General features: G+C 34.8%; 1 protein-coding gene across 1 annotated transcript; it reads left to right on the plus strand.

Moving 5' to 3' along the window:
* The first annotated feature begins 41680 nt into the window (after positions 1 to 41680).
* On the plus strand, positions 41681 to 45418 carry LOC133198227 (uncharacterized). Its single transcript, XM_061334353.1, has one exon. The coding sequence runs from the start codon at positions 41681 to 41683 to the stop codon at positions 45416 to 45418; it is 3738 nt and encodes a 1245-aa protein (XP_061190337.1).
* The last annotated feature ends 15530 nt before the right edge of the window (positions 45419 to 60948 follow it).

A 60948-nucleotide genomic window follows, 5' to 3' on the forward strand; every position in this document is an offset into this window, starting at 1 on the left:
ACCTGATTACATAAAATAAGTAGTTTTAGACTTTTTAGAGTGTGACACAAAGAAAACTTATTGTATACAATAAGATTGAACTTAGGGAAGAGTGTTGGTATAGTTTTCAGGCTTCGGGGCCACCAACGCTGAGATTTTCTCAAATCAGATTTCTTACAAAATTTGAGTTTTTCTCACCGAACTGTGCCACCAAATAAATATTTTCTCAAACTCAGACTTATCTTTTGAGTTTTTTCTCAAATCTGAGATTTTTCTCAAGCGTGCGTGCCACCAAAGTTTTTTCCGACTCAGCTGAGAAAAAAATCTGAGATTTCTCAGAAAATCTTGAGATTGGTACATAGTAGTCTCAAACAAAATCTCACAGAATTGTTTTATGGAAAAATAGTCGCAAGTGTTATGACAGTGCACACTTTAATCCATGAATACCTGAAATTAACGTGCAAGCACGAAAGGCATGTCAATTTCTTCCAAAACTAGATCATCCTGTGATATGCCATGTTTACGAAAGGGGGGGGGGGAGGGGTCTTACACACATGTAAAAAATCTTATGATATTGTTCATGCATTGAAACAATGAACTGGAAACCTTACAAGAAAAAAGAAAGAAAATAAGAAAACAAAAAACAAAAAAGAAAGATTAATGGAAATATTCTAGTTGCACAATATACGTCAAAACATGTATAATATCTTCATTCATACAGGAATTAATTTATTTAATTAATTAAATTCGTCTTTTTGCTATTTGCGGCATGGTAAATACTAAATCACAATTTTCTTGTATATCAGAAAAGGACATATGAATGGATAAAATATTAAACCTCCCCGACCCCTTCTTTGTTCTTTCTCCGGTAGATTTAATTTTTTTTTTATTTGTACAAATTGTCTATTTGTAAATTATACGAAAATATTAATTCATGTACAAATATTTCTATGCTTTCGAAATAATTTATAAATCACCATTTCTAAATCACTGATGATGACAGTCTTTCTAATTTGGTTTTTATTTAAATCTATAAAATTCTTTATTGAGAATTAATTATGATCTACTTAATAATACTCACAATACATCGCACACAAAAATCCTTGATCGTTCATATTATTTATAAGAATAAGCCTGACTTATGACCATTCGAAAGTACATGTATTAATCACTACAAGTATAATCTTTTTTTTTTCTTTTTAAAAAAATTATCAAAAAAAAAAAAAAAAACAAACAAACAAACAAAACCGACCAGTTACATTTTGAAATTTAAAAAAAAAGCATGGTCCTTTGTTTCAAATATTACATGAACATACCATGAAACTTTTATTTACAATATGACAATAGGAATTAATCAGTTAATCGTCACTTGATAAGCGTATGTGAGATTGATTTTGGCTTCCAGTGTAATATATCTAAAAAGAAGAATATTTTTCTCTGACATTTTCTTACAGGGATCGTGGAAAATGCATGTGATATTTTATTTAACCTCGTCCATAAACATGTCCGTAAAGTTAAGGTTTTTCTTTCTTCGGGGGAAGGGGATGGAACTGAAATTATCTGATAATTAAACACTCGTATCGAGATTTTCTTGATAAATTGCGATCATGTAAAACCAAGCATACTGTATGCTACCCGCCTCACGACATGTTTTCTGTCGCAACTCATGCACAAATTTTACGAAACTCCCAAAAAATATGATGCAAGAAAATTAGTTATATATCGAGCATTTGATCGGCTAGAAAAAAATCAGTGTTTAGGCATATTTCTTTGATGAAAAAAATGATTAAAAAAAAAATTCTAAATAGGGACAACAAGTCCCTTTACCTAAAATATTTTTGCTATGGAGAATAAAATGTAAAAGATACGTATCTGACATTTTAAAAAATAAAATTAAAGAAAGAAAAATGTGTGATCCGCCTACCTACTTTTCGTAATCTTTCTACACGTAACGTCACAATGGCGGAAGTGACGCCTCGGTGTATATTTTTGTGTTTTTATGTCGACAGACGAACCAAGACTATAAAGTTCGGATATTTTTGTGTTATTCTTCTGTAGGGATATTTTTATGGGGACTCGGTGAATATTCATTGTCGCAAAGATCGTAATGGAATCATTTGCGTGAATGGCTCGAAGCAGCAAATAAAAGACAAAGGAGGTAGTATTAAGGAGGTAGAGAATGTGTTTTTTCGTGATTACATACGCCAAAATATTGCAAAAACAACTAACTGAAAGGTAAATTAAATCATTCATTCAACAAATTCGTGCATTAATAGAAATAAGGTCGCATATAACAACAAGAATAAGTCTAAGATTTTTCTCAAATCTCAGCTTACGTGAGACGAATTTCAGAAATGTTGGTGGCACGGTGTTTTAAGAAAATCTCAGCTGAGGCAGAAATCTAAGATTTGAGGTTGAGATTTGAGCTGAGATTTTTATACGTTGGTGGCCCCGAAGCCAGATCAAAAGAATCGTTACAAGTGTAAAAATAAACCTAGCGTTGGTTTAGGGATAAACACAAGGGAGGTCAAAGGTCAGCCATTTTCAGAAAATCAATGTATAAACTTGTATAGGGAATATAAGATTCTTTTCAATCCTGACCTTTTAAGATAAAAATTCTGAGATTAATAGAATCAGATTGGTTTAAAAACAAATTGTATACACTTTATTTGCAGTGGGAAAGTTTAGATTTTTAATTAAGAACAAAACATCTCAGCGTCTAACGGTTAAATATATAGACTTGTATAGGGAATATAAGATTCTTTTCAATCCTGACCTTTTAAGATAAAAATTTTGAGATCAATAGAATCAGATTGGTTTAAAAACAATTTGTATACACTTTTTTTGCAGTGGGAAAGTTTAGATTTTTTAATTAAGAACAAAACATCTCAGCGTCTACAACTCATACATATGATGACGTCACATTTGTATAGAAATAATAACAAAAAAAAAGCTTAGTGTTTTTTCATCCTTTTATTTTTTTTTTTTTGGTTTAACAATTGTTCCAATTGTTGAATTCTGCTTTGAAATCTTATTCGATCGGCTACTAGAGCCATCCATTCACTTTTCCGATCTTCGGGTGGTAAATAATGAATTTCATTCAAGTCTGTATTAAAAGTCACACATTTCTTAGTATTTCTGAAATTTCCACATATTTCATCCCGTACTGAATGCATATTTTCTCCATCGTTTCTATTTCCTGCCAGAGTAAAATCACTTTCCTTGCTTGGGGATGGCATAAAAAAGTGTAAGGCTTTCCGAGATAGTGGGTCAGGCTTAACCCATACCATTTCTGGGGCAGAGTTTCTTTTATTCGTTGACATAGAAAATGCAGTGTAGCTAGTCTCCCCACGTTGGGATGAGGTAACAGGGCCAGGCATTGTAACCATAAGTCCTGAATGGTTTCTATGATGGTAGTGGCTCTCTGAAACATTTGTTCTGCCTCGGGAGGGAGAGGTTGTTCGTGTTGTTCTATCCATTGCATTAACAAATCGTAGCCTTCTAAAATCAAAGAGTGGTATTACTTTGACATGACAATTGATTATGAACAGAAGACAAGATATTTGTCTTATTTATACCCCTGGGTTTTTTTTAAATTTATTTTTAGACTTTGGAAAAACCAATAGACTTAAATAGAGTAAGAACGTGCTAAGCACGTGTGGGTTTTTCCAGGTGAGTGCTGAGAATGTGCAGGTAAGAAGGCGCTGAGCGCGTGTGGGTTTTTCCAGATCTCACATCTCATATCTCAGGAATTTCCAGATCTCAGAACGTGCTGAGCGCGTGCGGGTTTTTCCAGGACCCTTTTATTTAGACTCAGTAAAAAAGGTATAAAAACCAGCGCAGAGAGTGTATGGGTCATCATTTTCAGTCAGAACTTTTTCAGAAGTCAGACGTGTACCATGGCACAAGCAATGATGAATATGACACAGACAACCCTAATTATGTGACACCTGAAGGCTATGTCATAGCCCCCATGCCAGAGACTCAGGATCCTATAGGGCTGGACTTGGGATTGTATAATCTTCCAGAGTCCATGACCAAAGAGGACTTTGGTATTTTAACCAACATGTTAGAGGAGATAGTCAACATGCTAAACCAGATGCAAGTGAAAGCAGATAAGTTTGAAGAGAGAGTCATGAGTTAATTCGTTTACATGAGAGGCAAAATGGCCCAACTGGAGGCCAAAGTGGACAGAATAGAAGAAAAAAGCAAAGTGATAAGCATCCAGGACAAAGGTAAAGGACCCACAGACACAGAAGCTCCAAAGAAAACCAGAGAGACCAACCCCTGTTTTATCTGCAAACAGTTAGGACACTGGGCTCCTGATTGTCCCAAGGAAGACCTCTGCTACAAATGTGGCAAATTTGGACATTGGGCCAATAAGTGTGACCAAGACAAACTGTCTGAAAAGACACTACCCAAGCCCCAGGAAAAAAAGACGCAGGAGAACAAAGAAAATCTGATTCCATTGGACCAGCCTAAGAAAAGAAAAGACAAGGGAGAGGTCAAGAAGTCCCTGAAACTTCAAAAGAAGAATTGACTTTGTATCGTACTTGAAATAAAAGAGTTTAAACTTTAACATTGACTTGTTTTTCTTTTAGCTGGAGATCAGCTGATTTTAAAGTGTCAAAATTAAGCAGCCAGAGAGGCGATGAAGGACTAGGATGACGTCGTAATCAAGATTTGAATCGCTGCCAAGTTTAGGGCTAGTTAGGATCTCACATGGATTTTTTTTTTTTTCAGGCACTTTGACCCCCGGGGTGGAAAAGGTTGAACACCCTGGCTGGTTAGGGGGCCAAAAGTGCACTCCGTTGACCCGGCCATCCCCCCAGGGCCAAAAAGTGCACTCAGTTGACCCAGCCATCCCCCCCCCCCCCAGGGCCCAAAATTGCACTCAGTTGACCCGCCTCTCTAGGCTTCTTATACTACTCAAATAATTCAATGTTATTGACAAATAAATAAATTTGATTGCTAAGTTTGTTTTTAGCTCTACTGGTCAGAGACCATAAGAGCTTATGCGATAGTAAGGTTTCCGTCCGTCTGTAAACAATTTTCCAAAATGCTACTCCTCCTACAGTTTTGGTCTGATTTCAATATAACTTGGCACGAAAGTAGACTACACTAAGATACATAATTCTGTATATCGGTTTTTAATTTTGGTGAACGTCGTTGCCATGGTTACTAAAAATAGAGGTTTCTGGGAAATACTTGAAAACGCTACTTCTCCTACAGTTTTGCTCTGATTTCAATCAAACTTAGCACATAAGTAGACCACACAAAGATACATAATTCTGTGTAACGGTTTTTGATTTCGATGAACGTTGTTGCCATGGTTACTTAAAATAGAAATTACGTTGAAAAACTTTCAAAACGCTACTCCTCCTACAGATTTGATGTGATTTCAATAAAACTTGGCATATAAGTAGACTACACTACGATACATAATTCTGTATATCGGTTTTTAATTTCGATGATTGGTCTCGCCATGGTTACTAAAAGTAGAGATTTCTGGGAAATACTTTCAGAACGCTAATCATCCTACAGTTTTGGTCTGATTTCAATAAAACTTGGCACACAAGTAGACTACACCAACATACACAGTTCTGTGTATCGGTTTTTGATTTCGATGAACGGTGTTACCATTGCAATAAATCTTGCCACAAAAAGAGACTAAACCAAGGATCATTATTCTTTTTATTGCTGTTACAAAGTTTCAAGTCCAAGTGCTACTTTATCTTCCTTCGTTATAAGTACAAACCAGTAAAGCTACTGTCTCGTCAGAGACTTCTGGTTTGTTTGTACGTTGTTTAACGTCCCTCTCGAGAATTTTCACTCGTATGGAGACACCACCTATTGCCGGTGGAGAGCTGCAAATTTTGTCCTATACTCGGCACTTACGGCCATGGAGCAGTGAGGGATCTTTTTTCGTGCCAGCACCTACTGCGGCACGGGACATCGGTTTATACGGTCTCATCCGAAGGACCGGTCTCCACGTCCCACAGTGGGATTTTAGCAAGACTGAATGAATGCATGTGATATATTTGCATTCATTTGTAATACAGTAACATCAGAAATATGTACTAATAAACATGTACATACATTTCGTGTCGTGCAAAATATTATTATAAACATTCTCTATACATGTATATATGACACACTGTTAAAACAATATTCATTGTACAGTGGAATATATCAGCATGAAAATAATTATTTACAATTTTCTTTTTTTACAAACAACATCAGCACAGTTCCTTACAGGTTTCCCATCATTGCGGTGTCATTTTTTCAAAACAATTTCTGTCCCTTGTCAAGCAGTAAATATAAGTTTTATAATTGGTAGATTTCTTTTTCAAATAAGTGGCTTCTGCATTACAATAAACACAATACCTACTTTCTTTTATCTAATACCTGTGGAATACATTTGTTGGTGGTATTTAACACAGAAACATTAGGTTTGTCTTTTAACCCTATAACAAACAATGTTAGTGCTTCACGGAACTCAAGCTGCCCAAAATTTGATGTACAATTAAAAAACTGAGTTTCATGTGTTTTTCTAAATTCTTGAAATAGGAGTTAACAATCACAATATCAAATAAATGAAAAAAAAAAACAGTACTTTCCACCAGTGCAATTGCGTTCTAATATAAGAAGGATAATTACTAGTAAATTGATTAGACAAATCTACAGCTCTTGTACATTTGTTATAATCTCTAGCTACAACAGGTTGTACAAGTTCTTTCTTAGCCCATGCTAATCTTGATTTCAATGTTCTATCAGTTGTGGCTGAACCTTGATGTAAAGATGACATAAATGTAACTACTTTACAATCATTCCATTGAACAAAAACAAATTCATTTTCTCGATGGCATCTAAAATCACCTCGTCTTGCAACTTTTTCCCGACTTCTAACATCTTTCAATTCATTAGAAATAGATAAACTATTCGATTTTAACACACCAACAAGATAATCTTTCTTCTGTAACAGTTCTTTGCCAAGTGCTAATGAGGTGTAAAAACAATCTGTAAAAACTTTGTAACCTTGATCAAAAAAAGATTTACATAATGTTATAGTAACATTGAATGCAAGACCTTTTGTTTTATTTATTAATACTGTATTCTTGCCCAAATATACACAAAAAATCAAAAAGTATAACCGGTCATATAACAAGCAACAACCCAAAGCTTAATCCAAGATCGGACTGGCTTGTCTTTCACAAACTGTCTCATTCCGGAGTACTTGTGTTTTAGGCCACCATTCTTTCGTCAACTGCTACTTCTAGAAAAGTCTGGAACAATTCTTTCGAAGTGTCTCGAGCATGGTCAATTATTGCCTGTATTCTAGTTAAGATGTCCCCTGTTGTAAGGAAAAATATTTCTGAATGCTGCATATATATCCTTTTAGATGGATTTAAGATGGCGGATGGTCTAATTATAGATGTATGACGTAAGATGATTTAATATGAATCATATTTATTTATAGAATTAAGATCGCGGGTGGTCTAATTATAGATGTATGATGCAATATCAGGTCATGGAGATTTAATTACGTAAAGGTGGGGTATTCTTAAGATGATGATTGAGCATGCGTACACAAGTTCTATTATAGATTTTGTTGGTTATTGACGTATAGTGTAATACCTTCTTTCTTTTTTATGGTGCAATGGTCGAAAGGTGCCCAGCGCAAGGTAGTAGAATCCCGTCTGCTATATCATTTTCTAATTATAGAACATTTATGTCCGCATAAATTTTAATATTTATTATATAAATATCTTCTATGGGATGATATTGTTTTCGAAAATACAAGACGAATGGCAATCAGACAAAGTTTGATTATTAGAGACCAAGAAATCCCTCGATTAGAAGATTGGGATCAAGAATTAAAAGAACAACGACCGTCAGGGAGAATGCGGTGGGTTAAAGGTGAAGCTGTTTTTGTATTTGACCAAGAATACAGACCTGTCTACCCTTCCGCTTTTGGCGTAATTCTTCGCTTTTTACCACGTAATTACGCTGTTACGCCATGAAATTTAAGTTTACGCTTTTAAATATTTTTCCTAGACAACTTAATGAAAGGCTAACTTTAAAATTAAAGTAAAGGTTTTCCTAAATAAAACGAGAAGGTAATTAATACTAATTAATAGGGGGTTTCGGTTCTTCACGATTTGATTATTGACGATACAAACAACATACGTAATATACTTTGTAGTTATGCCTTTTAAACGGGTGGCATGCCAAAATTAAGAAAAAAACTTTTGAATGAAATGTGCAATAAGTAAAGTCGGTTTAATTTTCAAATCCGTCTATTCTTACATTGCTTAGAACAACATTGAGACAAGTAAATGTAAGGAAAACAAAAACGAAATAGCGCAGTAATGTAGAATTTGTATTAACATGCAAATGAAACTTTGAATTATGTGATTTTCTATAAATTTTCCAAAAGTTCATTAGGCATGTAAATCAAATAAATTTGATATGACTGCATTTAGGATACCAGTTTTACAACACATGGCCTTTTTTCAATAAATGATTTGAAAACGGAACATTCTTGCTTGCTTTGTTCAATGATGTACAGTTACAGGTTTATTTAGACAATATAGTATCATTGCAAAACATCAAACTAAGGAAACATAAAGGATTACGACTTAATCTCTGAAATTCCGCCAAAATGAGTATTGAACTTACACCCTCGCAATGAAAAGGGTAGGCAGGTCTGAGAATACAAAGAAGAACGAAGAACAGAAAAATAGTCATGATTTATAACTAAACCCAACGGCCGTTTTAACGGCCACTTTATTTTTTCGAAAAGATATCACATTTGCAGACGTATGGTGTATGTTCCATAATTAACTAAAAAAAAAAAAAAATAACAAACCTTTAATGTGGTATTGATTTGACGTATTATATAGTTAAAAAAAATTATCGTTAAGGAAAAAAGTATTTAAAAAATGACAGACTAATTCGATTTAAAAGGTACTAAAAACGATGCATGGAAAATACCTCTGCCATGTTTACCGGGTATTTCGTGCGCCTACCATATATGCATCATGAAAAAACCTTCATTTTTTAAAAACACATTTAGTTTTATTTTTAGAAATATTTTATTCATGAAGAATAAAATATAAATAAAAAATATGAAATCCAACTAACAGATCATATATAAGACGTGAAGAAAAAAAAAAGTAGACAGATGCCATAAATACAATACAAAGAAATATAGAAAAGTAAATTATTTTGATATATTTCTCATAAGTTAAAAGTTTTTTTTACTTTTTGGTAAGTTTTTAAAATATCCAGGGGTTTAACTTTTCACAACTTTTTAGATAAGAGTAAGCGAATTAAATTCTTAGCCAGCAAGTGAAGATGTAATCAAACATATATTTTTTTCTTTGATAAATATTGTACACTCTTAATTACTACCTTTTTTTTTTTTACTTATGTCTATTTTACAAGTTGTAAGAAAGATAACTCTAGTAATTTTGCACGAATGTCAATTTTCGCGGTTACTTTTGGAAATTTATCTTTTATTTTCACACTTTTAACTTTGACATTTATTTTGGTTGAAAAATTCCTTATCTGCTTTTTTTTTTTTTTAAAAAAAACTAACGTTGTGTGTTATGTTATTCCTATTTTTATGAAATATCCAAAAACTATATATCACATTCTTATAAGTTTTTCTTTGTTTTTGAACATTTTTAGATTGTTTCCATTTTTACATCTTCTTGTTCTTCTCCCCCTTATGGTCTTCCTCTTCGTCTTCTCCTTTTTTTTGATTTTGTGAATTTTATTTTAGGTGTTTTTTTTTTCCTTCTGCACTGTCTCTAATTCTGCTAAGCTGAATTTTTTGCTATAATTAAAAAATGGTTCTCATTTAAATATACAACACAAAGTGAAATCTTAAGGAAAAAACTATGTATCTGATGAACAATGTATTTATACAGGTTAAGGAGATTTTTATCTTTTTTTTCTGGAGAAGATCCATGTCGTTTCTAAACAAGAACAAGAGGCCCAAGGGCCTTAACGGTCACCTGAGTATAATACAACAATTTCGAAGTTAAATACGCTGATAGATGAAGCAATGTGCCCTAAAGCAAGATAAGTAGGAAGATCAGGATCAACAAAATAATAAGTCTAGTATTCAGTATCAACTTATAAATTAAGTTCTAATCTGTCCCCCACTTAACACTATCACCATGCAGACTATTGACAAACTATTAGTGCTTCTGTAATATTTTTAAACCCATATTAAGACCTCTAGCATTGACCTCTCTTATGGTCTTTGAGGAACTTTTAATCAGATAAGTTATTTTTGTCTCATTTTTATTTATCTATTACTTACAGGTCTACCTGATTATTAAAACTAAGAAAGAACTTTTTAAATTATACGATAAACATTCTTGCATAATTATCTTATTCTATTAACCTTTCAAATACATTATTTACAGTGATTAATTATCAAAGGCGAATGGAAAAGGGAAATAACTTCTCTCAGTAGAATACAAATTAATAGAGCCCTGCCCAGGACCAGAATGCTTAGACGAATGGTCCAGATGTTTAAAAATCTGGTAGAAATACACTTATTCATATCATTTAAACTTTTACTCAGTTTGCTTCCGATATGCCAAGAAGCAGAGAAGAATTTCACAGGTACAATGCATTTTCACTACAGATTCAACAGAGCCTTACCCTAACACCAGAACCCAAGACCAAGGGTCAAGAAATTTACAAATTTGGAAGAGTTACCCTCATCATCATAACTATGGACTTCAAACAATTAACACTTTTCCACTATATTATCAAAAGCCCCCCCCCCCTCGTTATGCCAGAACCCCTGACCCTAGGACCACAAGATTTAAAAATTCTGTTCAAAGCTCCCATTTTCATCATAACTAAGCAATTTATTTATCAGCTCAACACTAAGGAGCAGACAGGATTAATTAATGATTAATTAATAGAATTAATGCTTTTTCACCATATAATCAATAGAGCTCCCCCCTCCTCAAGAACCCCCAAAAACTGAGACCATATATTTAAAAATTTTGGAAGAGGCATCCTTGGCTATCATAATCATGCACTTAGTTTGTTTAAATAATCTCCAGTAGCAGAGAAGAAGATTTTCAAAGAATCAATGCATTTTCACTATATAATCAATAGAGCCCCACCATAACACCAGAACCCCTGACCCTGGGGCCATGAATTTCACAGTTTTTGAAAAGGCATCCTTATGCATCATAACCATGCACTTATTTTGTTTAAACAGTCTCCAGTAGCAGAGAAGAAGATTTTCAAAGAATCAATCCATTTTCACTATATAATCAATAGAGGCCCGCCCTAACACAAGAAACCCTGACCCTGGGGCCATGAATTTCACAATTTTGGAAGAGGCACTCTTGCTCATCATAACTATGTACTTAGTAACTTTATTTAATACCCAGGAGCAGAGAAGAAGATTTTCAAAGAATTAATGCATTTTCACTATATAATCTATAGAGCCCCGCCCTAACACCAGAACCCCTGACCCTGGGGCCATGAATTTCACAATTTTGGAAGAGGCACTCTTGCTCATCATAACTATGTACTTAGTTCTTTTATTTAATACCCAGGAGCAGAGAAGAAGATTTTCAAAGAATTAATGCATTTTCACTATATAATCTATAGAGCCCCACCCTAACACCAGAACCCCTGACCCTGGGGCCATGAATTTCACAATTTTGGAAGAGGCACTCTTGCTCATCATAACTATGTACTTAGTAACTTTATTTAATACCCAGGAGCAGAGAAGAAGATTTTCAAAGAAATAATGCACTTTCTCTATATGATCTATATAGCCCCACCCTGGGGCCAGAACCCCTGACCCTGGGGCCATGAATTTCACAATTTTGGTAGAGGGCTCAATGCTTATTACAATGATGCCAACAGTTTGACTGCTTGATGTCCAGGAGTAAAGAAGAAGATTTTTAAAGATTGCATTATTTTTGGTGGTTTTAGCCCCACCCCTCAGGGACCATGAAATTCACAATTTTTGTTCCCCTTCACCTATAGATGCTATATACCAAATTTGGTTGAAATTGGTTGAGCGGTTCTAGAGAAGAAGTTAAAAATGTTCAAAAGTTAACGCACGACGGACGACGACGGACGAAAACAGATAGCAATAGGCCACCTGAGTGACCCAGGTGACCTAAAAATTGAATTACTTCATAATATGTATACAGAATGTAAATTATTCTTGATAAATTAGGGTAGAAAAGTAGATAATACAGTTACGCAATTTCATCATTAAATTTCATACCTGACTGAAAATTCCATTTTGAAATGTTTTCTAAGAAATTCTTGTTTTTATTCGAACTTTAGCGACTAAATGAAAATTGGTGACGAGAATGGAAAAACAGTTAATGAAATTTAAAATTCTACGGAACTTTTTATGAACCTATTTTAATCAAAATCTACATTACTGACATATTTTTAAACAAATGCAGTGATCTCAAACGAAATATTAATGATTAAATTATGGAAATGAAATTTATTACGTATTACGCAGCATTTTTTAACAAAAAAATTGTACACTTGTACATACAATTATTATAAAGTTTAAAAAAAACAATGCTGAAAATTGTGAAAAAAAATCTCAGGATTGATTGTACAATTGTATGTTGTTATATTTCAGCCTATTCACAGACAACGGATAGGTAAGTTTATTTTACTCTGTAAGGCCCGGTCCTTCGGATGAAACCGTAAGTGCCGAGTATAGGACAAAATTTGCAGCTCTCCACCGGTAAGTGGTGGCGTCTCCATATGAGTGAAAAATTCTCGAGAGGGACGTTAACAATGAACAAACAAAAACTCTGTAAGGCAGATTGTTTACTCAGGTTTTGTGCATGTTGTTTTTACATGTAGATGTATTTTCTGTATTTTGTGAAGAATATCAAACACATAATCAAAAGAGCAATTTCTAGTATGTAGCATCTTTATATGGATTTAGGATACTTCATTTGAAAAATAAACGATATGTAACTTTTTAGGTCACCTGAGTCACTCAGGTGACCTATTGCTATCCGTTCTTGTCCGTCGTCGTGCGGTGTGCGTCGTGTGTTAACATTTGACTATTTTTAGCTTCTTCTCTGAAACCGCTTAACCAATTTCAACCAAATTTGGCATATAGTATCTATGGGTGACGGGGAATGAAAATTGTGACTTTCATGGTTCCTGCCCCCCTGGGGCCTGAGGGGTGGGGCTAAAACCACCAAACTCAATGCAATCTTTAAAAATCTTCTTCTTTACTCCTGGACATCAAGCAGTCAAACTGTTGGCATCATTGTAATAGGCATTGAGCCCCCTACCAAAATTGTGAAATTCATGGCCCCAGGGTCAGGGGTTCTGGTGCTAGGGTGGGGCTATATAGATCATATAGTGAAAGTGCATTATTTCTTTGAAAATCTTCTTCTCTGCTCCTGGGTATTAAATTAACTAAGTACATAGTTATGAAGAGCAAGAGTGCCTCTTCAAAAATTGTGAAATTCATGGCCCCAGGGTCAGGGGTTCTGGTGTTAGGGCGGGGCTCTATAGATTGTATAGTGAAAATGCATTAATTCTTTGAAAATCTTCTTCTGTGCTCCTGGGTATTAAATAAAGTAACTAATTACATAGTTATGATAAGCAAGAGTGCCTCTTCCAAAATTGTGAAATTCATGGCCCTTGGGTCAGGCGTTCTGGTGTTAGGGTGGGGCTCTATTAATTATATAGTGAAAATACATTAATTCTTTGAAAATCTTCTTCTCTGCTCCTGGGTATTTTTCAAACAAAGGAAGTGCATGGTTATGATAAGGAAGAATGCCTCTTCCAAAATTGTGAAATTCATGGCCCCAGGGTCAGGGGTTCTGGTGAAGGGGGGGGGGGGAGAGCTCTAATAATTATATAGCGAAAAATGCATATTTCTTTCAAAATATTTTTTCTACTAATGGTTATAAAGTAAAGAAACAAGTGTATAGTTATAATGAGAAAGGGTGCTTCTTCCAGAATTGTGAGTTCGTGGCCAATGGGTCAGATGTTCTGGTGTAAGGATGGGGCTTTATTTATTTAATAATATGGTGAAAATGCATTTCTTTGAAAATCTTCTGTGCTTCTGGGGATGTTCAAGGCAAACAGAGTAAAAATTTTAATATGCAAGGGTATTTTTACTAGAATTTTGAACACCTGGACCATTTAGTCAAGTGTTCTGGTCCTGGCCAGGGATCTATTAACTTGTATTCTGCTGAGCAAAGTTATTCCCCTTTGCCATTCACCTTTGATAATTAATCAATGTAAATAATGTATTTGAAAGCTTAATAGAATAAGAGATTTATGCAAGAAAATTTATTGTATAATAAAAAAAGTACTTTCATAGTATTAATGACTTGGAAATAATAGAGGAATAAAAATGAGACAAAAATAACTTATCTTTTTAAATGTTCTTCGAAGGCCAAGAGAGGCCATTGTGAGAAGTAATAAAATGGGGTTAAATAATAGACATTTTGTTAATAGTCTGCAAGGGAATAGTGATAAATAGGGGGGGGGGAGGGCAGAAAGATATTAGACCAATTATTTTGTTGATGCTTATCATACTATTTTTCTTGCTTTTCGGAAACAAAGCTTCATTCATCAGTTTCTGGATCCTCTAAATTGTTGTATTGTACTCAGGTGACCGTTAAGGCCCTTGGGCCTCTTGTTATAATCATACATGATATTGTATTCAACAAACGAGCATATTTGTGTCGAGGTGCTTGGTCTTTATTAAGGTAAATCAGATTTACAGAGTTTGCAAATACTTGCGATATGATTGTAGTAAGTTATAATTTACATAGAAAATGAATTAAGGGTGTTTAGATCCGCTCAATATATCTGGAATACATATGTATATATATACAGTGATGTTTTCAATAAATGTATTCAGCGTAAACTGTGAGAAGTATGAATGTAAGACTGAATTAGACAAATGATACGAGTAAAAAAAAATACTCGTGTAGATTGATAATCAGGGCAATATAGTACCAGGTCAGCGTGAACATTAATGCGGGCTAGTGTGACCTCAGATCACCTGTCTGTTGAAAATTTTTCATCTACTATGTAAATGTAGGAATGATAAAAACGTTAAAATCAATTAATTACAAAAAATGTTTCCATTCATTGTCTTGGCATTTCTAGTTAAATATGTGCGGTCTTGTAGTAGAATGAATGATATAACCCTATTTCTTTTAATTTGTTAAAAAAAAAGATTCATAAGATAATATGTGATAAAATTGCGACCCATGCAAAATTATCAGATGCACTTTGCCACAATGGTTTAAATGAGGAACGTGATTTTTTTTATGTAGACAATCGTATTGTCTTTTAGTTTGCGAGAAGAACCCGATGCTGCAGGGGTTATTACTGCCAAAAATTCTGTTTCTGAGTATCATTTTGTACAGTCGACTAGAAAGCGCATATAAGTCTTCAAATTGCGACTGGCGTCCGATATTTGAAAGTACCTGCAAGAATATCGTTAGAACTACCGTCAACAGACGCACAAAGAGTTGAAACAATATCATGCAAGGGTAATTTTAAAAAAAAAAAAAATAATAATGATGTAAGGTTAGATGGCTGCGCGGGTTGTAATGATAAACACGATATCCGCCTTTGTATAATTTACAGTTTGTGTCACCATCAAAATATAAGAAATAAATACAAGTCAACGAATTTAGAGCATCGTGACTCTAAGAATAACTGTATTGATATATTTTGAATCGTTCAAGGTTTACCTACCTGCGCAGACTGAACCTAGAAAAGCATTCATGTTATAATATAGTTACATAATATGTATACATTTTTTTATCTGTATGCTGACACACATTTTATCTTTATGTTATAGATATATAACTGTGTTATTTTTTCTCCAAATACAGAAGATGTCAACTCCACAAGATTCTCAAGCTCCTTGGGTGCGAGTACCGCAGGTACAACAGCAATCAGTATAAAGAGGGGTAGTCTGGGGTCTATTTAGGTCAATGACGTCATGGGTCCGTCTGGGATCACCCTAATAGCATGGGTCTGTCTGGGGTCACCTGACGTCATGGGTCCGTCTCGGGTCACCTGACGGTCTGAGGTCACCGCACCATTGGGTCCGTCTGGGGTCACTCTTCTATGGGCCCAGCAGGGTATATATAAATTTTCATTTTTTTTATCGCACACACACACACTACGCTTTAACCATGGAAGATCATATTACACAGTACAAGTGGAAAGTTCTAGCATGGAACTCTATGGGAAGAGATAAGAAGAAATGGACACTTTTAGAGAGTCAATGGTTAGACTAAAAGAAAAAGTGCATTGCTGGTTTTAAAGAAAAAAATGAGAGAAGGATACGATGTCGCAGACTGTTGGGGATCCGAGGAGTACCTACTAAAACGACGAGTTATGCCAAAAAAGTACTGCTAGTAGTCAATTAAATGAACAAAATATTGTGTGTTAAATATGGATAAAATACAGAAGAAAATTCGTTTTGACAATCATGTACAAAAAATATTGATACCATACGAAGAACGGAAAGGACATGTTAAAAGAGCACAACAGGAGTAGGTTGATGATGAACTGACCTATTGTTTTTGGTTCCTTAATGCTTTCCTGATCCTGGGCATCATATACAAATAATTATATACATAAATATTAAATCGATAAATTATTCATAGCATTTCAACAGCAATATTGATATAAACATTTTTCTAGTTTTTAAAGAATACAAATGAATTTGATAGGGTGCATTTTAGAAGGAAAAGGTTGTGTCCTAACCTTGTGCATTAATATGTATAAACGTTTTATTTAATTTATTTTTCATAAAAAAAATAATGCAAAATGCTCACACAAATTTCTCTGTGACCATGGCGACTTCCTTGAGAGGACGTAATACACACCAGCAGCTATGGTAAAAAAATATCTGTATCTAAAATTTAAATGAAAAATAATTCACTTCCCCCCACATATACAGTTTACAATGGAATTTCCTGGTAACATACACATGTACACATTGTGTCCTATATACCTACAGAGTTTCGATCGATTGTATTTTGTTTCACGTCCCTCTCGAGAATTTTTCACTCATATGGAGACGCCACCACTTGCCGGTGGAAAGCTGCAAATTTTTGTCCTATACTCGGCACTTACGGCCATTGAGCAGTGAGGGATCTTTTTCGTGCCAGCACCCACTGCGACATGGTACCTCGGTTTATACGGTCTCATCCAAAGGACCGGTCTCCACGTCCCACAGTGGGATTCGAACCCGCGACGTAAGGATCAACCCCTTACTTTGCGACTTTAGAGCAGACGCTCTAACCACTGCGCCACGCAGGCGACTACAAAGTTTCGAGAAATTCTGTACAGCGGTTTATGAGAAGTTGTGCTTACAAAAATACAGAACTGACGGGCTGTTCAAACAAACATACTCCTTGCAACTTCGTTGCAAGGGGTATGATAATTACCGACTCATACATTGTACATCATGGAAAAAACAGTGTTCGCATAAAAAATAAAATATGTAGTATTGAAACCAACTACATTATAACAAAGAAACATGCAAGTAGAAAATCTAATAATATCTTTATTCAAATGTAATTTTCCTAATATTGCATCTGGTGTCATAAGAATTACTATCTTTCCTCTGAATAATTATAGGTTCGTTTTGTAATTGGCTTACCAGACTTGATTGGTAAAATCTCATTGAAATGATCTATTTGTCATTTAAACATAAACATCCAAACACTTATGATTAAACATCAACCTTTTCCACTCTCGTCTCACACCAAACTTGTTGGAATGTGCCACTAAAAAGATTTTTAAAATGATTATCAAAAATGTATTTTATCATGGAATATAGTTTCAAGTTGACATATATTTTTTATCAAAAAAGATTGATAACATTTATTCTTTCAATTTTCCAAATAGCTTAAATACTGAGTATTTCTTGTTGATCCGGGGGAAAAAAACTTTTCCCTTCCATTTTGTAGTCCCCTACCGGTGAAACCGGAGGGGACTATAGGTTTCCTCTGAGTCTGTCCGTCCGTCCGTCTGTCAGTCAGTCTGTCCCACTTGGTTTTCCGCTCTTTTTTTCCTAAACGCTTGCAGATATTGACCTGATTTTTGGTATGTGATTTCATCTTGATGCGTTACAGATCAAGTTCCAATTTTGCTGTATAATCTTTACAAAAAATGTAAATGGAATAAAAAGGCTTACATTTTGCTCCATCCATGCAGTGAACTGTAAGAAAATAATTCAGAAGGCGTTCCACCTATTTTGCTATATAATGTTACAATGAATCTAAATGAAGTAGTTAATGAACTAAAAGGTCTCCACCCATTCAGAAGGCTTACTCCATATATTTGTATAAAAGGCTCATAACGACCTAACCAATCGGAAGGCTTACACTATATACTTATACCAATGAGCTTACAGCGGACGTAAATGTCTTTTCAATTCATAAAAATGTACAATCTATCTTTTATCATTTTCATGGAAATGCACAGCGGAGACATGTGCAAATTAGCTCCTGGGGTCATTCAATATCAATGGTAAGTGACACAATGTAAATAAACAAAAAGGCTTACATTCTCCCTCATCCATTTTGCTATATAGTCTCCACATTCACCAAGGAATTACAAAAAAATAAATAAAATAAACAAATAAATACTTAATTCATTTATGCACCAAACAATCTTTTACAAATTTTGAAGATTAGATAACGTTATTGTGAATTCTTTTACCGACCTTGTGTCTTTCAAAACAGACAAGTGAACGACACACACGACCGCAAGTTGTACATTCTACTTGATTTTCTGTTTTTGGACAGGCATCGTGTAAACACACATCACAGGAGGTTGAACACGTATGTTTATATTTGTCTTTATAAGCTTTCAAACAAGTATGGCAAAAATAAGACCCATTGAAAAAGCCCTGTATACTGCCAATACCGTGCTAATGTTTCTCATTTTCTGTTTCCACATGGTACAAATATAATCGACTTCGATCTGTATCCTCAGTGACTAAATTTGTTGCCTACTCGAGACGACACCACATTGATACTTACATTCAACAAATTCAAAAAGGTTCAATGTCATTTAATCCCAGGTATCTATCGACCGGTACACCTGCTCTGCTGCAGAGCTCTTGTGCCATGGTTATTTGACATTTCTTGCGCGACTTTTTAAGTAGATTACTAAGGACTCCCACATATCCTTTAGCCTGTACAGAGGTTCGGGAAAACTATCATGACGTCACGTTAAAACAATACAAATGAATCTCGATGAAAAATTTTTTGAAAACACACTATATACTTCCATTTCTCATAAATAATAAAAAGATAAATGGATGTGCATTTTATCTTGCCATAAAAACACTTAGCGTATGTAGAATCACAGGAGTTCGCATACCTCTCAATTTTACCGAAATTTTCAGTAAATATAAAAAATACGTAATACCTATAATAAAAATACTGCAAATTTAGGTAAAATTGATAGGTATGCGAACTCCTGTGGTAGAATGAAAGCCGATTTGGTCTTGCTGTACTTACTAAGATGACGTCATTTCTTAGTTTGACGCGTAGTTTCTCTGCACTTGAGGCGTGGATCAAGCTTTAATCGTAGCTTGAAAAATAATAAAATGAATACGAAACACGCGTAGTCGGACCAAAATAGAGACATATCTATACTTATAAATTAATAAATTTTGCAAATAAACTCCGAAACGGGTGCACCAGAGTTCTTTCTAACTCCTCTATGAATACTCTAGATACAAGATGATGTCCGTAAACTATATTCAGATTTCACTCGCATAGTAAGTATCGTACATTAAATTAAAAGTCTACTTTCATTTTCTATAAACAGCCATGAAATAGCAAAAACGTAAGTACGGTGGCGGTTCCGGTTGGCGGATCTAAGTTACTGGCAATTTTTAATGAAACTGACAACAAGCAATCGTTTATTTATTTCATAAAACGTCATCACTGAATAATTCAATGAAACTTGATTTAAATGATATAAAAGAAATAAGTTATGATAACCGATTAAAAAGGGAAATGTGCAAATTATTTTCGTCCTTCACCGATCTCAATATTGACGGAAACTTCTAGAACATCATATAGCATCGAGCCCGATGTTAAAAAGAAAAATAGGTGATTATAGCTGTATGAACATTAAAAAAAAAACTTTTGTGTAAATGGACATTGAAATTATGGTAAATCTGATAACACTATAAGTTGTGAATATATTTATACATCGAAGGACTATTATTAGGTTTTCCTAATTGTTCAAATACAATTAAAGCTGTTAAAATTTTGTGCTTTAATAAATACATTTCAGGTTATTTGGGGGAGGGGGGGGGGTGTTTGTTTTGTTTTGTTTTGTTTTTTTCTTTTTTGAATAGTCTTTTGTATCAATTACTCGGCCTATTCATAGGGCGATTAAAGCTAATGTTTACAAAAAATGAAAAGAAAAAAAAATCAATTTATCATTAAAATGTGCATATTCGCTGCTTTTATCCCTGATGGAAATGAAATAAGAGCACCTGAAGAACAATATCCATAACATAGTATAACAGGTTTCACAATAAACGTAAAATTAATGAAATTATTATTTTGCAAGTTTTTACAAAAGTAAGGGGGGGAGGTGACGTACATGCATCTACTTCTGCTCCAAAGCTAAATGTGGGATTTTGATCAAAGTATTTCTTCCTGCTATAAGCCTGTAGGTTGTCAGTAGAAACTACAATATATATATTATTGGAATTTTTCTGTCGGTAGTGGTATAAATTCAATTCCCCGCGCTTGCGCGGGATTTCATCTAGTTCTAAAATATGTTAATCCACATTTTATTGTTAAACTAAATTGATAATGTGTAGACTTTATATAAAGCCGTAGGGAGCACATTTGTACAGTAACGTGCTAGAATGACAGGTCCAGCCCCTCGAAAATATCAAAAGTTCAACTATATCCGCTTCACTATAAATTCTGAATTTTTAAACACGTGTAGCTATTATTCCTACTATTCTGAAAAGTGCTGGTAGTTGGTTGTGCATTGTGAATTTATTCCGTAATGTAACATTATTCAAATGCATATTACATCTATGTCAGGAGTCAATAGAAAGATGGCTAAATTTTACAAATTTCCCGAGCATGAGGAAGTTGCTTCCAGCACTATGCATGATAAGGGACATGTCTCAATGAAAACAGAATAAATTTTATAGCTGAAAGATGCCCGTATATCGTAGAACTTTTACGATCCTTGCAGCACTATATATATGTTCTATTTTTAAATCTGTCACGTGACAAACAGCTGATGTAAGCGATACCGCTTTGGCCGAACTCAGCAGAAACCCGATATATACAAGTGCAAACACCACAATTCAAATTCATCAAAACCAATTCTTTTTTTAAAAAAATATTAAAATTGTATTCATTTTCCGTGTATATAGTATAGGCGTATATTTCATGGCCGTCCTTAACCTAGCTGCGTTGTGCTTAATCACTTGATCCAATATCGTCCCAGGGTCATTTCTGATCAACTGTGACCATGTTGCGGCATCAACTTTCTTACACGTTTTCATAAAGCAAATGCCTATAGAAATGGGTAGACAAAGATTGTTGTCATTTTCAACATACAAGACCGATTTCTTTTGAACCAAAGAACTGCTGGGTCAAAAAAGGGACGTTACAGGTATTTTATTCCCACTTCAACCCCCACCCTTTGGTAAATCGATTGATCCTACGGTGATGAGTAAATGTTCGTCGACTGGAATTGTTTCGTTGGAGTTTAATACTTTTGTATTGGACATCACTGTGTCGGCATTGAGATTTTGCCACGGCTGCAGTGGGACGACGATAGGGTTGTTCAACTTCGGATGACTGAGTACCACTCGTCCCAAATCGGCATCATGTCCTTGGGCCTGCGACAACACATCATCAAACATGTCGTGCAATTTTTCGTAAATGTCGACAAATTTTTCCCCTCGCCATTGGTCGTTAAATTTGACCTTAAAACTCGTGTCACGAGCCAAATTTTTTTTGAAGGTTCGGGTCTCCTTCTTCTAAATGAAGTAAGGTTTTTATCTACTTCATCCCCCCCCCCCCCCCGACTGAACGCTAGTAGATGGCTGATCATCTTCATCCGATTGTCTCGGTCTCTTAGAAGCAGGTTCCAGATCAAGGAGAAGCTTTTCCCATAAATTGTTGATGTGGATTTCCTTTAATCGGTTCTCAACCTCAATGTCTCCCGTTAGAACGTTGGCTGTCGCAAACAAATTGATGCTGTCTACATCTGTTAAGGAATCCAGAATTTCTTTTAGGAGACTTTTGTTGTCATCAATTCTCTACAGAAAACACAATTTTTACTTCATAATTAAATATAAGCATTGTGGTTCTTTTTTTTCATTTCTTATAACACCTGACCTTACACAGTCTTCCTCTTTAGATTTACTAGCATATTATTATACGAGTCAAAAAAAAAATATCAAGAAGTCTGTGAGCCAATGCTCACTATTTATACCGCCGCTCTGGTGTGAACTGCGATAAGTAGTTGCTGCGAAAATGACGAAAATTTGCTACAGACAGACGCACGGATAAACAGAAGGTTGACATCCGATTCCTACACATATGGCATGCCTAAACAAAAAGTGTGCTAAAATTTCAAGCATCTGCGATGAGTAGTTGCTGAGAAAACTGAGAAAAAATTTGTGACAGACACACAGACAGAAACACACACGGGTAAAACAGTTTTAACCCCCCCCCCCCCTCCTTCGCAGCCGGGGTACAATTACTTCCATTATATATCATATCATCATACCCCATTCAAGTTTCAACCCTATCATTGATTGATTGTATATTGATTAACTAAAGTAACAAACAATGTTTGAAAATTAATAAATTCTTTAATGACAACTAGAGTAAAAATCAATTGTACATCATATTCACTGGTAAAATCACATTAGGTATTACCATATACCATTGTAAATATTTCAGTAATTTGTCAACATCATGTAAAATGCACATAAAAGAATCCGATCCAATTGCAAAACTAGAGTTTCTCAAGCACCGTTGATTCATTTTCATTGACCTTAGAAAAAGGGCAGCAACTATTATGATATATATATATATATATATATATATATATATATATATATATATATATATATATATATATGTAGACTTCTCAGTTGTTGGTTTTTTGGGGGGTGGGGGGGGTTCATTTTGATTTTTTTTTGTTGATAAATATAAATTGATAAAAAAAATTAGAAATTTCACTCACTCATCTTAATTACAAATTCGTCCACCAAAAAAAAAAAAGGCAAGATATGCTAGAATAGAAAACTTCTACCTGTCTCATAAGAGTTTGAAACTGAATGCCTGAGAAACCAACAAATAATTTTTCGAATATCTAAAATTATCAGTAAAATCCTGAGATAGTAATATAAACCCTTTTACATGGAACAAGTATGCATCAACACTAATTAGATACATGAAAAAACAAGACTTCAATGACAATCATAGAAATATGATTTTGTAAAATCAAGTTTAGGTGTTACCTTACATCAGGTAAATGTAAACACTTAAGTAAATTGTTAATATACTTTTGCATAGTATGAACAGAATTATTTGGAACATCCAGAGGTAATACCAAAACTTAGGGTAATAACAATATATACCCATTTACACAGCATAACTATACATCAAAAATAATTCAAAACAAAAAAAAAAACAACAAAAAGTTCAATGACAACCAGAGAAATATCATTTTGTAAAATCAAGTTAGGTGTTACCTTTCACTGGGGTAAAACCGTTCACGGTACCTCAGTCGGTAGAGCGCTCGCTCCGTGATCGGGAGGTCGTGAGTTCGAATCTCGGCCGCGACAGACCTAAGTCGATAAAAAATAGGTAGCAACTGTTCCTTCGCCATGCGCTCGGCACTTTGAAGTGAAAGTTGCGGGTCCTTCGGATGAGACCTTAAAAACCGAGGCCCCGTGTCACGGCAGGCGTTGGCACGATAAAGATCCCTCACTGCTCAATGGCCCTGAGTGCCGAGTAAAGGTCAAAATTTGAAGCCCTTCACCGGTATATGGTGACGTCTCTATATGAGTGAAAAATTCTCGAATGGGACGTAAAACAATATACAATCAATCAATCAATCACTGGGGTAAATGTGAACACTCAAGTAAATTGTTAATATACTTTTGCATAGTATGAACAAAATTATTTGGAACATCCAGAGGTAATAGCAAAACTTAGGGTAATAACAATATATACCCATTTACACAGCATAACTCTGCATGAAAAATAATTCAATACAAACCAAAGAAAATTCAATGACAACCAGAATATTATCTTATAATAAAAATTCATATATTAGGTATGACAACCAGAATATTATCTTATAATAAAAATTCATATATTAGGTATTATCCTAGTGTTGCATAGTATGACCAAAATCATTTGAAACATTCAGAGGTAATAGCAAAACTTTGGGTTATGATAAATATACCCATTTACACAGCATAAGTATGCATCAATGACAAGCACTCTACAAGGTTGTAACCAAATTCAGTTTTTAGCACATTTACGTCTTGTTCGTGAAGAAACTGGTTCCTCAGTCTCAGTCTTCACATCAGTTGAAATGACAGGTTTGCAAGATGAAACAGTGGATATAGGGGTGGAGTGGCCTGTGATGGTGGGGTGTGCATCACATTCATGAGAAAATCTAAAGAAGGGCTGCAACTGGGTGTGTAAATGGGATTCTTATGATCATGGGGAGTGTAGATGGAAGCATCTGCGTTTACATTTCAACAGTCTTTTGATGACCATTAAAATAACGGCAAATGTTGTTAATGCTGCCCAAGCAAGGAAGCCTATCAACATACAAACTGATAAACAATCATGAAATTTACATTCAAGTAGATATATCAAAAACTATAGGTGAAATCCCGCGCAAGCGCGGGGAATTGAATTTATACCACTAACGACAAAACATTCCAGTAATATATATATATTTCAGTTTCTACTGACAGCCTACAGGGTTATAGCAGGAAGAAATGCTTTGTTCAAAATCTCGGATGAAGTAGATGTATACAACTCCACCCACCCCCTTTGTAAAAATTTGTTCTAGAAGCTTCCGTCAATATTAAGATCGGTGAAAGACGAAAATAATTTGCACATTTCCCTTTTTATTCGGTTAACATAACATTTCTTTTATGTCATTTAAATCAAGTTTTTGATTGAATAATTCAGTGTTGACATTTTATGAAACAAAGAAACGATTACTTGTTGTCAGTTTCATTAAAAATTGCCAGTAACTTAGATCCGCCAACCGGAACCGCCACCGTTCTCACGTTTTTGCTATTTCATTGCTGTTTATAGAAAATGAAAATGACTTAAATTTAAAGTAAGATACTTACTATGCGAGTGAAAACTAAATATAGTTTACGGACATCATCTTGTATCTAGTGTATTCTTAGAGGAGTAATTAAGAACTCTGGTGCACCCGTTTCGGAGTTTATTTGCAAACTTTATTAATTTATAAGAATAGATAAAATCATAACCGCCATCAGAATGTGAAGAATATGCTTGAAGTCCGTTAATCTCCATTTCAGACTTTGTAGGTAATCTACTTTAATTCTATGTGCTCTGAAAAGTAATTTAGCTTTTCTTACTCTTCCTTGATTTATCTGTAACTTCAATACTGTTTTTCTTGTTTTGTAGCTAATTCTTAATCTATCTTTAATAGAAATTATCTCACAAACAAAAATACAAATCACATGATGGGAATATGACCGTTTTATACACTGACCTTCTGCTTCCGAATCATCGTCTTATCTTCGGTTTTTGATTCTGGCCCTGCGATAATAGTTCTGGCGAGAGTAGGTGTAGTAGTAAAAGTTTCTCTTGCAGCAGTAGTTCTGGCGAGGGTAGACGTAGTAGTTTCTCTTGTGACAGTTCTGGCGAGGGTAGGTGTAGTAGTTTCCCTTGCCACAGTAGTTCTGGCGAGGGTAGTTATTCTTGCGGCAGCAGTGATGGAGAAGGTAGGCCTAGTTTCAGCATCGGTTTCTCTAGGGCCAGGGGTAGTGATAGAACTATGTGGTACACCTGGGGAAAAATGCATTTAGTGATTCCCTATTGACATGTTATATTTACAAAATGTTGTTTTGACAATCAACTTAAACAACCATCCTCACTCAATATATAGCATAATGTGCTTTTCTGGATCCTCTGACTATTCATCTTGGTCTACTAAAATGTTATGAATGCCTGATTTGGTGACAAATTACGGAATAAACTGTACATTTCAATTTATTTTATTCTTGATCAAAGGGCAGATGACTCTATTTGCATAAAAATAACACAAAATTAGAAAGCTGGAACTAGGGGTTATTAAATATTTAACACTGGAATTAAAATTATCAGTCAATTACCATTGAACTGTTCTTTGCATTCAACAAAGATTTTACGGCCAAATTGCCATTAGTATTGGATTAAATGGGTGTAAAATGGGGGACTCGAGAGTTAGCGTGCGTAGTTCTTTTGACCTGTACTCGGCACTTAGGGCCATTGAGCAGCGAGGGATCTTTTTCGTGCCAGCACCTACTGCGACACGGGACCTCGGTTTATACGGTCTCATCCGAAGGACCGGTCTCCTCGTCCCACAGTTGGATTCGAACCCGCGACGTAAGGATCAACTCCTTACTCCGCGACTCTATAGCAGAATAGCAGACGCTCTAACCACTGCGCCACGCGGGCGACTTCGAGCAGTATATATATATATATATATATATATATATATATATATATATATATATATATATATATATAAGGCAAAAAAAAGGACAATGAGTAAATAGTATACTTTGACAAACTGTAAAACAAGAACTTTCCAACTAGAAAAATTAGAAATATTTAAATATATTTACCACAAAAAAAGTAATATGAAATTAAATACTTACTATTGCACGCCTCTCCGAAACGATTCTTCGCAAACTTGTTTGCACTCTCGGGTACCAAGTCTACAGAACGAAACGTCATAATCTCTCGAAGATTGTCAGAGGGCCACAGAATTACTCTCACACAACCAACAGTTATCCGTCTACAGCCAGCTATTCCAGTTCGATTGATGGTGCAAATTTTGCAAGGCGATCCCTCAGAAACACATGTAGCTATGAGCATAAACCACACAATTACATGAATCTCACGTTCTTTTAATTAATTATAGAATTTATTATATACATGTAATTTTAATAATTATAGAACACAAGGATAGATACATACACGATTTCGTACTACCCCACGTGTAGAATAATTATAGAATATTAGCATAGAAACACATACGGTGTATTGAATAATTATAGAAAACGCGCGCACGGTCATAACACGATATTTTCTAAAAGGTAAAAAAAAAATGAGACTACTTTTAATTTAAAAACAATTGAGATGGTTGCCCGGTTTTGTTCACGAAACCCCTTTTCTAACCCACAAAATATATTGAAAATCCCAAAGCCCCAACCCTTCTCATCCCCCCGGAATATAAATTGGATGGATATATGTAAAACAAACCACTGACTTCAGAAGAAAAAAAACCTTCAAAAGATGGCGGAAGCATTCGTTAAGGATATATGTACCTCATCGCCTTCAAAGACATTTCGAGAAAGAGTGGATAGATTTGGGGAAAGATTTTGAGGTGGTGTTTGATTCGGGGTAAGTTCGTCTAAAATTCATCACTCATTAAAAAAATCAGATTTAAAACACCCATTTATAAGCATTTTTTCTAAATTCAATGAACTGCGAACGATAGTATTGTTCTCCCTCCTACTTCCAAGCCAATTTTCAGAAGTTAATACATTTGAATGAGTTTTCATATTTCTATAGATATTAATATCAATTTTCATAAAATATTACTTATTTGGGAAAACAAAGAGAAATAACTCTAAAAAATTTTCGAAGGAGTTTACAACTAAAATAGTTATATTTTATTAATTACATTTGTTCAATTTTATATGCGTAAGCCCGATTTCAATGGAAATCATCGTCTTCCCCCTTATAAAAACAGCTGGAAATACGAGTAATTAACTATTTAACACTGGTATCAAAATTATTAATCAATAACCATTGAACTCTTTAACTAAAGATTTTATGGCCAAATTGCCATTAGTATTGAATTAAATGGGTGTAAAATGTAGGCGGTAATCGAGTTAGCATACGTAGTTCTTTATTCTTTTATTTCAAATTATAAATTTACTTTATTTTCTTTTACCAAAATATCTTTAAAATTCTGTTTTGACTAGGAATTCCTCCCAAAACATGCAACTGACTGACCCGAAATATGAAGAGCCAGTAAAAAGGGGGGAAAAGAGAAAACTGAGTGAGACAGAGGACCCGATAATTCTCACACAAAGGTAAAACTTACCTTTAAAGAATATTCTTTCTCTCTCTCTCTCTCTCTCTCGTTATCTCCCTCACCTTCTTTAAATTTTCAAGTTGGTTTGGTTTTAACATATTTCATTGTAAAGGAATCAGGCACAAGTTCTGAGAACTTAGATTTCCCTTTAAATATAAGCGTTTCATTACATGCATGATTGTAAATTGACATGAAACTTCATATTTCTAAATCTGAATTTCTTAAAGGAAAATGACGAGACAAGGGTTTACTCAGCAGAAGAGTCAGGAGGACCAGCTGCTGAATACATTTAGGTGTACTTGTCTTTATCAGTGAAGTAAACAAAATGGTTAAATTATTACTCTCTTTAACTGAAAGTCTTAAAATACTTAAAGATAAATCTCTGTTAAACATAAAAGTATAGAAATTAATATTTGTTGAAAGATTAATTTGTTTAGAAACTTTATGTATCATTCTTTTGTTGTAGAAAGGAAAACAGTGGTAAATACCAGGCGCTTGAAAAGCGCACAAAAACAAGATCAACATTCACTCTGGTGTCACCCCAATATAGCCCGGTGTCGATGTATGAAATATAAAGAATCTCGCCTCCATGGAGTGGAATGAATTAACAACCAAATAATGTATTACTTGCACATTTTGTCCCCAGATCCCCAAGGTAGAACGTGATGGGGTGATCAAAATTGTATCAAGATCTTCACAGTGAAGGGGTGTGTTCTCAAACTCCACCACACGCACATTTGATGCAAGTGAGGACAAGAACCCCACTTTGGTCGAAATAGTTTTGATATATATTCTGTATCTACATAGCCCCTGTATACCCCCCCCCCTCCCCGGTCACATTATCCGTGCACACGTTTCTTCCAACTGATGGCATTCGCCAGATACAACCCAATGAACCCATAAAGCAGAACACACATCCTAAAAGAATTCGCACTCATCATGATTTTAGCCAAATGATACCGTTCATTCAAAATATCGAACCCGATGAAAATGTATATGAAAAGGGAATGATGTGTTCATTATTTAAACAAAACATCTATCATGGCCGTAGGAACCGGGGGGAAGGCACGGGGGGGGCGTGCCCCCCCCCCCCAATAATTTTGCCGATATATAGATTACTATTGAAAACACAGCTACTATATGTTTGTGCCCACTCGATAAAAACGTCTGATGACCTTTTTTTTTCTTTTTTTTTTTGCTTGTCAAGGAAATTTTGGTTGATAGTGCCCCCTCAACTGAAATTGTATGGCTGCCCCCCCCCCCCCCCAACTGAAATTGCTTCCTACGGGCCTGTCTATATCCTAAACGATTCGTAATATTGAATTTATTATAAGATTAAACCAACACACAACATATTAAGAGTAAGAACGTAAAACCACATCATTCATCGATGATAAAGAGTTTGATGACTCTACCTTGTTTTAAATTAAAAAAAAAAGGAAGATGTCTTTTTCTATTATTTCTACACGTACCAAATTCATTCCCCTTTTTTGACAAAGATGTCCATTCATTCAACTTGTTTTCTTTGAATTAATGTCATCAGTTTTAAGCTAGCATATGAAAAATGTATATATTTTTCTAAAAATATTTCAAATAGATACCCTCTAACAAATCGTTACATCATATATCATCAAATTAACATATTAGGGCACTTTAATGGATAAAAAGGGTGGTGGTGCGTAAAAGTGAGACATTGAGGAAATATAAATGATTGGTTTCATTTAATTTAATATGTGTAAAAAATGTATATATTTTTCTAAAAATATTTCAAATAGATACTCCCTAACAAATCGTGACATCATACATCTTCAAAATAACATATTAAGACAATTAAATGCTCTAAGAGGATGGTGGTGCGCGACCACGAGACACTGAGGAAATACATGATTGGTTTTATTTCATTTAATTTTTATGAAAATTGTATATTTTTCTAAAAATATTTCAAATAGATACTCCCTAATAAATCGTGACATCATTTTTCATCAAATTAACATATTAAGACAATTTAATGCTCCAGATGGTGGTGTGCGATCCTGAGACATTGAGGAAATATATATGATTGGTTATTTCATTTCATTTCATTTAAATTAATTTGATCATCCGAAGATCAAAAACAATTTATTTTAAATATAGATTTAATCACTTAATAAAATGCGCAATAAAAAAATTTCTCCCTATATAAAGGATAAAAGATTTTTATGCCTCCGTATCGAAGGATTCGGGGGTATATAGTTTTTGCCCTGTCCGTCCTTCCGTCTGTCTGTCTGCCTGTCTGTTTGTCCGCAAAAACTTTAATCTTGTCCATAACTTTTGATTGGTTGGAGCTATGGCTTTCATATTTAACATGTATATTCCTTGTGACAAGACCTTTTTTGGGGCACCACCATATTTGACCTTGATTTTGGAATTTGACCAAGTTTTGCAAAATTTTATCAAACTTTAACCTTGGCCATAACTTTTGAACAGTTGGTGCTAAGGCTTTCATATTTTACATGTGTAATCCCTGTGACAAGTCCTTCCTTTTGATATCAACAACTTTGACCTTGACCTTGGAGTTTGACCTACTTTTGAAAAACTTAACATTGGCCGTAACTTTTGAACGATTTGTACTTCAGCTTTCATATTAAACATTTGTAATCCTTGTGACAAGACCTTCCTTTGAATACGAACAACTTTGACCCTTTGACCTTGACCTTTGAGTTTGACCTTCATTTGAAAAACTTCAACCTTGGCCATAACTTTTGAACCGTTGGTGCTAGGCCTTTCATACCTCACAAATGTAATCCTGTGACAGGACCTTCCTTTGGATATCAACAACTTTGACCCTTTGACCTTGGAGTTTGACCTACTTTTGAAAAACCTTAAATTTGGCCATAACTTTTGAACCGTTGGAGCTAGGGCTTTCATACTTCACATATGTAATCCTTGTGACAAGACCTTCCTTTGGATACCAACAATTGTAATCCATTGACCTTGACGTTTGACCTACTTTTAAAAAAATTAAACCTTTGTCATAACTTTAGAACGATTGGTGCTTCAGTTTTCATATTTCACCTGTATATTTCTTGTGAGAAGGCCTTTCCTAAGGCACCATTAATTTTGACCATTTGACCTTGACCTTGATGTTTGACTTACTTTTGAAAAACTTTAACCTTTTCTAAATCTATTCAATGGTTGCTGCTAGGGCTTTCATATTTCACAGGTATATACCTCGAGACAAGACCTTACTTTGGGTACCAACATATTTTATTTGCATTTGAGAAAGTTTAACCTTTGCTATAAGTTGCCATAAGGGGGCATCGGTGTTTCACAAACACATCTTGTTTTTATTGGAAATGGCCGCCACAAGCACACAGAGGTTTGAAACAGAATTGTCTCTAGATGGGGAAACTCCCCAGTTCGTTCTGAAAGAGAGTGATCAATACAAGAGAGGGCACTATGCCTTTCAGATGACTTTCTTTAGAGGAAAGGTCTATATTCACGTACAGGGTAAGATTTAAAATCTCTTTCTTTCTATTCTCTCTCATAGTTTAAAATAATTATGTTGAATCTCCATAGTTTAAAAGATTAAAGATTTGAAAATTAAGCTGTTATTATTGAAATGGTCGGGAGGAGTTAGCTCCCGTTACTTGTTTATATGATAATAAATAATCAATGTATATATTGTAATTAACTGGTCAATTGACAAAAAAATTATACAAGTAAAATTGATTAATGATGTCAAGTCAGACAATAAGTATTGTATTATCAAAAGGAAGGCAGTTTGCTGTATTTTGTTTATACAATATTGGAAAACTTAATGATATTCTTTAAGCCGTAGTACAAAGGGTAGTATAAGCCAGCTGGCCTGTGTGCGATAATTGGCGTATGTAAGTTGCTCACTCCCATTGTGCAACTGGATTTAGTCTCTGGCTAGTTATTTGCAGCGTATTGTTGAGTGTAAGATAGAGTGTCCTGTTACCTACTGACCGCTCAGGTCCGACACGTTACAAAAGTTGGAGGCAGCACCGGGATTTTACTGGAGGTATGGGTGAACGTAATAAGAAAATTGAGGATAGCCTTAGAGAAACCTTAGATAAGATGGAAGAGAAGCTAAAGAGGTATTGCCTTGACCAGTCTAAACCTATAAGTAGGAGACATGACCAAGTGTCAAGTCGTGACAGTGGGTTTGCAACTCGTCAGGCGGATGACTCATTTGACTATGACAGAACATTGAGAAATGTCTCAGAACACAGACTGCAAGGAAGGAAAAGTACAATGAGCCATTGGGAAGAAAGAACAGAAACGCCATCCAGACGCCAACTTGACGGAGCAAGACCAAAAGTCCGATCTGCCGATGACCAGCATGTTGCAGAGAAACAGTATTACAACTGGTTAACATACAGCTTGTCTAAACCATTAAGGCTCTTGGGCCTCCTGTAATTTTCAAAACCTAACCTAGAATGAGTTTAATTTTGTTAATTTATGTTTGCTTTTAAACTATCGCAACGACGAATATTACAATCGTATTTAGAAGAATACTGTACAATTTATAAGTGTTCAATGGCATTGTTTCTTTTTAAATTAAAGAAAAATAAAGTGTGTTTAATTTCGAATTAACCCCCCCCCCCCTTATTTTCCTAAATTTGTTTCAATTTTACATAATCATTTGCATTTGCATTTTTTCATCTAACTTTCATTGTTTTCTAATAAATTATTTTTTTTTTAAATAACTCTAAGCTATCTGCTCATACTGTAAGTTTCACATGATACCGACATCCTTTATGCGCAGATGTGTAATAAGGTCGCGGCAGTTTTAAAGGTAAAAAAAAATAAAACTGATAAAAATTGAGACCCCTCTTGACAACGAGAACACACCTCCCTTATCCCACCCTCCCCCAACCCAACGGGCCCAACCCTCTGATTTTAATAGACTTTAATATGAATAAAAATAGAACCCCTCTCCCCCCATGACAACTAGAACTCACCTCACTTGTCCAACCAGAATAATATAAAAATAGAAATCCCTCATGACAACAAGAACACACATAAGTGCCATCCCCGGGTTATAAAAAGAGAGGAATAAATATAAATGACATCATTGTAAACGTCAACTTGGAAACGTAAAAGCAGCAGAGATAATTATGGCGGAGTCATTCTTTGAATTTCAGTAAGCTATTACATTATGGTTATTATGATTCAATTAAGACATCTCGATATTTTTTGTCAAAATGAAGTTCAAAAGTATTTTCTTTTAAGGCTAATGTTTTCAAATAAAAGTTGAGATAATAGACTGAATATTATTCATATACGTGATCCAAAATTTGTTTAGAAATTTATTGTTAATTAGGTTGACTGAAATTTTAATCGATTTTTTTACATTTTTTTTTTTGGTCGTTATATCACATAAATAAATAAATAAATAAAGCAGAACGAACGCAAAAAATTATTTGCGAATTTAAAAAAAATGTGCACAAATATATAACTCAAGTTATCTTTCTTGGACTATTATACGATAATACATTTTGTCTTCCCAGGGATACCGCGAAATGTACTTCTTTACCAGCGAGAGAGTTCAAAGATCAAAGATTTTGAAGAAGAGTGGGTTCAGTTGGGTCATGACTTCGCAATTATATTCGACTCCAAGTAAGTTAAACTCTTCAAAAATTTTAGTTGACTTTAAAAAAAATAAGAAGATTTACCACCACTAGTCTTTTTTCTACTTAAAAATGGGCATTAAAAAAAAGGGTTACTCAAGTTCAAATTTGCCGTCTTTTAATCTTTTTGACAAAAGGAAATTAGATTATAATTTTTTCTAAATCTTTTTGACCAAAGGAAATTAAATTATAATTTTTTTTCTTTCTTTTTAATTCGAAACTCTCCTAAGCATGAAGAACCCGTGTCGAAAAAGAGGAAAATTGAAGAGGCAGATGATTCGATTATTATTAATAGGAGGTAATGGATTTCTTCTAAAGTTTTATCTTGACTTATTCAGATTTGTAGTGTGTAACACCATATTTATAAATATTTCATATGTAATAAATAGTGAAAAATTGATTATTTTAAAATGTTTAGAAATGAAATTAATCTTTCAAAGGAATTTAGGGAAAAAAAACCTTGTTTGTCTCGTTGATCATCTTTAAATTGTAAAATTAATTTCTTTCAATATTAATTTTCCATAGAGAATTTGGAAAGAAACAGAGTCTTGATTTGTTCACCCAAGAGAGGAAAGAAGAGGTCCCTACATTAGAGCAGTTTAGGTATGAATTTATATGCAAATGTACAAGTGTAGACTTTTTATGCAAGAAAAATTCAGTATCTTGAGCAAATCAAACTTGGTTCAAATTGACTTTTTACGAGATTGACGATTGTTCGTTATACTACCCATTTCATGTAAGAAAAATCAGTATCTTGAGCAGATCAACCTTCGTTTAAGTTTTAAACCATGAAATATATGCTCCAATTTTTTTAATTATTTTTTTCTTTTATAACTATTTTTAAAAGTTAATTCTATGGTATGATCGTTTAAACAGGCAATGCTTCTCTTTGTTACAGAGAAGAATCCCCGGAAAAGTATGAGAAACTAGAAAAACGTGTATCAACCATGGATACTTTCGATATGCCAACCCATGTTCCGCCACCCCCAGTATACAGTCCTGTATCACCGGCATCTCCAGAATCTCCCAATACTACGAACACACCACTGATACCTCTGACGGCCCAGAGTCAGACATTTGTGTCATCGCTATACAGCCCAATGCCTACACAATCGGTACCTTCAATCGGAGGTACCCCTGACGACCTAGACATCAACTCCGTCAACCCAGTATACAGTCCTGAGTCACCGGCATCTCCAGAATCTCCCAATACCTCGATCACACCACTGATTCCTCTGACGGCCCAGAGTCAGACATTTGTGTCATCTCTATACAGCCCAATGCCTACACAATCTGCATCTATAATCGGAGCTACCCCACTGACGAACCAGACATCAACGAACTCTCCAGTTTTGGCGCCTGGCTTCTGGAATCAGCGGGATCGATATCCTATGAAGGAGGAACCCAGTGCATTGAATGAAGTGGTGGACAGTGTCCGTGTGAACCTCTCACAAACTTCAATGTTAGTCAATTACATACAGGATTTTATGAAGAAGTTTCAGTATTAGACAGAGGGTATAGTGTAAATAGGGGAAAGACTTATTGAGATTGAGGGAGGAGTAAAGTTGTTAGGTATGTTATTAAACTTTATTCGTGTATGTTAATTTAAACTTCGATGATTATATTGAAGATGTAATAGATGTACGTTTTTGCCAGTTAACCGGGATGTGTTCATTTAATTGATTTTATATGATTTTGTTACTGAAATAAAAAAAAAATGGAGGTGTTTTTTTGTTTGTTTGAATTTCTTGTTAAATATTATTGTTTTTGTTGATAGAATTATTGAGGGTAACACAAGACATCGTTATAATATTTTACTTACTGTTGCGAGAGAGGACTCTACCCATTGAATCCAAAACGTGATCGTAAAATATATTGCAGCCATGGATCTTTTTATACAAAGCCAGGACCCATGATATCAGGGTGACCCCAGACGGACCCATCATATCAGGATGACCCCATATGGACCCCTGACGTCATTGACCTCAGACGGGCCCGTATATAGAGGTGACCCCAGACGGACCCATGACGTCATTAACCCCAAATAAACCCCAGACTACCCCCGTTACTACTGCCATCGATCCAGCCACAAAGGTATCGAAATGTAAGTCGTACATACTTTTTATTTCGGATCTGTATGCAAACACGATATCCATTATGTAATTGATATAAATTTGAACTTGATATATATCTTTTTTTTCATTCTTTTTTTTTTTTTTTTTGCAAACAATACACAAGATGTCGAATCCTTCTCAGGATCTTGCGCCCCGGTGAGTACCACGAGTACAGCAGCTGATCGAACCACAAAGAGTACCGCGACAGCATAGGAGAGGTAAAAACTTCTAAAGTAAGTCTGCGTACCTCGGGTACTTCATCGGATGCAGAAGTCACAGGCGTTGACAGTTACAAAACCTCTTCACCTTTGATTGATCAAGACGTCACAGATAGTGGCAGTCATAAAACCATTTACCAATCCAACCCTCCTGCTGTAAACATCACAGACAGTGATAGTCAAACCATAAGAACAGGGATATATGTCGGTAATCAATATCGAAGTAATAAAACATATAGTGAACTGCACGCAAATTATGTTTCTAAATATAAGAAAAAACTTGATTTTAAGAAATATATTGAAGTAACATTGATAATTTTTACATATTGTAAAAGCAGAGAAAATGCTTTTTCAAAATATATAAATATTTCTGTATTTGATAGAAAGGGGAATATATCCTTATCGTAGGGAAAATTTCACTTTCTCTGGAGCAAATTTTTACATTTTCAAATACTAGAGAAAATTTCCTTAAAAATGGTATATAATTTATGTACTTTTATGTCATGGCGAAGAAGAAACATCAATTTTTTAACGCTATCGGTCATAATGACCGATGCGGTAGAGAAGGGGTTAAATTAAAAGCTTACTTGTATATTTGCACAGGGGAGCTGAGATTTTTTAGTGTGTGGTTTGGGGGAGGGGAGGGGGAAGTAGTGGGTCCTCTCTGGTACAATGTGACTGTTTATATTTCATTCATTGCATTGTAAGAAATAAAAGCATTAAAACTGTAGATATTAAAGCATCGAGTTTTGTGTTTGATTAAACAAGTAGACTGCCCTTTTCTGTCAAAATATATTTCTGTATATCGGAGATATAAACAGTAGAACCGACATTTTACAATTCCCTTTTCAGAATACTTCGTGAACTTTTTTTCCTTGTCTATTCTGCAACAAATAAACAAAACCACATGAGAGAATAATGTTACAAATGAGGAAATTTGTTTCCTTCGAAAAAAAAAAACTTTAAATCGCTGTTTGTGGTAACACGACAACAATGCAACAGATGCAGAATAAACATTATACTTCAGAAGGACAAAGACTTTAAAATGTCCTTAAATCTAATGAAAAAGATGACGATTACTTCCCAACACCCGATCCAGATCCGATGCTGTCTCAAGTTCATCCTCTGTGTCCTTGTCGATTCCATCCACCTCTTAAATATCACGCACAATGTTTTTGTGTAAACGTTCAGAACCAAAGCTCAAGGTTGTACCATCAAAGGTATTTTTTATGTTCCTGAGCTGTTAATTTAACTGCTGGAAGTCAACTTTGTCCCAGTCACTTGGAAGATGGCGATTTTAACTTATCATGCATAAAAGCAGCTAGTGAATTTCTCAGCAAGGCTGCTATGTACAACAATGCAGCATACCAAATATTACAGAATTGGTTTTGATACATCCTCCAACATTACAGAAAATGATTGTTTGACACTGACTGGAATAAGCAAAGATACATATGATGAAATGTACGAAGCTTTGAAAGACGTTGGGAACACACCTCTTTGGTCAGTTCGCACATTACTTGGAATTTTCTTATTCAAAATATGATACGGACTTTCCAATAAAGAACTTTCAACCATTTAAATATCTCTGAATCTAGTTTGACCCTATTCGCAACATTTAAAATATTTAAGCAAAAATTCTCACTCGCATGTTAAAGTCAAAACACTGAAGATATCAAGCAAGAATGACATAGCTGTTGTCGATCGAGTTTCAGGAATGCTGTATTTTTCCTAGAGGATATAAAATCTATGCTTCATGAGACAAGGGAGTAAAAAATGTCTACAGAGGATGCTTCTGTCAGTCTTTTAAATACAAAAGTTTAAGTCTGGGAAATTGAAGAAACTGAAATACCGCAAACTGTTGATAAAATGATCATTTCAAGTACACTAGTTCAGAGATACATGTTAACATTGTGGTACCACAGCCCGATTCATCCGACCACTGCAACAACATCATAATCTAAATATTTAAAAATATATATATTCAAAATCTATAATTGAAATCTTACAAAACGATATCAATCGTTAAAAATGTATTAAATCATACTGTCCGTTTCAAATTATACAACAAAAAAAAAATGAAAATTCAAAAATAAAAAATTAATTCAGTAACATGTATCGTATCTACTTGCAGATACATTAATTATCTTAGCGAACAGAGTATGTCTGAAAACTAATCGAAATGTTTACGACAATAATTGCACTGCATGTCGAAAAGGAAACCCAGAGGTCATCTAGGCGACGCACAAAGAGGTGCCAGGTACAGTCCAAGGTTTGCAAGGACCGCAGCCAGACTTCAAGGTAACAGTCTTCGACCACCAGCGAAGAGCCATTTGCATTTTTCAGCGATGCTCATATAATAGTTTTAAGGAAGCCATCTAAGCGAGTTTAGCGGACAGGAGACTCCAATTTACTCCTTTCCCCGTCAGAGTTAGGCCTATGAGGGATGACACCTCCCAGACAATGACGTTTCTAATTCCCTTTGCTCAGTTTTTACAGGGTGTGATATAAATGCCATGCAGAGCTAGTTCCGAGTTAGGATGTAATGCAAAAATAATAACAAGCTACGCAATTCTAATGCGTCAAATATATACGAGTTTACTATTTGGCTGCGCTAGAAAATGTGTAGTTTAAAAAAAAAACATTTTATAGAATGGGCCGTTAGGAAAAAGTGAGGAAGCAGCAACGTCGCACACTATTTGGATGAATTTTTGTAAGCATGACGAGCAGGCACTCGGGACTCTGCAAACCTTTTGTCCCTATGTCATGTTTTTGTTCAATTTGTTAAAATTTGGGTTCCATTGGCTAAGGAAACGACAATACCCGTACGAAATTCAGAGGTGTATTACGTCTGGATTTTTTGAAAATCCTGGCGCAAAAGAGGCGTATTCTTAAAAATAGTATTAAAATATGATTCATTTTCAGGCGTACACATATTTTTGCCAGAAATACGTCTCCTTTTCTCCTGGCGTAAATTCTCAATGCGGGCGTATTTTTTACTTAGTCTCTTTTGCACAAGGAAATTAAACCTTAGAAAATTTCAAAAGGCGTATTTTTGGAAATCCTGGTGGATTTTCTGACTTCGCCCTTATTATTAAGAGAGTTAGATAATTGTTTTTTTAAGTCCTTTAAGTTTTGACAAAGCATTTAGCTGGTGCTAAAATAATTTTCAATCAGTTAATTAAATGTAGTATTTGATTTGAACATATTTTATTGTAATTTATAATTACAAAGGGATTGGGCACAAGTTCTGAAAACTTATTACGCCCTCTCCCTACATGTAAATTACACATTAAAAATTGTCACAGTTAAAAATGTTAAACATAATGTTTTTAAAGTATACAATATTTGCAAAAGTTTACAAATTGATGCATTTTACAGATATATATATACATACAAATAATTTTGTACATATTCATATTCTGATTTTGTGGTGACGCTCAATCCGGAATTTTGCTTTCCGTCTTTGTATACTTTAATTTCTTCTAGACAGGAAGTTATTAGATCGTAAATGAAACGTTGAGCAAGCATGCTGTTGTATACTATCATTTTATGTAGAAATTAGAGTTTGGCCCTGCACAGAGTAAGTGTTTTATCTCAAATTATATGAATTATTACTGTTATTATGAATATTGTAATTTTTTATTGTTTAAAAACCTTATATCAGAGATTTGATTGCTCGAGCATAATGTAAACAAACCTGGAATTACTTCATTGAATTTAGGTCATGTTTTGCTTTAGATATTTGGTGTATTCTTAAAAGTAGCATTTATTAGACACTGTGTTGATCATAATTCAATGTGACATGAAAATCAGTAAGGCTTATCTTGTACAATCTGTTTTGTTGTATTGTTTACAGTTTTGTACCCTCTCTGGGGGTTTGGAAAGCAATAAAAATTGCACAGTACAAAATCTAGGCGCCAAGCTTCATCAGAATGGCAGATGGGAAACCTTCCACGGAAATGGACAAGCAACGGCAGCAAGCACTCGCAGAAAAGGCTGAACAGATTTATGAAAGGAAAGTAGAAAAATACAAAGACAAGCAAAGTGTAAAATCTAAGCGATCAAAGTTATCCAGACTATCGAATCTGTCCAGTGTAAGTTCATTATACATTAAGGTATGTCACTCGTGAAATTTGTTATATCAAATATTTTAGAGAAGTATATTTTGGATAAGTACTCATATAGTATGACTCAAAATCGCAGAGAAAATGGGGGGTAGTGTGCATCTAACTGAGCTACGGTACAATTAAGTTGACCTTTTTGCACTTAAATTGTAACTCTTTGGTTAATCACTTTAACCGTTATTATATTTTATCAGATGTAACCATGACAATAAACATAATCTTATTTTACGTAAAATAGTTTGAATAATATTTATCATTGAACAAATCATGCAACTTAATGCGCGTAAATTATTGTGTAACCTTTTTGCACTAAAAAAGTCTCATATTTGGGGTATTAAAAATCTAAATAGGCAATAGAATATTTTCTTGTATCAAACTTTTTACGACTTAAGTGCTGATTGGTCAAAAGTATCGAGTAGTTAAAAATAATGAAAGAAAAAGTTGGGGTCAGTGATGTAAATTTTGAAATATTGGTCAAAATATGCGATTTTCTGGCAAAAAAACTGTCTAAATTTTATCTCGATTTCCTTAATATATCTTCATTTCTTGGTAAAGTTTGTTGAGCGAAGGTGTAAATTTTGTTATAAAAATATAAATTGAGACCTATATTTAATACTTCAGCCATATCATAACGGAAAATATTCTCTGAGTAAAAGTATGTGAGGCTAGAGTTCCAAGATATTCAATTTAATAAGTGTGTAGATTTGCAGAATTTTCTACTAAATATCCTTCCACCACAAGAAATAGTCCCTTATAAATCTTGCTTCTTTATGAATTTTTGAGCAGTTTTTGAATTGAATGTTGAACATTTTACTTTGTTTAATTTAAATATGTTATAAAGATTGAATTGTAATAAATAGTTTTTAAGTAAGAGGTTGTGACTGAGATTTTCTAAAAGGCTGACGAGTGACATACCTTAAGCAGAAAACCAAGGTCGAAGAAGCTCGTGTCAAATTGAAATACATAAAGCAAGATTCAGAATTATTGAAGGAAAAGGCTGCACTGGAAGCTAAGATGTCTATTCTGGACAAAGAAAGACAGTATGAGGAGTGCACTCAAGGATTAAATGCTCTGAATGAATTATTGACTTGGCATCGAGCGAAGAAGAGGAGGAGCCTTATGAAAATGAATTAACAGACACTCGAGAGTCCCGTGTTAAGCAGTAAGTTGAAGAACAAAATCAGATGTCACGTTCATGTAGCTCTCCACCTGAAACTCAAGACCGTGCCTATGACAGTGATCAGTGTACAACTCAAGTTACACCATTAAACATGTTAAATGCAGAAACTCCTCCATTCATTTCAAGACAAGGAAATATGTGTGAAGAATTCTCTAAATTCATGGTAAAGAAGGACATGCTTTTGAAAAGGATTCATGAATTTGATGACAGACCAGAGTTCTTTGGCTCATGGAAAAGCACCTTTGTGAATGTAGTACAAGAACTGAATCTTAGTCCCGCAGAAGAGGTTGACTTACTTATACAGTATTTAGGACCCAAGTCAAAGAAATCAGCTATGAGTATCCGGTCAGCCAACTACAGTGATTCTTCTCGAGCAAGAGACAGGATCTGGCAGAGATTGATTGAACGTTACGCAAAACCAGAATTGGTCGAATCCTCTATCAAACAGAAACTTATGTCTTTACCAAAAATCGCAAGCAAGGAAGTGAAAAAACTATATGAACTTGTGGACATTGTGGTGGAAATTGAATCTTTAAAGAAAGATGAACAGTATTGTAGTCTCTTTGCTTCATATGACTCTTCAGCTGGAGTTAATTTAATTGTCAATAAACTTCCTTATCAGTTACAGGAAAAGTGGACCAATGAGGCAAGCAGATACAAAGAGCAACACGACCTGGCCTTTCCACCATTCCACATATTTGCACACTTTCTGGAAAAGATGGCAAGAGTGAAAAATGACCCATCCTTTGTTTACGAAGATACAAGACCATGTAAACTGAAACCTCAAACTTCATCTCATTCTGTTTTTGTCAAAAAGGTGGATGTGCCAGTCACGAACTCTGTGTCAGAAACCAAGACATCGGCTTTGACTATATGTCCCTTGCATAAAACGAACCACAGTTTAAATAAGTGTCACCAGTTTCGTGAGAAATCGTTACAGGATCGACTAGAGTTCTTAAGAAGTAAAGGACTTTGTTTTAAGTGCTGTGGTCAGAGGAGTCACCTAGCTAAGGACTGTCGCTCAAATATGATGTGTAGTGTGTGTAAAGCAACCAATCACCCAACGGCTTTGCATATACACATACCTACTCACAGTGATCAAGACTGTAACAAGAACTATCTTGCTAAGACTACCACAGAAGAAGTGACATCAGCTTGCTCCATGGTTTGTGGAAGAGCAGGTGCAAGGAAGTCTTGTGCTAAGACAGTATTAGTGAAAGTATATCCCAGAGGATGTCCAGAGAAAGCTGTTCTTATATATGCAATTGTGGATGAACAGAGCAACCGCTCTCTAGCAAGGTCAGCATTCTTTGACCTCTTTGCTATCTCAGGACCCGAGATACCATACTCAGTATCATCTTGCAATGGGAACACGACGGAGTTTGGTAGACGATGTTCAGACTTTACCATAGAATCTTTTGATTCAAGCTTTAAGATGGATCTGCCCATGCTCATAGAGTGTGACCAAATACCGAACATTCGGGATGAGATACCATCTCCTTTAGTGGCAGAACAATTTAGTCATTTGAAGGACATTGCTAAGTTCATCCCTCCTATCCAGGAAAATGCTGAGATATTACTACTCATTGGAAGGGATTTACTACCGGCTCATCATGTCTTAGAACAATGTTTAGGACCTATACATGCGCCATTCGCACAAAGGTTACGGTTGGGCTGGGTCATCGTTGGAAATGTGTGTCTCGGCACAGCTCATCAGCAAGATTCTATCTCAGTTATGAAGACCTTCACCTTGAAGGATGGTAGAACTACTGTTCTTGAGCCATGCTATAACAACATTCATGTTGAGGATAGTTGTGTTTTCTCAAGGACAAAAGAGGATAATATTCCTGGACTTTCAATAGAAGATAAAGACTTTTTGAATCTCATGGAAACAGAAATGTACAAAAGTCCTCATGGATCTTGGACAGCTCCCCTTCCTTTCCGAAGGAATCGTCAGCATCTACCAAATAATAAGCCTCAGGCCCATAGAAGAGCCCATTCACTGGACATGAATTTAAGAAAAAATCCAGAAAAGATGGAACATGTTATTGGTTTTATGAAGAAAATATTAAGAAACGGACATGCCGAACCAGCTCAAGAACTGGACTTAAATACTGAATGCTGGTACCTGCCATTATTCGCTATGTATCACCCTAAGAAGCCAGGAAGTGTGCGTTGTGTCTTTCACTCTTCAGCTAAATATGAAGGGATCAGTCTAAACGATGTGTTACTTACAGGACCAGATCTTGTGAACTCACTCTTAGGCATATTACTAAGATTCCGGCAACATCCTGTTGCAATAACTGCAGATATAGAACAAATGTTCTATCGCTTCTCTGTTCCGGAAAAACACAGGGATTATTTAAGATTTATGCGGTATAAAGACAATGACCCAAGCCAAGACATGATTGAATACAGAATGACCAGACATGTGTTCGGAAACAGCCCGTCGCCTGCTGTGGCAACCTGTGGACTGAGAAAATGTGTAATTGATGCAGAAGAAGATGTGAAGGGCTTTGTTTGCCGAAATTTTTATGTGGACGACGGTTTAATGTCGTTTGACGGCAGTGTCGAAGCTGTGAACTTATTGTCCCGCACTCAGACAATGCTCAAGAAAGAGGGAAATATTCGTTTACACAAAATTACTTCAAACAGTCTAGATGTGATCAAAGCCTTCCCTCAAGAAGATCTTGCCAAAGAAGTCACAGGCATTAAACTAGATTTAAGTGAAGCACCACTTCAGAGAAAATTGGGGGTCAGCTGGGATATTTCCACAGACTCATTTACATTTCAAGTGACTTCTACCCATAGGCCATTCACCAAAAGAGGCGTTCTCGCAACTATTAACGGTTTATATGATCCGATTGGAATTGTGGCGCCAGTTACTATTCGTGGCAAACTTATCATGCAGGATGTTATGTCATCTGTAACAGATTGGGACGAACCTATTCCACATGCATTCCAAGCAAAGTGGCACAACTGGGTGAAATCCCTTGTTGACTTACAGTCCATCCTCATACATGTACCTAGATGTTATGTCAACTTGTCTTCATCTGAAGTAGAACGGAGGAAACTTCATGTCTTTTCTGATGCTTCACAGAGGGCGATCAGTGCCGTAGCTTATTTGAAGATATGTGACGTCAGTGGAGGTCATCATGTCAGCTTCGTTCACGGAAAGGCAAGAGTGGCTCCCTCACAGGGCCACACAATTCCTAGGCTAGAGTTGTGTGCGGCCGTACTTGCCACAAGGCTCAAAGACACCATAACACAACACTTGACTGTACCCATTGACTCTATTACGATGTATACAGACAGCAGAGTTGTACTCGGGTATATAAACAATGAACATAGACGCTTTTATGTGTATGTTGGAAACCGTATAGACATGATTCGTCATTCTACAACATCAGACCAGTGGACGTTTGTGTCATCTGAGGACAACCCTGCTGATATAGGTACGAGATCTATTCCTGCTAATGAAATTGAACAAAGTGCATGGATTCAAGGACCTTCAATTTTAAGGAGTGAACATCCACTAGAACACAGAAAAACGTCATATGAGCTGATAGACCCAGAAGAAGATAAAGAAGTCAGACCTGTTGTTATAGTTACGAAGAAAAGTTCTGCTATACAAGAGACAGTTTTAGGTATTCATCGATTTGAAAGATTTTCCACTTGGCGGAGCCTTGTACGAGCTAAAGCTAGGATCAAATGTGTAGCCAAATCATACAGAAATCTTTAGAAGCTCCAGAAACACTCATGGCTTCTCTCACAACAGACGAACTTACTCAAGCTGAGTTGTTTGTTATACAGCAAGTTCAACAGGCATGCTTTCCTGGTGAAGTTAGTGCTCTTAAGGAGGGGAGAGAACTGCACAGGACAAGTTTTATCATCTCACTGCCTCCAATACTGGACTCGAATGGCATCATGAGAGTTGGTGTAAGATTACCACAAGGGAGGAAATCTACTTGTTTAGAAGTTCATCCAGTGATAATACCAAAAAATAGTCACATTGCTGATCTAATTATTCATCATTTTCATGAGAGTGTCCACCATCAGGAAAAAAATCTGTCATATGAAAACTATCTATATTCATACCATATGAAGAAAATCAATGAACAAAAAAATTGAACATTTCAATCTGTATTTAGATGCATCTGTCACAGTGAGTGGTAAAAAAATTGCCAGTCGCTGATGATCCTAATATCATATTGTTTGGATGGTCCTTATGAATCCATTAACATTAATGATGGCTGTGTTTAAAGGCAGTTTTTCAGACTTTTTCAGTTTTTTGTCCTGACAAGCATTTCCTACAAAGAAATTAAATCATAATTTTTTTTATTATATTACTACCCATACTGATATTCCAATTGTTTCCGTCAAAGGGGCTAACTCCTATAATTACTGAATAGGACGTCATTACCTACAATAAATTCCATCTTATCACCTGAAAGGTACATGTTTTGTCAACTTGTTTATGTTAAACTGCACTGGTATTGCATGTTTTGAGCAAACAGAAGACCCTGTGTTTTGCACATTAATAACTGCACAATAGAGGCATATGTCAGACATCAGAACATGTTATTGACCAACTCTCTATATAAGTTGTGATTTCCCAAAGAACCAGCTACCGGCCAAATTGATCGCTTCAATTGATAAAAATTCCGCTTTGAAATAAAAAAAAAAAATTTAATTGTTGTATTGTTTTATTTGTCATAAACATCGACCCAAAGCCCGATACAATTGATCTCTAACCCTTTACTTTGAAATAAAGGGAAAACACTGTATAAGGTTGTTATTGGAACCTATTGTCCAAATGAGATGTAATAGTCCATTTTAGTTATGATATTCTAATTGGATTTATGAGTTTTACAGACATTATTTTGCTGAAAAGATGGATATTTTTAATCTGCATAAAATAATAAGAATATATCAAATGCAACAGTTTAATTATTACAAGGATTTTTTTTCAATTTCAAAACCCTCACATTTGTGAGATTAATCCCCATTAATGTGGGACCTGCGTCCTAAAATATTTTGTGTGATACACTGTAAAGTTGTGTTTACAAGTCTCTGCACATGTGTCAGAACAATATACACAGTTAAAAATCACTTTTAATGTTAATTACTTACTCAAAATTTAGTAAAGCCTTCAAATAGTTGTCGCTTAGCATAAAAAATGCATAACTTCATTATGACTTCGATGAAACTGAATCATTCAATTCACCTGGCCGTGTTACGTTGAACCTGAAACGAAAACGAGATCCGAATTTACTCTGAAAATTTCGTTGCAAAATGAACAACTATAAGAATCTACATTTCAAACACAAAATATGACAAACAATTAACAGTACATACATATTCACCGTCGTTTCAAGGGATTAGAGCACATATATCCAAAAGGAAACTCTTGAACAAGCCACAGAAGGGTACACTCCTATTTTTCTGTAACCAGGAAGTGCAAGTAGAACCTGGCTGAATCGGCCAGTCAATTTCGTATTCATCACAGAATCGGGAAATATTTAAATAACTATAATTTTTGTCCTTTAAATCTTTATTTTGAAAATTTATTTCCGCGTCGAAGTCGGAACTTTGATGACTACGGGGTATACACTTATTTTACGAAACCAAAAGTAGGGGGGTTTTATTGAATGCCGTACGTCAAATATTACGTCTCCTTTATCACCAGATGGATGTAATATAATTTATTGGCAATATACATGTATGCTGACAGCTTAATAAATGGATATGTTGAAATAAGATGGACCTGGCACAGGCACTCTTTGCCTGTTGCACCAGGGTCTGGTGTAAACCGCACCAAGCAATATACAGCACTGTAGAGTTATACATGTATATTGTATATAAGGATATACCTAAAATTGACTAAGTCAATCATTTTGTTTTAAAAATAGATACATAATGGAAGGGTGGCCTGGAAAAAAGTGGGGTGGGTCTTTAATTTATCCTTCTCTTAGCTCCCATCCCTTCAACTCTACTATTTTGAATTTCCTTTTTCTTCCTCTGTCTGACTCCGACCTTCCCTATTTCTTCCTCTCCAAACTCTCCTTTACACCTCACATTCACCCATCACCACCGATCAAAACATTTATTTGTACCGGTAAATGTACATGTATTCACAGAGAGGTTACTCTCTCTCTAGAACCATGATATTTATATACTACAATGTACTAATGACATGCACAGTGGGGGCACATCTGTTTAGATACATTGTAGATGATTGTAGTTCATGTTCACTAGTTTGCAAATAGTAAATGAGTTGTGTCCCTTTGTGGGGTCTTTTTTTTCTTCCCATGTGGTACAATCCACTATAATCACTTAACCAAAAGGTCAAGACTTAAAGAGTGAAAAGAATAATGTTTTCTTTGATCTTTTTGCCACCAGGGCAGGCATTGGGGTGTGCTGTGATAAATTCAGTGTTTTAAAAACACTAGGAGGTTAATTATAAATGGGGATAGATATAAAAAAAAATGTTTATAATTTATCGAGTTTGAAGTTTGACGCTCAGACGGACAGACTCAGAGGAAACCTATAGTCCCCTCCGGTTTCACCGGTAGGGGACTAATAAAAGCAGTAATGTAATATAGCTAATAAATTAATTGATTTCTAATTGAGCTAGAGATAAAAAGTATTTTATTAGTCCCCTACCGGTGAAACCGGAGGGGACTATAGGTTTCTTCTGAGTCTGTCCGTCCGTCTGTCAGTCTGTCCCACTTGGTTTTCCGCACTTTTTTCTTAAACGCTTGCAGATATTGAGCTGATGTTTGGTATGTGAGTGTATCTTGATAAGTTACAGATCAAGTTTGCATTTCGTTCCGCTTCATTGATTTTTGACGGAATTACGGCCTGTTCAATTTTTAAGGGTTTTCCGCAATTATCTTCTAAACGCTTGTAGATATTGAGCTGATTTTTGGTATGTGGCTTTACCTTGATTAGTTATAGATCAAGTTTGCATTTCGTCCCACTTCATTAATTTTTGACGGAATTATGGCATTTTCAATTTTAACGGGAACCAGATTACACTTGCCGGTAGGGGACTAGTATTGCTAATGCAATACTCTCAGAATGCTTGTTTTATTTAGGAGCACTAATGCCACTGTAAACATATTTATACATTTCTAATTGAAAATACAACAGAACTCAGTTCTCATAAAAAGAGGTAAATCTCAGTTGTTTTAGGAGTTAAACTTTTATGCATTCCAAAATACATGCAGATATATAAAGAAGCTTAGTTATAAGAAAGCAAGTCCGAGTAACTTCCCTGTAAATGAGTTGTACTGTATATTCTAATTTGTGTTTACCAATGACAATTATGCTTGAGAAATATTTACTAAAATGTTGCATTTTTAACTAATGCAGGTATTTGCTAGAAAATGAACAGATGGTCCCCCACTTTACCACACTGATAGCTTCTCAAAGATTATATATATATATATATATATATATATATATATATATATATATATATATATATGTTACATGCAAATTAACAGGTAAAAAAAATCTAGAATGAAATATTTATTTCTAAGGTATACATCTAATGTTGTTATTTATGCATGATCATGTGGCTGACATACCCCCCCCCCCCATATTTTTGGCAACCTGTCTGCTTTTCTGCGACTACTCCATGCTCCTTTTCCATGATTGGTTTTAAGCTCACCTGAGCGAAAGGCTCAAGGGAGCTTCTCTGATCTGTTAAAGGGGTTTCAAATTTGTTCAAATGAAGGGCCATACTCTCTTTCCAAGGGGAGATAACTAAGAAAAAGTTAAAATTGGGTGTGGGTATTTAAAAATCTTCTTCTCAAGAACCACTGGGTCAGAAAGATGAAACTTATGTGAAAGCTTTCTGACATAATGTAGATTCAAGTTTGTTCAAACCATGACCCCTGGCTAGGGTGGGATCACAATGAGTGAACAAATTTTTACATAGAAATATATATATAGAAAAAATCTTTAAAAATCTTTAAAAATCTCATTCTCAAGAACAACAAAGCTGTGGTTGGTCATAATTATATGGAAGCATTGTCAGGTAGTATAAATTAAAGTTTGTTCAAATCATTACCCATGGGAGTTGAGAGCCTAAATGGGTGATCAAATTTTTATGTTAGGCATACATGTGAAAAATCTTCTCAAGAACAGTTTAGCAGTGATTAAACATATTTATATGGAAGCATCCTTGATAGTTTACATTCAAGGTTGTTCAAATCATGTCACCCAGGGGTAGGGAGGGGCCATAATTGGTGATCAAAGTTTAAAATGAGAATACATAGGAGAAATCGTTAAAAATCTTCTTCCAAAGAATTGCAAATCCATGATTAGCCATATAAATTCAGAAGCATCCTCAGGTATGGTTAGGTATATTCAATTTTGTTCAAATCATGTCCCCTGGGGCTAGGATGGGGCCATAATAGAAGATCAAACATAGAAAAGCAAAAATATAATTGCAAAAAAGCAGGATACGGCCGCAGAAAAGCAGGGCTTTTTTTCCTGTGAATTACTGTGGTTTCATCAGTTTTCGTTGGCATCAATTTTCGTGTATTTAATAAAACGGACTTTTTCGAGGATACGTTATTTCGTGGACAAAAGCATTGCCTATACAAATGAATAACATATTTCGTAAATCAATGAACATTTTATTTCGTGGATCTGCCCAACAACGAAATCCTCAAATATTGGTGCTCAACGAATATTGATGAAACCACAGTATGTGAATCAGACTAGCAGAAGCATAAGCATTCAGGTTATTTCGGCTTATCCTATAATTCTTAAATATATTCTGCTAATTCATAGAATAAATGCATAAAAATGCAGTGGTACTAAGGAGATAATTAACCAAATGCTATTGAATTGACAGTATCTGACATTTTTAATTTTCACTGTAGGCACAGTTAGCAAGTCATCACAGCTTCAAATACCAGAGTACCTATATCCTCAAAAGGTACATGCAAGCAGATTTGTCAATGGTACATGTAAGTAAATACATATGATTTTTTTTCGACAATTTAAATTTGACATTGCGCTGAACATATTTAATTTAATTATTTCCATCTAAGCCAGAAGCTTTAGTAAGCTTTTTACTGTCAAAACTTGTCTGTCTGTTGTTGTAAACTTTTGCACTTTCCAGATGTACATATTACATTCTCTAGAATCACACCTAAATGCCAATTTTAACCATTGCAAACTTGGCCAGTTAGCACAACTCATTTTTTTAAAGTCTCAGATTAAGGAAATTCAAGTTTTAACAGAAATGTACAGACTAACCATTTTCCAATGGGAGAGCATTTAGGGATAACGAAAACAGTGATGTGGGTGTAGTAAAACATTGAATTATCTCAAAAGTCAAGATCACTGGGCCATATATTATTGGTAGATGCTAAAACTTTTTTGCCCCTACAATGTAGTTACATGTATATACTAGCTCCTACAAAGAAGTTGTAAGGGTGTCCTGGAATCACCAGGTCTGTTTGTCTGTCTGTAAACATGTTTTGTCTGGAAATTGTCTTTTAAACCACTGTATAATAATGCCCTGGTAATCGAAGAGTCGTGGGTATACAAGTTTTTGCCCCGTCTGTCTATATTTCACATTATTGACTAGACCTTCCTTTTGGTACCAATATATTTGACCTTGGAGTTGGACCCACTTTTGTAAAAATTTACCCAACTTTAACCTTGGCCATAACTTTTGAACAGTTGGTGCTAGAGCTTTCAGATTTCATATGTGTATTTATCCTGCCAAGACCTTTCCTTGGGTGTAAATATTTTTGACTTTCTGACCTTGACTTAAGAGTTTGACCCACTTTTAAAAAACTTTAAACTTGGCCATAACTTTTGAATAGTTAGTACTAGGGCTTTCAAATTTCACAGGTGTATTCCTTGTGACAAGACCTTCTTTTGGATGTCAACAATTTTGACCATGCCCTTTGAGTTTGACGTACTTTTGAAAAACTTTAACCTTGACCATAACTTTTGAACAGTTGGTGCTAGGGCTTTTGTATTCTACATGTATATTTCTTATCAATCTTATGACAAGGTCTTCCCCCTGAATACCATTAATTTTGACTCTTTGACCTTGACCTTGGAGTTTGACCAACTTTTAGAAAACATTAACCTTGACCATAACTTTTGAATGGTTGGTTCTTGGGCATTTTTGATCTCTCGACTTTGCAGTTTGACTTGCATTTGAGAAATTTTAACCTTTGCCATAAGCTGCCATACCGGGGCATCGATGTTTCCCAAACACATCTTGTTTTTCCCTATAATTTGTAATTATATATGAACTAACTTGTAATAGGAATTTACAGACTGATTTGTCAAACTTTTAAAAAGATATCCCGAGTTCATTTTTCGTTTTGTTATTTTATTTACGATCCATTTAATTGTTGAAGAGAGAGAGAGAGAGAAATTAATAACTTATCTGATTCTCTGGTATATAAATTTCAGAAAATAAATAAATAAATTACTAAATAAATACATAAATAAATAACAAAAAACGTCAAGTACCGGCCGTAACCAAGCAGAGAGCGTAAATCGAAAGTTAAGTCTATTCAGCACATAAAATAATCGGTCTACAAGTCATTCGTTTTTTTTTTTTAATTCAGATTGTCGATTTGTAAGAAATACTATTTGTCAAAAATAGAAATATTATAATTTTTTTAAATAGTCAGAGTCACCAAAAGGTAGACCATTATTAACTTTCTTTTGATAATTATAGAAACATAAAACAGTAGGTATGTGTGCAAAAATAAATAAATTGAAAAAAATATCGGCATCTATATAAGGCCTATCTTTTTTATCAATAATGGAATTAATCAATAACAAGTTATTCATTTTTCAGAAACACTAGTAGAAGCACTTTTTTATTAATATTTGAAAAGCATCGTTTGGTAACACACATGTACATGTAGTTAAATTTTTATGCCTCTATTCTAAATGTATGCACAATCAATTATCTAAAGGATTGTTTCCAAATGATTCATAAAGGCATAATTATACAATGTAATGCATGATCTTGATAACATTTACAAATTTTGTCTGTACGTGCAAGTATGTATATGTAGTTCATATTTATTTTTTTTCTATTTATTTGTTTCTCTTATGTGTCTAACTAAAAAATAAATTACAATTTATAATGCATGAGCATGTTCTATTCAATTCACCATAATTATAATTATATATTATAATGTAGATGTTTAACCATTTTTACTTACTACTGCCTTTAGAAAATCGAGAAAAAAAATCAGTATACATCTTACCTATTTCGGCGTGGAAATGAACTGAGTATATACTGTACACTGACAGACGGAAGCGCTCCAGTACTTAAAGAACTGACACCTATATGTACCTGCCTAATCAGTACACTGTCTTCCTGTCAGGTCAAGACCCAACCCCCTACCCCTACATGACACCTTAGCCCGTGTGTATTCAACGTCAACATACCTGAACTGCTCTCTCACCTGGTGTCAAATATTTACCTTGAACCCTTCTGGGTATAAATATATGCAAAAATTTATATACATAATCGCCCGGTTTTGCTTCGATACACAAGACATGTAAATGCCTTGAATTTAATTTCATATTAAGTGTTTATCAATTACATATAATACTTGATTATATTCAAGAAGTCAATATATATTTTAATTTTTTTTTTTTTGAATCGGGTCTTTTTTTTTTTATTTTAGTGGTTAGTGCCCCCCCCCTCCCCCTCCCCGCTGACTGTGCCTCAGGTGGGATTAAGACCTTCATAAATTTACAAAGTTTTGTTTTATTTTGCCGATATAGCCATAAATAAGATAAGTTTAGTAACAAATAATACAGAGTCTAATAGAAATTATTTACAGTTATTCAGTCCGAAAATCTGCTTGTCATATTGTGGAAATTTATTTTACGTTATTATTTATTTGTGTGTGAATCAGCTTAGCATACGGTTAGCTATGGTAGATATAAATTCTGTTAATGTGAATATTTACAACCAGCTTTTCCGCGACAAATTACATTGCTTTTCCGCGATTGTATTTTTTGCTTTTCTGGGATTTAATTTAGCACTTATCCTTTCCGTTAGTCAGGTAAATACTCTTTCTCCCTGCTATCAACCTGCTTCAATCTTTTTTTTTTTTTTTTTTTTTTTTTGGTCTTTACTGAGATTTATGTCGGTATTCTTTTTGAGATACATGATAATCCGGTAAATATCGGCAACAGTTTGATGTAAAGTACTTACCGTGACAATTTAAAAATCGCGAAAAGGAGGTATCGAAAAAAGGAGAAAACATACAACTTATAGTAAAATTCAATCGCGGAAAAGCAGTATAGGGTAGTCGCGGAAACGCAGACAGGTTGCAAAAATAAAATCGCGGAAAAGCAGGTTGGCGAGGCTTGTGTAGAAAGAATTTTCATTTCTCTAGGGTTGGGGGTGGGGGGGTCTAAAAAGAAATGTTTTGACAAAAAAAAAGAGGCTAAAGACATTATTGTTGACGGGCGATATTATATAAGCATTATATTTTACTCTATACTAAACATGTTGGTACACTGTAACGATTGCGTTCTCCCTTCTGGGTCCTATACAGGCCTATGACATTGGAAATACCAGAGAATAAATACAAAAGAATGGAAATGCGATATTCTTTTCGGATACTAGATGATCTAGTGACGTTTATTAATTCTGTTAAATTCGATTTCTTTCGGCCGTTATCCTTCTTCACATATATATATATATATATATACAATGTATGTACTTGGAATATGTAAATGATTAATTTTCGTACCGGTTATATATTTGTGACATATACATGTATATTTATAGAGGAGAGATTATATAATCACAGTCCAGTGCACAGCCTGTGTCAACGCAACTAGCATATTTCAGCAAGTAACGTGTTTAAAACGTAATAAAAAATAATATAAATAAAAACAAAATCATAATTCCCCCCCCCCCCCTAAACTGACTAGTAAATTATTTTCGTAAGATTTGAATTATTAAATACCGATAATTTTAATTAATGTGATTTTGGATACATCACAGACTTCTAGCAGAAGATACTGAATCCAAATATTTCATTAATAACAGAGTTCTTCCGGATATATACTCAATATTTGATAATAAATTCATAAGGTTTCATTTGTTAAAATCTGAATATATTTATAGCGTTTCATGAATTATTGCACCTGGTTTTAAAACTTCGATTGACTGCGGAATTTTTGAGCCACCATCAATAAAATCTCTGTTTTTAAACGACTAAAATTCAAATTTAACGATTCGAGGGAATTTCGACATTTGAATTATTATACAAGCAATCGCATAATTCCCACCAAAGAGTGCAATTTACCTAAAATAATTACAGTTTGAATTTTGTGACGAACCATTATTGACAAAAAAAAAAAAAACAAAACAAAACATGTTTCTTGTGCAAAGCAAATGTTTAATCATAATACATTTAATATATTTAAGCATTTAGATTTGCGGCTTTGTAAGTAATTAAAATCATCATACTACAGTGTATCTAAAAAGGAAACAATTCGTCTTGTCAAAATAGGTTTCGCATTTTGAAACAATCCTATCAGGTTTTGCGTTTATCCTATCGTGAAGATCGTTTATCAGGTCTATCGTGTTTTGCGTTTATCGTATTTTGCGTTTATCGTGTTTTGCGTTTATCCTATCGTGCGTGTATCCGGTCCTATCGTGAGTGTATCCTATCGTATCGTGCGTTTATCCTATCGTATCGTGCGTGTATCCTATCGTATCGTGTATCCTGTAAAGAATAACGATGCGGGTACTGTACTTGTGTCTGGATTAACTGACTAAGTAAGAAAAAGAGAATTTTTCAAGAAAACTTCATTTGCAAGAAGCAAAAATTCTGTTTCCAAGAAAGAAGGATAGAATTAATGGATTGAGGTTTGGGGCACTCGTAGATAATAGCTTGATATTATTATCTGGGGTTCAAAAAATATGCTTGTCTTCGCATGAAATTCATATGAAACTTGGGTTCTTTTTTTCACATGAATTTCGCACGAATTTCTTTTCGCATGATATTCGTGGGAATTTCATGTGAAAATCGCATGATATTTTCGTGCGAATATCATGCGTGGTCCTTTTCGTCTCCTTCTCGTGCGAAGAATTCGCAAGATATTCATGTGAATTTCTTATGGAATTCATGCGAGCCACTTTTCCCTGTGTACGGATTTTCAACCCTCCCCATACCTCCCATTTTGGAGGGGCATGGGAGAGGATGATTGGAGTAACAAGAAGAATTCTAGACAGCATGTTGTTACGCACAGATTCTAAAGGAATCACAAATGAAGTTCTTACTACATTTATGGCCGTGGTCTGCTCAATTGTAAACTCAAGGCCTTTAGTTGCGGTTTCGACTGATCCTGAGGATCCATCTGTATTAACCCCTAACATTTTGCTTACACAGAAAATGGATAGCAGTACCCTGCCAAAAGACTTAAAAGAGTTGGATCTTAGAGAAGGTTACCGGTCTCAGTGGAAACATGTTGTTGTTTTATCACAAGAATTCTGGAAGAAATGGCGAGAGCAGTACCTATCGAACTTACAGAGTAAACGCAAATGGACACAAACAGAACGTAACTTTAAAGAAGGGGATATCGTGTTGTTAAAGGACTATGAGGTGGTTCGGAATCAGTTGCCTGTAGCTGTGGTGGAGAAAGTGTTTCCGAGTGACGATAACCGTGTGCGTACTGTACAGATTCGTGTCGCTAAGGACAGAAGATGCTTCGTCCGTCCAATATGTGAACTTGTTCCATTGATACAAGATTGACTCTATATATTAATTGTTTTTTATCATGTTGGGATTGTTTAATCAGATTGATAGATGTTTTATGTACCAAACATTTGTCAGGATAGGAAAATGATTATTCATTATTTTGGTTATGTGTAGTGCTTTCAATTAGAATTCACTAGGAGGGGAGTGTGGTGACGCTCAATCCGGAATTTTGCTTTCCGTCTTTGTATACTTTAATTTCTTCTAGACAGGAAGTTATTAGATCGTAAATGAAACGTTGAGCAAGCATGCTGTTGTATACTATCATTTTATGTAGAAATTAGGAGTTTGGCCCTGCACAGAGTTAGTGTTTTATCTCAAATTATATGAATTATTACTGTTATTATGAATATTGTAATTTTTTATTGTTTAAAAACCTTATATCAGAGATTTGATTGCTCGAGCATAATGTAAACAAACCTGGAATTACTTCATTGAATTTAGGTCATATTTTGCTTTAGATATTTGGTGTATTCTTAAAAGTAGCATTTATTAGACACTGTGTTGATCATAATTCAATGTGACATGAAAATCAGTAAGGCTTATCTTGTACAATCTGTTTTGTTGTATTGTTTACAGTTTTGTACCCTCTCCGGGGGTTTGGAAAGCAATAAAAATTGCACAGTACAAAATCTAGGCGCCAAGCTTCATCAGAATGGCAGATGGGAAACCTTCCACGGAAATGGACAAGCAACGGCAGCAAGCACTCGCAGAAAAGGCTGAACAGATTTATGAAAGGAAAGTAGAAAAATACAAAGACAAGCGAAGTGTAAAATCTAAGCGATCAAAGTTATCCAGACTATCGAATCTGTCCAGTGTAAGTTCATTATACATTAAGGTATGTCACTCGTGAAATTTGTTATATCAAATATTTTAGAGAAGTATATTTTGGATAAGTACTCATATAGTATGACTCAAAATCGCAGAGAAAATGGGGGGTAGTGTGCATCTAACTGAGCTACGGTACAATTAAGTTGACCTTTTTGCACTTAAATTGTAACTCTTTGGTTAATCACTTTAACCGTTATTATATTTTATCAGATGTAACCATGACAATAAACATAATCTTATTTTACGTAAAATAGTTTGAATAATATTTATCATTGAACAAATCATGCAACTTAATGCGCGTAAATTATTGTGTAACCTTTTTGCACAATAAAAATTGCACAGATTTATTAATTAATGCTAACAAGGAAATCTACCTGAATGATTAATAAATGTTTGAACAAAAGAAAAGAGACGTTCATTCTCTGCAGCATTCAATGAATCTAAACCCCCCCCCCCCCCCCCCCCATAATATGCGTATCTAGAATGTGGATTTTGTCAAATTGTAAAAATTTATTTAAAAATTCATTTCTGGCTTTCACAGACTTTGAACATACAGAAAAATAATGACATGTATCCTCTACTTCACCACACGAGCATAAAGGACTTGATATTAAATTGCATCTATAAAGGTCGTTATTCAATACACAATTGACCATTCACGGTTGCTCAGTCAGTAGAGCGCTCGCTCCGTGATCGGGAGGTCGTGAGTTCGAATCTCGGCCGCGACTGACCTAAGTCGATACAAAATGGGTAGCAACAGGTAGCCATGCGCTCGGCACTTTGAAGTGAAAGTTGCGGGTGGATGAGACCTTAAAAACCGAGGCCCCGTGTCAAGGCAGGCGTTCGCACGATAAAGATCCCTCACTGCTCAATGGCCCTGAGTGCCGAGTAAAGGTCAAAATTTGAAGCCCTTCACCGGTATATGGTGACGTCTCTATATGAGTGAAAAATTCTCGAATGGGACGTAAAACAACATACAATCAATCAATCAATACACAATTGTGCCGTAGTCTTGTTTGAAGAACATTTAGTCGTCTGTTAACGTAATCAAAGTATAATGGTGGAGCAGATTTTTTAGTACTAATTTAGATTTGAATTTTGACATTGACTGTAAATTTCGAATTTCGAGTTGAACTGAGTTCAATTCATTAACTACAGTTGGAATAAATGTAGACTTATAAGATTGTAATTGACATTTTGGAATATCATAATTTTGAGAATTTCTTGTAGAGTAAATAGATGTGTTACAACGCATATCTGGAAGTATGTCCATTAAGTAATCGGGCACTAAATTATTATGAAGCTTGAACATTATTTTTAATCTAGCTTCTTGTCTTCTATAACTAAGAGGTTCCCATCCCGTTTCAAAATAGAGTGAATCTTTGGAAGCTATTGTTGTTAATCCTGTAACAATTCCAGAAGCATAAAGTTGCAGTTTTTCTAACTTCTCGTTATCACTATATTGACAGCATCCCCATACCACTGAAGCATATTCAAGATGCGGTCTTATGAATGTCGTATACATGAGTGAGAGAGTTTTCCGATTCACTTTAAATTTTAATTTTTTTCAAAAGAGAAAATTTTTTGTAGGCATTAGACAGTAGATTTTCTATATGCGGTGACCAACTAGCGTCGTGTGAAAATAGTACTCCAAGGTGTTTGTGTTCAGAGATCAAGTCCAATTGGCATTGTTGAAAAAGAAGCTTAGGATATTCTATGTTTTTCTTTGTACTAAACATTATTGCTTTAGTTTTAGTGGAATTAAATTTCAATAACCATTTTTTAGACCAGAGTTCCAGTGCATTTAGATCTTTGTTTAAGTCTCTTTCAATAATTTTCATACTATGAGTCGAATGCTGCAAAGAATTATCATCAGCAAATAGTCTACAAAAAGTAACCATAATATCAGCAACATCATTCACATAAATTAAAAACAAAAGTGGTCCTAAAACTGAGCCCTGAGGAACACCAGCATATAAGGGTTTGGGTGTTGGTAACAAGTTACGGTACATCATTCTTTCATATCTACATTCAAGATAATTCTCAAGCCACTTATACAAACTTCCAGTAATCCCATATGTTTTAAGTTTAAATAAAATACCTTTATGCCAAACACGATGAAATGCTTTTGAGAGATCACAAAATATCATACAGCAAAATTTTCCATCATCAATAGCTTTTACAATATTGTCATATGTCTCTATTGACTGGTATACTGTTGAGTGACCAGGTAAAAAAACAGCTTGATATTTATAAAAAAGATCGTTGTCATGAAAATAATTATAAACATATTTAAACACAACTCTTTCCATGATTCTTCCAACACAGCTCAACAGTGAAACTGGTCTATAGTTAGACATCACAGAAAGATCTTCTTTTCTAGAAAGAGGACGTACATTGGCTAAATTCCATCCGGAGAGAAAAACACATTCATTCAGAGATCCATTAAACAGTAAACAAATGGGTTTTGCTGATTTTAACATCTTGCGACTAATATTATCAGGACCAATAGCTTTGTTTGTAGGAAGTATTGTTACACTATCAATTATTTCTTGCTCACTAATACATACACTACTAATTTCACTGTTACATACAGAATATGCCTCGGGTAATTCTGACCCACTATCACCAACACATGATACAGATACAAAATAATTAATTAGTACATCTGTTTTCTCTTCATTTGAATAAGCAATTTTTGTTCGATTGATTGATTGATTGTATGTTGTTTAACGTCCCATTCGAGAACTTTTCACTCATATAGAGACGTCACCATATACCGGTGAAGGGCTTCAAATTTTGACCTTTACTCGGCACTCAGGGCCATTGAGCAGTGAGGGATCTTTATCGTGCCAACACCTGCCGTGACACGGGGCCTCGGTTTTTAAGGTCTCATCCGAAGGACCCGCAACTTTCACTTCAAAGTGCCGAGCGCATGGCGAAGGAACAGTTGTTAACCATTTTTTTATCGACTTAGGTCAGTCGCGGCCGAGATTCGAACTCACGACCTCCCGATCACGGAGAGAGCGCTCTACCGACTGAACTACCGTGAACGGTAATTTTTGTACGACCAGTATCTGTTGTATATTATAATGGTAGAATATCAGAGGCAACTTTGGTTTTGAAAACATCCTTCAATAATTTCCAGTATAGTTTCGAGTTGTTTTTACTAGCGTCAGTAAGATTTAATTCTAGATTATTATGGTAATATTCATTTGCATGTTTTACGTATTGTTAAACGTATTTCTCACTTGTTTAAAATTTGTCCAATCAGTCTTTTTTGAGCTTTTCGTTTAAGTCTATTTTTAATACGAAGACTTTTGCGCAATGCAGAATCAAATCAGGTGTAACGACTAAAGTCAAGTTCTTTTTTTATGGTTCTTTATTTTAAATTAAATTATCAAATTGGCAATGAGCTACAAACAAGCAAAAATATATACACACATTACCAATAAAACACACAAACAAAAATAAAAGAATTAATCAGTATATGAATTTAAATTCAAACGAACACATACCACCAAAATATGGCAATGCCACACCCAGTCACTCACTCGTACTTTTACTGCGCGTGTAATCTCTACATTTAAATAAACAAATTTACCGGTATTTATAATATTAACGATAAAAAGATATAATAATTAGTATA

Source organism: Saccostrea echinata, unplaced genomic scaffold (assembly GCF_033153115.1).
Source record: "Saccostrea echinata isolate AGI-Se365-2 ecotype Australia unplaced genomic scaffold, CSIRO_AGI_Sech_v1 ptg000033l, whole genome shotgun sequence".
NCBI lineage: Eukaryota > Metazoa > Mollusca > Bivalvia > Ostreida > Ostreidae > Saccostrea > Saccostrea echinata.

Bases quoted from the DNA above. Each gene is read 5' to 3' on its own strand.
- LOC133198227 (XM_061334353.1), top strand. From the start codon at position 41,681: ATGTCACGTTCATGTAGCTCTCCACCTGAAACTCAAGACCGTGCCTAT.